This window comes from Megalobrama amblycephala, linkage group LG4 (genome assembly GCF_018812025.1).
Source record: "Megalobrama amblycephala isolate DHTTF-2021 linkage group LG4, ASM1881202v1, whole genome shotgun sequence".
Lineage (NCBI taxonomy): Eukaryota > Metazoa > Chordata > Actinopteri > Cypriniformes > Xenocyprididae > Megalobrama > Megalobrama amblycephala.
Window position 1 is genome coordinate 14,182,068 of NC_063047.1, and position 72,089 is coordinate 14,254,156.

The 72,089-nt window shown below is 39.1% G+C and overlaps 1 protein-coding gene and 1 long non-coding RNA gene across 6 annotated transcripts in view; both read right to left on the bottom strand.

Moving 5' to 3' along the window:
* Positions 1-21,711: 21,711 nt before the first annotated feature.
* Positions 21,712-31,818, bottom strand: LOC125266754. Its single transcript, XR_007184550.1, has 3 exons — positions 31,315-31,818; positions 31,105-31,188; positions 21,712-22,155 (listed from the first exon to the last, which is right to left on the bottom strand). It is a non-coding gene; the product is annotated as an uncharacterized LOC125266754 (long non-coding RNA).
* An 11,752-nt stretch (positions 31,819-43,570) lies between these two features.
* snx19a (sorting nexin 19a) overlaps positions 43,571-72,089 on the bottom strand; it is a 41,890-nt gene continuing 13,371 nt past the window's right edge. For 4 of the 5 annotated variants that reach the window (XM_048187725.1, XM_048187726.1, XM_048187723.1 and 1 more), the window contains exons 8-12: positions 70,023-70,167; positions 69,599-69,722; positions 44,736-44,920; positions 44,418-44,505; positions 43,571-44,241 (exon numbers count right to left, since the gene is read on the bottom strand). In XM_048187725.1, coding sequence (XP_048043682.1) covers positions 44,112-44,241; positions 44,418-44,505; positions 44,736-44,920; positions 69,599-69,722; positions 70,023-70,167 — 672 coding nt within the window. In that variant the 3' untranslated portion in view covers positions 43,571-44,111. Of the gene's footprint in view, positions 44,242-44,417; positions 44,506-44,735; positions 44,921-69,598; positions 69,723-70,022; positions 70,168-72,089 lie in introns of those variants that run through there. The other variant, XM_048187728.1, reaches the window with a different exon arrangement.

A 72,089-nucleotide genomic window follows, 5' to 3' on the forward strand; every position in this document is an offset into this window, starting at 1 on the left:
AGATTTCAATAATGGCTGGTTTTTGTTCGCTTACGAGATTTCAAAGACAGTCTGTTTTTTCGAGATTTCAATGATGGTTGGTTTTGTTCCTTTAGGTGATCTCAATAGCAGTCAGTTTCGTTCTTTTATGAGTCAGTTATGTTACTTTATGAGATTTCAATGATGGTCGGTTTTGTTGCTTTACAGGATCTCAATGACGGTCGGTTTTGTTCAGTTATGAGATTTCAGTGATGGTCGGTTTTGTTTGCTTACGAGATTTCAATGACGATTGGTTTTGTTCCTTTAGGTGATCTCAATAACCATCAGTTTCATTCTTTTACAAGATCTCAATGACTGTAGGTTTTGTTTCATTACGAGATTTTAATGACAGTCGGCTTTGTTTCTTAACAAGATTTTAATGACAGTCGGGTTTGTTCCTTTATAAGATTTCAATGACGGTCGGTTTTGTTCCATTTTTATGAGATTTCAGTGACGGTCGGTTTTCTTCTGTTACGAGATTTCAAAGACAGTTTTGTTTCATTACGTGATCTTAGTGATGGTTGGTTATGCGAAATCTCAATGACAGCTGAGTTTGTTCCTTTACAAGATTTCAATGATGGTTGGTTATGTTCCTTTACGAGATTTCAATGAAGGTTGGTTTTCCATTACAGAATGGGAGGTATGTCAAACCTGAGAAAGCGGGGTAAGTCAAGCTCGTTTCTGAAAGGATAACTTACACTCAGTGTCAGTTACCATGATAACTTATTCTGTGAGCCTAACCTGGTCAGGAGCAGGTTTTCTTCAGTAAACCCAGAGTTTCTTTCAGTCTCCTCCCCCTTTTTAAAGCACAAGCAATGTTTAATTAATTAATTAATTAATTCATTCATTCATTCACAATGCAAAAATGCAGTGTCTTATTTTGTCTTATTTCAAGTACAAATATCTAAAAATTCTTAAATCAAGATGCATTTTCTATATAAGAAAATTATATAAGATATTTAGTCTTGTTTCCTGGGGTAATTTAAATAAATTAAGTGCATTTTACTTAAGTAAAATTATCTGCTAATGTGGTCATAAAAATAATCTTAATGCAAACGGAAAACAAGATTATTCAGAGTGTCTATTACTAAGTGCAAATTTACACTAACCAATGTCAAACAAGGTTAACAATTACGCACGTGATTTAACGGCTTCAGTAGTGTAGGCAGTAGCACGATTTATACTAAGCGTGATTTATACTTTCGCCTGGCTCCACACCGCGAGCCTCCGCTGACTGCACGTGCACCTCCCCAAGTGGATGAGACATTATACTTGACGTTGTTCTACTCTTTGAAACGACAGGGGGCGGCTCTGAGAAATTATTCTCTAAATCAGTGGAAGTTGTAGCTCTTGTGTTTCTGTTTGTCTCTTTTTTCTGTTCTCTTTGTTCCTTCAGTGATTCTTCTTGTTAACAGGCTTGTTAATGCTAAGATGATTTTATAAATAATATATAAAGATTTTGTGGCTCAGATAAGGTCCAGGTCTGGTTTATTTCTTTGCTCTTGGCTGTCATGTGGCATTGCTATGGCCTGCTCAGATCTGGCAAACAGGAGCGGTCCACTCAAGTGCCATCATTCCGCACACATGGGCCAGATCTGGGCCAGCACAAAGTTGCTATCTGGGAATAAAAATCATCCACCACTTCAGTACCACATCACCACATCTTATTTAATTAAAGCATCATGTCTTATACTTAAATCACCAAACCTTAGCAGTGTATTTGCGAACAACTTTGTCATAACCTCAGACACCCAATTAACAGACACAAAAAATAATCTAACCTCACAAATAAACAAAAATCATGCACGACTAAACTGACCACATCCTGCTCGACCAACCAACACAATAAATTAAAAAAATTTAAACATACCAAACATGAGCTAAACATCCTATAAAAACCACACAATAACACAAGAGTAATAACTACCAAAGCGCAACTACAGATGTCTTATAAATTCTTTATCCCTTACACATTTATGGGTTAGTGTGTAAGTCAAAAGACTGTTACAGCTGTTGAACTGTTAAAAAAAATTAAATAAATTAAATGACCCGTAAACACAACATGTTATGTATTTTATAAACACGCGCACACACACACACACACACATACATACACCCCTTGATCCAATGGCCTGCTGCATATTACTTGATATGCTTTGTTGGTCTGACTTGAATGGGCATTAAAAGCAAAAATGGTGACATCATGTCCTATGACAAAAAAAAAAGAGCTAAAAGTGTTTTTATGTTTTTTAAAGTGTTGCATGAAGACTTATTTTCTCGTAAAATCTTATAAAAAAGATTTGTTTTCAACTGTTTACAAGAATCCTAAACCACACAACTGATGCCAGCCTTATAAAGCCTTAGCTTGGGCAACTTTCTTGACATTTTTTTTCCCCAAAATCTTAATAGCCTAACAAAGCTCTAGAGAAAGAGTAGCCCATAATAATATAACATTGTGCACAGAAAAAGCTATTACAGATGGTTAAGAATTTTGATAAAGGGTCCCGGTGTGTCTTGTATCGAAGAAAATGGGATTCGTTTTAATGAAAACATGAGATATCTGCACATTATCAAAGGTGCTGTTTAAGAGATGTAATACCAAAGTGAGTTATTTTAACACCAAAACAGAGTCTAAAGCATGCTTTGTATATTGTGATTGGCTATGATTTTACAAGAAATTTTGTCTTGAAGTTGATTGATGTGTTTAATGGTAAATCTTATTTCAGTTTTAATAATTACACCGTTTCGGGGAAAGGCTATTGAAAATGATATAAAAGTAGAAGAATACATTGTCATTGTCATTGTCATTTAAGAGATAAAGGGAACACAGGCACTGACAATTTATATAAAGATTGCTCAATAGAGTATTGCATGAAGAACAAGCCCTTGCCTCCAGGCAGTGCATAGTGAGTAATCAGATGGTTTCATGCCATGTTTTTGATGGAGCCAAAAGAAAAAGTCATTTTCTAAGGACATTGTTTTCCCCCTTCCCCTGTCAATAGGCATTGTGCATTGTCAACAACGTCGACTTAAAGGGATAGTTCACCCAAAAATGAAATTTCTGTCATCATTTACTCTTATGTTATTCCAAACCTTGTATGAGTTTCTTTCTTCTGTTGAACTAAAAAGAAGATATTTTGAAGAAAGTTGGCGGATGCCATTGACTTTCATAGGATAAAAAAAAAAAAAAAACTATGGAAGTCAATGAATAACATCAACTGTTTGGTTACCAACATTGTGTTCAACCCTTTAAAAAGACAGGGAAATGTGCTCCAGTGCTCTTTTGTTTACAGTTTGTAAAATTAAGTGAAGAATACATTTAAACCCAAATTGTAGAGAGAAAAAAACGATCACCAAAGACATGATAAAAAGATGTTTCTTGTCAATACCAGTTAATAATACTCACCATATTCTTGTATTTAAGAACAAGCACTCATCTTCTGCCATCTTTACAATTTTGTGTTTTGCAGTAGCTCAGCTTTATATTTCTATGGCATCGCTGTCAAAGAGTAATTATGTGGTAAAGCGGATTAACCTATTGTATAGGTAAGGAAGTTATCATGAGCATTGTAATGTTTAAATCGGATGTCATAAAAAAATGTCAGTAGACAGGGAAGACAAGCAGTTCATTCAGAAATCTGTAGGATCTTGATTTCTTGATTTACATGGGAAGAAGATACAACTAAGATCCAATACAATGCAAAATTCTTCAAGGAAAGCACTGAGCATCTTTTCTGGCAAACGAGGTAGGTTAGATTTTTTTACTGTTGTTATGGAGAGAGCTTATTCACTGTAACAAATGTAATTCTTACTAGTCTTTTATGATAAAAGTAAATACATTCATAGTGTTTCTTTTTGTTTTCTTTTATAATAACATGACTTATTGCTGTTGTACACCCTCTGCATTCTTATCATGGGTTTGTATTCTGTTTTATTAACAGTTTTAATTTATCATTAAGGTGTCCGATATTGGGTCAATGTCATTGAGTAATTTATTCAATTGATTCATTCAAACGGCTGACTGATTCAGGAACCATGCAAGTGTCTGTTTAATGAAAAAAAGTACTGTTTTGTAAAAATGAACAAATCATCTTTTAATTTACAGTAAAAACCCATAAACTGACAGAATTCCCTGTGTGACACTTCATATTTTATGGATTTTCATAATGTTTCTTGTCATCAGTTATGTAGCTACAGTACATGTTTATTTTATTTTAGTGTTGTGTGTAACACATGATGGTATTTTGGATGTGTGCACCTTCTATATATTATAATTTACCTTAGCTTATTGATTAGTTACTTATGATGAACTTTAATCATCATGTGGCTTTTTTTTACCTTCTGTGTTATTATGTTGGTTGTTAGTGTATGGTAAAGGTGCAAAACTTTTAGTAGCAGAGTGGACTTACTATTTCAGCAGAAAAGGATTGCTGGATTTACCGTTTTAAAATGACTTATTAATACTTTTACTATTATTATGTAAATTACAGTTTTCAATTGTAACATTTACAGGTTGTTCTCTAAATATGTTTACTTTGTTACTGTATTTTTTACAGAAATATTCTGGCAGTCCCTCATAGTCCTTTTACCGGGATGTCATAACCTCTTTCCCTGCGGCACTCTCTCATGTTCCTCTGACCTGGCAATGAAATAGTAAAACCACAGGAGCTCTCAGGGATCACGCCTTGCTAAAACCTCAGGGCCAGACTGGAAGTCAGCCTGTTCTGCCCCGGCCCAGAGGGGACCCAAGGGGGAAACCCCACCCAGACACAAAGCTTCAGGTTTGATTGACAGCATAGATTCATCACTCCACCATTGACCGCACACTTAGGATATTCATCACATTTGGCCCAGACACTTTTAATTAAGGAACTGGACACTAGATAGAAAACAGCTCTGTGTAACAGCTGTGGCTGAGAGTCTGTTTCAATACAATAGTGAATTTAGGAAATAAACTAAAAATCAATCCACAGTTACAACTAATGCACATATTTATCAACTACTTTTGAGGATGGAGTATATCAATTAACGACCTGAATGACATGATGAATTGGAATAGAATCACCTTGTGCCCCATTTGTTGTACTGTGGCTTCTTATAATTAGATCATTTTTAACACAAGCAAAATTAAAGACATTATAAAGAGAAAGGTGTTCACACCGAGAAACATCTGCAAGGCTCCAATTCCAATACACTTTAGCAAACTAAATATATTACACATACAATTTTGTCATGATTTAATGACTTTTCCAAAAAGATTTAAAAAGAACTGACACCAAACCCTGTGTGGACTTTATTCTGTATCCATTTAAAACACATTTTCAGTGAGATATTTTCAGTAAATTCTTGTGCGGACATGATATAAAAACAATTAACAAAAATTCCTGTAGGTTTCATAAGCAATTGTGATGTCATTGGGAAATTGCATTGAAAATACTCAGACTTGATAACACATTTTCCAGTGACAAATATGAAATAGATGATTGAGCCTGCTAGTTTTTCCAGTTATCAAGTTTCTCTGAAATTCATCAGAACATCATATCCTTTGTCATACACATTTCAAAATAATGTGCTGAAGAACATGAACAGGAAATGTTGACCATTAAATTCAGCCTCCCAGCTTTTTACAAAAGAGCTGAGGGCCTGGGAACAGCTGTTAAGGTTAGAAAGGGGGAGAGATGGATTGTGTGTGTGAGAGAATAAGAGAACTTTTTGGAAAGGCGTGTTGTTCTCTTAATCTTATGATTTTAGTTTCACACAAACCTCAAGGGGGTTGAACATTGAAATTCAACCCAGATAGTAAAGAGTTAGACATTATCAATCCTTTTGATGGGGCTGCATGGTTTAAAACAGTACTTTGAAATCACATAAACTAATAGGCCTTCTTTACTTGTTCAAGTCATCCTTATTCAATAGAATGTGGCCGGTCTAGCTGTCTTGTTTGCCCATTTTTAATGTTTTTATGTTACATTTGCACTAATATATATTGTACACCATTTTTCTTCTCATTTGAACATGAAGCCAATTATAGGATTTGAACAGACACAAAAACAGACATGAAATCGGTGATCTTGAGCCATGATTCTTTCTCAAAAACCTTCGATAAAACTGGAAAACAAAATAATAAATTTACAATTTTGTTGGGCACTAATGATTAAAACCAACTGTGTATGTGAAAATGCGTTTTAAAATTTGTTTTGCCAGTCACGTACTTTCAAACGGTCACGTTTTTGTTGCACACAGTCAAACATGTTGAAGTAAAGCACAATGTAAATCTGATATTACAGTTCATTACGTCTATATATACGATGACTTCACTTTTTGGGCAATTCTTTTAGTGGGCTATAGCTTTAAGCATGTGCCCCCTGAGGAGCATGGACGTTTGTTTACAATAACCCGCTGTGTGATCTCCAATGGGTGGTATAATAACAAACAGACTATGTTTACAGCCTCCACACACATGCTGAATTTAATTCTACATGGCAAGGTTGGCTAACTGCAACAGTCCAATCTGAAGGAATGACATTAAAAAAAAGATCCTCTCCACACACAGAATTGTTAAGAATTATAGTCCCAGCATTTCAATTAAAGATAAACTGCCTGAAGAAAAAGCTTATGGAATGATGATTGTAAAAAGGCCTTATGTGCCTGACCACATCAATTCCTGGACTGAGATTTTTATAGGTTGTAAACCATGTGCATATAAGGGAATCTTCAAGTGTGAGAGGCTGAAGCCAAAGACTAAATTAATACAATGTCTATTTTATAATTGGCATTTCATAGTTTGCGAGTGCCATAATAGTAGGAAACTTCTATTAATTCCTGATAGCCTTGACTTATTTTTATGACAATGACTAAATAGTTACTACAGAGTCCATATTGATTCAACAGCCACCAATTAGTCGATTTTGTTTAGCTGGCTGGGGGATGCATAGCTGAGCCTGATGGCTGTTGGAACGAATGTTTGCCTGTTTTTCTCTTTCAGGCAAAGTTACATTCAGTCGGCTGCTGAAGAGGCTCTTTTGTCTATGCAGTGGTCATGCAGGGTTTGGGATTCATTTTCATGATTGCATGCAGTTTGGAAAGCATTCACTGCAGTCATCTTTAACTGACTCCAATAACCTGGACTGCCAGAGCAAGTGGGCATTAGCCCTTGCAGCTTTCAAACTACAGGTGCAATTCCTCAGCACTCTCAAAATGACAAGATAAGGTGAAAACCAAATGCAGATTTGATTACGCTTTAAAAAACAACTGTGAACTTGACAAAATCAGACCTAGGACAAACCACTGGAGAGTTAAAAAAGCAAGGATACACTCTACCGTTCAGAAGTATGAGGTTGGTAAGATTTATTAATGTTTTTGAAAGAAGTCTCTATAGTCTATATACTCACCAATGCTACATTTATTTAAACAAAAAAAAAACAAACAAAAAAAACAGTAAAATCAGTCATACTGTGAAATGTTATTACAATTTCAAAAATAACTTAAAGGGACATAACATACACAGTTTCTGCCAATCTCGTGTTAATCTTGAGTACCTATAGAGTAGTATTGCATCCTTCATATCACTGAAAAATCTTTAGTTTTATCAGATTTATAAAAGACAAATACAGCTGTACCAATTCTTTCCGAAAATAGTCAAGCTCCCTTGAGGCGTGCACAAGCACTTATTTTGGTCAGCTAAACAAATGTATTTAAACACACACAATACATCATCGCATTATCCCTGGATAACGTTCGATTTATACATTTGTGTTGTTTACATTATGCACTTACACGCCGATTGCCTACTAAACACAGACATTTGATGCAGTTTTACTTACTGCCTGCGGTTCCGACTCATGACCGGGATCTTTTATCATTGGGCCTGCTACATCTTTCAGTTTCAAACTAAATGCCGGAAACAAACACACTTGCACAACTTTGTTGCTGCTCCAGAAAAACAAACTGCATCCACTGTTCCCTTAATGCTGGGCTCTTTGGGAAGCTGAACTAGGTTGTCTTTCCCTCACAACCAAAAACACACTACTTTGGTAACATTGTTGATTTTGTGGTCTAAAAACAAAATGACAAATCTTTCTCGAGCATGTCCAGTGCAGCGCTACCAACGACTTCCGTAACTTGAACAAAGCATGTTGATGGGCGTGCTTTTGCTCTCACACTGGTTGATGTGTGTCTTCCGGGAGAAGTGCCCATTCAAGGAATTCCGCCCTTTATGACGTCATACAGGGCCACACTTTCCGAAACTTGTATGAACCCCGAAGGAGTGTATACGCCATCCATCCAACTCGTTTTTGAAACTTTGGCCATGTTTAGCATGAGAATCCAACTCTAAATAAGTCAGAATGCATGAAATAGCATTTGACATCCCTTTTAATATATTTTATAAAATGTAAATGGAAAAGCTGAATTTTCAGCATCATTACTCCAGTCTTCAGTGTCACATGATCTTTCAGAATTCATTCTAATATGCTGCTTTGCTGCTCAAGAAACATTTCTTATTATCAGTTGAGCTGCCTAGTATTTTTGTAGTATTTTTGTGTTTTTCATGATGGAAGCTGATTGGACTGCATTCTCCTTTCAGCCATTACCAGATATTTATTTGTTCTAAAATATCAAAGGCTCTGTAGACGATAAAAAGACAAGTAAAATTTAAATGTAAGATGAAATCTGAGGGTCTCCATATATACTGTACACAAGCCAAAGACATCTAATATTCTGTAATAACTTACAGAACAACATGAAATCATTTTCGAAAAGTTTACAAATGACGTGATGTACAATAGATCAGTTATCATTTGATGTCATCACCATAGGCTTTTAGGATCAGACTTTTGTGTGATTTGATTGTTCTGTACTGTTCCAGCATTTTATCACACCTTCTCGTCTTCTATAGCTAAACTCCCTGTCTAGTCTCTATCTTTCCCTTTTGGTTTTTATTTCAAAATGTGTTCTTGCTGTTATTTTATGAGTGAAAACCTGCCGGCGAAGTGTCTCTGAACACCTGTGCAGTAAATCAAAAAAGAACCTGCACTGTTACATAAGTCTGGAGCAGAGCCTCTTAGCAAAACACAAGAGGAACGCAGATAAAAGACAGTGAAAGCATAAGGGAAATTAAAAAGCAGTGAAGAAGGAAAGAAGTAGTCATCAGTTTTAAAAGACTGAGAGAGAGTTGGAAAAAGATGGGAAACGAAGAGCAAAGACGGGTGGGCTGAAAAAAAGGGGGCTCTTGAGATAAACTTTTAGGCCTTAAAATAGGAAAACAGAAGAATCAAATGTGAATGCAAGGTGAGTTGACCTAAGATAATGAACTCCTCTAAGTCTTAAAAAAATCTCAGGACAGACACTATATTTGATGGAGTATGAATAAATGTGTATGGTGATCAAAAGGTCTTCTGGGTGTTTTCAAAATTACACTGTATCTAAGACCCTACATTAGTCAAAATGGAAACGAGCTATTGAGAAATAGGTCTTTAATAGTGTACATGTTTCTTTACTTTTTAAAGGCATACTCTTTAGAACCTCATACATTTGCATTTGTTTCTTTAGCTTATAAATTACTTTCAGAATATATGCAAATAAAATAGATAAAGTATCTTACTTTTATTTTGTACTGCCCTTCAGAAGCTACATTAGATATTTACATATTTCCCACAGGAAATAATAATAGCAATTTACATACTGTTCAAGCTTTAACATCCCCTTGGTTCTTAAAATTGCAAATGAAATGGATAGCAACAGATATTTTCTTCTGTAATGTGATGTACATTTGATTAGTTATTGATTGGATGGAGGCAGATGTGAATGCAATACTGCAGGTGATTTTAAGAAGGGCTAGGGTTTAGGCGGACTAAATGATGACGGAAAAGTCTGGCATATGTTACCAGAGAGAAGTCTGTTGTTTCACAGATCAGTCATGACATTTTGATTTGAAAAAATAAAAAAATGAAATGCACACATGAATGAATTGTTTACAATCAGATCAATAATATGCAATAATAAAATAGATCAGTTCAGGACAAAGCCATATTCATTTTTTTTTTTTTTTTTTTAATGATCAACATCTGCAAACTTAAGCTCACAACTATAAACAGCCATTTAATTTGACATGACTTGAAGATGATGGTTGTTTGTCTATGTGGAAAAAGTATAAATTTAGTCCAAAAATAATGAGAGCAATATTCAGTGCGTTCAATGTTTATCAGTTTTTTGGCAGCCTTCAAAGGAAATGATATGATTTGTGATTTCAAAACCCACAGCTACGAAACCTTCAAATATTTATTTTTTTCCAAACCTCAAGGCATTACATTAGCCTCAATTTATAGTCACAGAAAAATGTGGTAATCCTTAAACCTAATGCTGGGCTTTTCTTGTTTGTAAATGAGAAAAATTTGTACTTATTTGAACCTTACTGAATAAGGTAACATTATCCAAACTTTCTTTCCCACTTTGTTCACATTCGCTGACCTTTGCACTTTCCTGGTTTCTCATACTTCTTTAAAGTAAAACAAGCTGTGAAACCTGATGACAAGGACATAAACCAGGCAGAAAACACTAAAACATGTCAGATTACACAAGCGATAATGTTAAGGCACAAATGGCTTGATGAGACAAATGTTGATGTCGGTCAAAACACAAACTGCTGAACTTTTTGGTCATAAGATGTTTTTTTTAAGAGTCTATTCTATAGGACCTGGTTAAATCTTTCACAGAGTGTTAAAATAAACATGATGACAAGTTAAAACTTGAAGGCATAAGCAATAATATTAGTCTCTGATATACTAACTGTTTCTATTACAACCAGTACATTGTACCTTCTGTAAAGTAAAATTATTTGAAAACCCTGTATGAAATCATCTGTGCCTACGACTGTAATGTGCTTTATCGGATGAATGTTTTATTGTAATATCCTCTGACAGGCCTGGGGTAAATATACCTTCTGAGACTCACAAGTTTATAGTACCGATAGCTAGAAGGGTTTGGATTAGGTGTACAGTATAATGTTCCAGAGCAAGATCTCAGTGGACCTGTTGTATCACATCACAAATCCCACCTCAACATGGCATACACCTGAGTTCAATCACATTCAAGCTGTGTTAAATCATACTATTGACGCAAGACGATTGTAAAAATGTAAATTCAATGAGGTTAGAAAACATGGGCCTCATTTATAAAACTTGTATATGCAAAGATTTGATCTTGTGTGTGTGCATAAACTTCAATCCACTCCAACATTCATATTTATAAAAAAAAAAATATATTGACATCTTTGACGTGGAAAAGTGCTTAGCGCCATGTCAGGTTCTAAGCATACATAAAAGATAGGCAAAAAGTACTTCCTACTTTCTTTTTTCTGCAGAACACAAAAGAAGATATTTCAATTAAATATTAGATGTTTCATTAAAAATTACTGTTAGAGGCAAACAGATTTCAAAGCTTAGTTATGCACATGACAGCAATACATTTTACTATATTGCATACTGAAATTTTGTAATTGCAGTAACATGAGTTTATTGGCTGAAATAGACATTTAGCATTTAGTAAACAAACAAATCCAAGCTGGCAAGTACCGAGGACAATTATAAAGAACTAAGAAACTGCCTTAATTTGTTTTTGTTTTGTTTTTTTAGCTATTTCTCTTTTTTAGTGCATACATATTTTAGCTGCGTGAGGTTAAAAATGTAAATACTTGTGCAGCATGTTAACATGCTAGTTTTTTAGAAACAAATTGTAAGAACTCTTTTAGGTCAACTGTTTTCAGCTAGACTTTTAGATGTAAAGGACAAAATACAAAACAAAAGCTGACATAAGTTTCCCACTTTGTGTGTGCTCTTCTTTCAGTCTGGAGCTCATAAAGTCACAGTGGTGATGGACAATGTGATCTTTACCACAAAGTAAACATAGGCCCATCAAAGGAGCATTTCACAGAATGAGAAAACCTGTTTCACCTGCTGTTTAAGATGCTGAGGAACATGGGAGAAATACTGAGCTCACTGGCATGCAGGCGTTTTATTCCTCACCATGGAACCGTAAACGTCTGAGCTTCATATTACCAGACGCGTGCCAGAAAGAAAAGAAACCGCATACAATTAACCAACACCCCTGAGGTGGAGTAAAAGCTCAGTGACACATCTTTCAAACAAGCTGACAACATGGTGGAATACAGGTGGGTGCCATTGGGAATGATGGAAGCATGCTCTCATGCTTTGGTTAGTTTACAGCCCCAGTTTATAGAGTGTTTCCTTCTTGACAAACACGCAGATTTGCTCTTGGATTTTCTCCACACAAAACACCACTTTGAGACACTAAGTCTCGCTGGTGAGTAAGAAAAAATATATCAGTTTGTGTAGATATCAGCCCAAACCTGAATGACTATAAATAACTATAAAATAAAGTTCAGCAAGACCATTTTTGATGTGGGTCTGAAAATTTTTATTTATTTTTCAAGTTTGAAGGCTTTACATGCTGTGGTCAGAAAAAATAGATGGAAAGACCGTCAGTTTGATGTGGTTGCTAGGAAATCACTATTCTGGGTGGTTGCTAGGTAGATGAAAAGATGTTGCTATGATGTTGCTAGGGTATTCCGTGTTGTTGCTAGGTATTCTCTGTGGTTGCTGAGGCATTAGGGTATTCTGGGTGGTTACTATAGAGCGCATCCTTCGGGTTCCGGAAGTAAAAACTCCATTCATTTTCTCCATAAGGAAATTGATTTTGAATGATAACTTATAAATCTTCAAAGACAGACCTACTGTGAGCTACGAGATTGTTAATCCATGGTATTTGCTTCTGCTGAAGCCATCAGCCTGCATTATTTCAGCATATTTTTAAAATAATCGTGTAAACAGTGGAATTCCTGGTGAAAAACAACATTACCCATGATGATGTACAGAAAATTACACAAATCAGAATGTCAAAAAAGCAACATGTTCCAAAATGGCTCTTTAGCTCCGCCTACTCTCATGAAGCACTGCAAATGTAATCGAGATGTAATCGAGTCAATCTCCCTACAGTCTAAAATACTGGAAATATATATGTATATTTTACAATAAACTTTAAATATATTGTTTTTATACAAATGGGCTAATCAACATTTGTAAATGAGTAGTTTTATATTTATTTTATATCTCTCAGATTTTTAAAAACTTTTTTGCTTCAAATCAAAGTTTGTAGTGTTATGAGAATAATACTTCCGGAACCAGCACCACTGAAAAACGAGGTGGGCACTAATATACTTTGTGTTGCAAAGCAGTTGTTCTGGGTCTTTGCTAGTGTGTTCTGTGATGTTGCTAGTGGGTTGCTAGGTGATTATTAGGGTATTCTCTATGGTTGCTTGGGCGTAACTAGGGTATTCTGTGTTGCAAGGCAGTTGTTCTGGGTGGGGTTACACTTCATTTCCATGGTCCATTTTTCTACAACCCGAATTGGTTGGGACTTTTATTTTTAATTTAAATAAAATGAAAACTAAAAGACTTTCAAATCACATGAGCCAGTGTTTTATTCACAAAAGAACATAGATAACATAACAAATGTTTAAACTGCGAAATTTTACACTTTTATCCACCGAATGAGCTCATTTCAAATTTGATGCCTGCTACAGATCTCAAAAAAGTTGGCATAGGGGCAAAAAAATAGCTGAAAAAGCAAGAAATTTAGAAAAGATTTAGCTGGGAGAACATCTAGCAACTAATTAAGTTAATTGATATCAGGTCTGTAACATGATTAGCTATAAGAGGGATGTCTTAGAGAGGCAGAGTCTTTCAGAAGTAAAGATGGGCATAGGCTCTCCAAAGATTGTGGAAAACAATGTTCCTCAACATCAAATTGCAAAGGCTTTGCAAATTTCATCATCTATAGTGCATAACATCATCAAAAGATTCAGAGAAACTGGAGAAATCTCTGTGCGTAAGGGACAAGGCCGAAGACTTTTATTGGATGCCCGTGGTCTTCGGGCCCTCGACACTGCATCACTCATTGGCAGGATTGTGTCAATGACATTACTAAATGGGCCCAGGAATACTTCCAGAAACCACTGTCGGTTAACACAATCCGCCGTGCCATCTGCAGATGCCAACTAAAGCTCTATGCAAAAAGGAAGCCATATGTGAACATGGTCTAGAAGCGCCGTCGTGTCCTGTGGGCCAAGGCTCATTTAAAATGAACTGTTTCAAAGTGGAGAAGTGTTCTATGGTCAGACGAGTCCAAATTTTACATTCTTGTTGGAAATCACAGATGCCGTGTCCTCCAGGCTAAAGAGGAGGGAGACCTTCCAGTGTGTTATCAGCGTTCAGTTCAAAAGCCAGCATCTCTGATGGTATGGGGGTGCATAAGTGCATATGGTATGGGCAGCTTGAATGTTTTGGAAGGCACTATGAATACCGAAAGGTATATGAAGGTTTCCAGATGACGTCTATTTCAGGGAAGGCCTTGTGTATTTCAGCAGGACAATGCAAAATCACATACTGCAGCTATTACAACAGCATGGCTTCCTTGTAGAAGAGTCCGGGTGCTGAATTGGCCTGCCTGCAGTCCAGATCTTTCACCTATAGAGAACATTTGGCGCATCATTAAACAAAAAATATGTCAAAGACAACCACGAACTCTTCAGCAGCTGGAAACCTATATCAGGCAAGAATGGGACCAAATTCCAACACCAAAACTCCACAAACCTCGATGCCCAGACATCTTCACATTGTTTTTAAAAGAAGAGGAGTTGCTACACCATGGTAAACATGCCCCCATCCCAATTATTTTAAGACCTGTAGCAGGCATAAAATTTGAAATTAGCTCATTTTGTGCATAACATTTCTCAGTTTAAACATTTGTTATGTTATCTATGTTCTATTGTGATTGTGAATAAAATATTGGCTCAAGTGATTTGAAAGTCTTGTAGTTACTTATAGTTCGTACAACCTGAATTCCGGAAAAGTTGGGACGTTTTTTTTTTAAATTTGAATAGAATGAAAACTATTCAAATTTAAAAAACATCCCAACTTTTCTGGAATTCGGGTTGTACAAACTATAAGTAACTATGCAACTACATGTCAACTAACTCTCATTAGAGTATTAGCAGACTGTAGTAGACTGTTGGGTTGGGGTAAGGTTTAAGGTTAGGGTTAGTAGAATAAGTTGACAAGTAAGTGCAAAGTTACTTATAGTCAGTAGAATGCCCGTTGGGAGACCATCAAAAAAAAACTGTTAGCGAATATTAAGCAGACAGTCCGCTAATACTCTGAGAGTTAGTTGCAAAGTAGTTGATAGTCCATTTTAGATATTCTAAATATAAGTGTTACCCTAATATTGTGTTGCAAGGCAGCTGTTGTGGGTGGTTGCTAGGGTGTTCTGTGTTGTTGCAAGGTGAATTGAATCAATAAATGATTCAAGCTGTTCCTGGCAGCTTTAGTTAAATGTTCTCATTTTCTCTTGCATTAACTCCTAATCAGAACAAGCAGAAATAATTTTGTCTTCTCTCAAGCTCAATACTTGCCATAGAATATCTACAGATTGATTGATGCCTGGCTGGACAAAAACAAGAGAATTCTTCCTCTTTCCCCAAATCAAACATTTTCTGCAATAACATAAGCTGTGATATTAACATGCAAGTTGCCATCTAAAACAAATTCATGGGTGGGGAGTGATAAAAAGAGCAAAAGAAAGAGAGGTTCATTTACATCTCCATCTTGATTTGTGTCAGCCCCCCTCCTACCATCACTGCAGGACGCCTTTCCAAACAGGCATACTTTTTCATTACTTATGATGGATACTGTCTTTGTATATTCCTCTGTGCATTTATTTGGTTTGCTTTGCTGTTGTCTTGGAAGCTCTATCATGTTTGTGGTCGACGGGTTGGTTCTTTAAGTGGGATTGACTGTCTGATGGTTCCAGCTCCGAATTGTCATCTATAAATGTTTGGATGTTTGGCATGTACTGAGCCAGCGTGCTCATGCTCTGTACCTCACATTGTTTCACACACAAAACAGAATTCAACAATGCTTGCTAGCTTCATCATGTGGTAAAAATCCACATATTTGCATTACTTTCTTTTCTCACACTCCAAATATGAACAACAAAGTGAAGCTTACAAAGATCACTACAGAAAGAAAAAAAAAAATGGCATAAAATGCTGTTTCCAATGTTTGGTTCAGGTCATTATTTTAAATAAACAGCCAGTTCTAGCTCTAAAGAATGAAAAAAACATGACCTCACAGAAAGCTGAGAAAGCTGTCAACAAGTGAGGATGGTGCCTGACACCAATTAACTTAATTTTGTCTAAAAGGCTTTTTTTTAGTTTTAGTATTGCAAAGATCTCTCACATGATGACATCATGTAGAGGTGTTTTCTGTATCTGTGACTTGATTAAATTCTTGACTTGATTCATTAAATTCCCTCTGTATTACTTGTGACAAATCAATGAGTTCAAGGAAGGTAAGAGAGATGCTACTGCCTCTTTTTCCGCTTCTGTCACTGTTGGAGTGATTTAAATGAGTGAAAAAATGAGTGATTTACACATCGTTTCATCTTGTGTTCTGAGATGTTTGTTTTAATTGTGTACTGCCAATTATTTTCTCATTCAACTTTTTCAAGGAGGGTTCCTTAGAGAAAATCCCACTGGTGTATGTGCTGTTGGAGTGTGTGTGTTTATTAATCAGTCAGCAAAAATCTGTTGGCCTGTCAACATCTCTCTTGCCTCTGTTCAATATCAAATTAACTACAAACAGCACAAGCATGACATGATTGAATCTTATTCTGTTGAACATAAAAAAACAAGGCAACACAGGAACTCAGGGAGTTAAAAAAAACTAAATTAAAAACATTTCTGCAATTCTACAATAAAGGATTGCTAAACTCATGTTGTCATTTTGCAGACAAAATAGAGTTCACCCAAAAATAAAAAATCTTGCAACATCTACTTCACTCACCTTCATGTGGTTCCACACCTTTATGTCTTTCTTCCCTTTGTGGAAAATAAAAGAAGGTATTGGACATTAGGAACATCCATTGGACGGTAAAGAACACTGGACATAAAAATAAGTCATAAATCAGTAAATAATAACAGAATGTTCATTTTTGAGTAAATTATCGCTTTCAGCTTTATTCTTAAAACCATTCTTGAAACTTAAGTAAATATATGCATCTCATTATCTTGATAATCCATTAAATTATCAGACTGCAAATTATAATGTTAAGCAGCAGCAACCACAAACCAATGTACAAAAAGGGAAATGTTTTACATTTGCTGAGGCTTTTAAACAATAAAACATTTTTTCAAGCAGCAGCTTATCAAGTAACCTCAATATGTCAGCATATCAGCATGAATAAAACTTTCCTAGTAAAAAGTCCCTGCCATTTACGGCATAAGCAGCATGTCAAACAGGAAGGCCATTTTAAGTATTCACCAGAACACACTCAATCAGAATGAAAACACAGATGACGTCATCCATGGTGAAGCCCCAGATGAGTGTGTGTGTGTGTGCGCAGATTAATAAGAAACATTTAACCCACTGAGACTCTGCTGAATTATCCCCTTTGGATTTTTTCCCTATGCTATTACCTTCACCCTCTGGAATGCCTGTTTTAAATTTTAGAGTGCCTTGTTTCCTAGCTCTTTAATGCAGGGAGAAAATAATTTATAAAATGAGATGTTGCTCTCATAGGGAACACCAAATATGGTAAATCTGCTCTTTGAAGATACCATGCTTTCAAAAGTAAAAAATGCCATGTAACATTTTCTCTCAGCAAAAAAAAATTTATTTATCACAAAAAAATTAATCATTCAAATCACGATACACATTTTGCTTCCGAGCTCTGATCTAACATATTGACAAGAAAATGAAAAACCCATTAAGACACTTATTTGACAACTTCTCCATTTTGTAATTCTGCCATGTTTTGCTTTTAAAGTAATGCTGAGGCATAAGTGATACTATATGTCCAGCAGTGAAGGCATGTTTTAACTTAAGTGTTGTGCAGTTTCTATCCTCTATCTCTTGCGAAAGCTCATTGTTGCCAGTGGATTGTTCTTTTGTTAGTTCAAGACATTATAATTAATGATATTGTTGTTTCCATTTAGGGAAATAGCTTTGTTTTCTTGAGTGACCTCATGTGTCTCATGCTAAGCAGGTGTCCGATTTCGCCACTGACTTGACGTGTCTGCGATTGAGTACATGAGCCTGTGTGTGTGTGTGTGTGTGTGTGAGAGAGAGAGAGAGAATTTAATTTTACTTAGTCCAAGTTGATAATATTTATATGTATGTGTACGTGATATATCTACTAAATAGAGTTTCAAAGCATCACACAGACAGCTTGATATAATGGTGATGATTCACAGGATGTTTTCCTGTGGTGTTAAATGTGTGTAACCATGTGTGAGCGGAGCAATAAATCTTAAATGCATGTATAATGTAAACAACAGCTCCATTACATGGTAGGACAACAAACTAAGAACAAAAACAGCACACCTGATGAATTAAATGAAATCTGCTATGTGCGGGAGTCCTGCATTTGGGCTTGTGAAAATATGTTCAAGTATGCATCATTTGATGAATGATTCACCTACTTAATTCTGAGTGGACTGAGGGCTCGGGGTATTTTTTAGGTCCAGTGAACATTGCAAAACATCGGGGCTTGTTATTGAACAACAACACAAGTGCCAAAAGATTGTCATCATTAATCAAGCTCAAGATCAAATTAATGTAGGGAATTTACCTTGAAGAATGTAGCTGCAGTTGTTAACGTACAGTATTTATTGGTAAAGGGGTTTCTAACTTGTCATTATAATAGAGGGTATGCACGTGACGTCACCGTCGAGCGTTACGCCTGCGGTCACGCCCACTGAGTGGCAAAAGACTGAAGGGGCTCGCCATACCCCACACCGGACGCGAAGCTCAGTGCCTCGCCACGTCTTTAAAATTCGAACACATTGTTTTCTATGAGTGTACGCACACCGGCGGCGACATTTGGCGCCTGTCCGCGGCGCCCAGCTACGACTCAGAAAAAATATAAAACAATGCGTTCGAATTTGAAAGACGTGTCGCGGCGCAGCGCCACGCGCTGAGCTTCGCGTCCGGTGTGCGAGCCCCTTGAGCGGCAGCATTGGTTTTCAGCGTGAATGTCGTGAAAAACACACAAAACACATCCAAAACAGGAAAGAGCTTTGTGATTGACTGTGATTGAAATAGCTTTGATACAAAACCTGAGGTATATATTTAAAAACTGCAGAAAGCAACGACTCCAGGCAGAGAAACGTGGATTTGCAGTTATCATTTTGTGTCAAATTGTTGGATTTTGAGGTAAAATCATACCGTATATATTGTATTGTTATATATTGTGTTGACAACTGATCAATTAAATATTTTCTATCTTATATTTTGCATAATTGGGTGTTTTTCAATAAACAACAACACTGACAAAAACTATAGGCTACTATAAAACTATTTATGTTTTAGGGCTGGACAATATGACAATATAACATTGATATAAGTGATTACGCGGATTTAAACCTACCTATATTGTAGTATAATAAAATATTCACAGGCAGATTTGCTTTATGTATTTCCCCGCCGTCGAAATCAGGCACATATAAATGTCAGGAAACACTCCTGGCTGCATGTCAATATCCATGGATTAGGTTTATTTGACAAGTTGTAAGGAACACATTCAATTCCGACCTTTAGTGTAATCCGTTAGTTTTACTCGCGTTTTCGCAGTTTCCCCTGTTAAATCCAGTCACGCAGCAGGTTCTTTTGCCACTCAGTCCAGCTGAGGGAGCGCGTTTTCGGCGGGAAAGTGACGTCGATGCATACCCTCTATAGTTGATGCTAATGCAGCTAAGAAAATAACAGTTTCCATGGTACCGTGATAGGTTGCCACCTGTGCAACAAGTCCATTTGTGAAGTTTCCTCACTACTAAATATTCCACGGTCAACTGTTAGTGGTATCATAACAAAGTGGAAGCAATTGGGAACAACAGCAACTCGTAAAATCACAGAGCGGGGTCAGCGCATGCTGAGGCACACAGTGCACAGAAGTCGCCAACTTTCTGCAGAGTCAATAGCTACAGATCTCCAAACTTCGTGTGGCCTTCAGATTAGCTCAAGAACAGTGCATAGAGAGCTTCATGGAATGGGTTTCCATGGCCGAGCATCTGCATCCAAGCCTAGTTCCAGTGAAAGGAACTCTTAATGCTTCAGCATACCAAGACATTTTGGACAATTTCATGCTCCCAACTTTCTGCTCCCAAGTTATGTGTTCCAACATAACTGTGCACCAGTGTACAAAGCAAGGTCTATAAAGACATGGATGAGCGAGTTTGGTGTGGAGGAACTTGACTGGCCTGCAGAGAGTCCTGACCTCAACCCGATAGAACACCTTTGGGATGAATTAGAGCGGAGACTGCGAGCCAGGCCTGCTCGCCAACATCAGTGCCTGATCTCACAAATGCGCTTCTAGAAGAATAGTCAAAAATTCCCATAAACACATTCCTAAACCTTGTGGAAAGCCTTCCTAGAAGAGTTGAGGGTGTTATAGCTGCAAAGGGTGGGTCAACTCCATATTAAACCCTACATATTAAGAATGGGATGTCATTAAAGTTCATGTGCACGTAAAGGCAGGCGTCCCAAAACTTTTGGCAATATAGTGTATTTGGCTGTAGCCAATGCATATATTAATATGCATTTTTGGTTTGTTTATATGGTTTCTGTACATAATGTGATAAAAACAAATTACACTAATGCACTTTACATCCAAAGCAACTTACGTACATTGCATGCATTCCCTCGGAAACAAACTCACGGTCTTGCTAGTGCCATATTCCACTGTTTGAGCAGTGAGTAGTAGTTTGAGTTGTTTAACTTTAAATTATGAGTTTGTTGCTTGGCAAGCCACAGTTTCAAAGTATCTTCCTCAACAATGAACCATAGAACACTTAAGCCCAAAGAACTCACAAAATACAACTGGATTTTAAAGAAACAGCTTTAAATCTTACTAAGAACTTGGTTTGGCAAAGGTAAAGACTTCAGGATTATAACCAATTATTCACTTTTGAGAAATTAAGAACTTTTCATGGAAAAAAACCCCAAATTGATCAACCATTAATTTGAATATTAACCTCACTTTATACCACAATTTGACCTAAATCAAATAAATCATTCTCTCCCTTTCTCTTTTTTCCTTATACTCACTGCCCTTGTTTCTTCATGCCAAACCTTGATGGCTTAGAAATATAGCTCTCTTGCAGAGCTAGGAAAAAATGATGAAAACTTGATGATTTTCTTTATTAATGGCATTAATTCGTCATTAATCTCCTTGACCAAACATCCAGACAAGGGCTGCATATTATTCAGAATGGCATAACATGCTGGAATCTTGTCTACGGCTTAAGTGTACCCGCAAACAATTTATCATAATTTGAAAATGTTATGATGACCACAACTCAAAAACAGTCTCTACACACTGAAACCTTAGACTTACAGGGATAGTTCACCCAGAAATGACTTTCTTGCTTCTGTAACACAAAAAGAAGATATTTTGAGAAATATACAATGAAAGTAAATGAGGTCCAATGTTGTTTTGGACCCCCTTGACTTTAATTGTATGGACAAAAACAGATGAAACATTGAAACATCAAAATATCTTCTTTTGTCTTTCGCAGAAGGAATACAGATTTGGAACAATGAGTAAATGATGACCAATTTTTCATTAATTTTTCTATTGCTTCAAGTTTTATTTTGAACTGCTCTGGTATGTGTGATGAGACAGTGCTTAAATAGCATAAAACAATTTGATATACTGTCCAACATAAATCTGGCTATACATGGACATAATATTTCTTCTTTTTGACCTAATTCTGTATGGCAATAAATTCGTATCATCAATCAAGACCTAGAGTGATAGTCTCACTGAGAAACACAGCTATCCAAGTTCAAGTGCAGATATAATTCCTCCAGTTATGAAGATTAAAGACTTTCAACATTTGCCAAACTATGAAGCAGCATGAGAACATTTCGGTCTCCCTCTCCAAAGGTGTTTCTCTCACACCTGTTTCATATTCAGAAATCCCATGGCTCCTCTTGGGAATTACATAATGCCCCTTCGTTCCTTCAGATCCCCTCCTCCTCTTCCCCATTCCAGTCACTCGCTCTCCTGAAACCAGACACAAGATCAGTTCATTCATTATTCTAACCCCAGGAACTCCAGAGTGGAATAATAATGATTTCATCTCTTGTCATTGCAAAGTAAAACTGAATTTTTTATACAGTTTTTCATCCATACATCATCTGTTTCTTACCCCCCAAATGCTGGTCAATTACAGTCACCCTACCATTCCTTTTATCATCTTTGTCTTTGCAGGTAAACAAATACAGTCTCTCCTCCTCGCTCCAAGAAGTGTCATTCTGTCCTGGCATGGATTGGTGGCTGGAGACTGATTCCCACAAGTCATGCTGGAGCGCCAAGTGGAACATACTGTAACCTATATAGTTAACTTGGCCCAGCACATGCAGCTATGAAAATAAAAGCCCCTTTACATAGTGAGCACACTGTGCTAATGCACGTCCCCTGTGGGAGCAACACGTTGGTGGTGCAGTTTCTGCCAAAGAGCAAAAAATAAATATGTTTCAAACAATAATTGCTATTCTGACTAGTTTGTGAGAATAATTGTTGCTCACACTATACCTAGTCGGCATATCCATTAGGGCTTAAGCTGCCTATTGGGAGAGAAAAGCTGAATCGCTGAACCATTAAAAGAGTCAACCCCTCTGTGAACAGATGCCACCTTCAACATCCAAATTTCCAACTGATTGCCTAAAAAATGGGGCAATTAGTGCTTTGACCATTATATTTCCTGACATTTCAAATGCAGAGCGCAAAGCCAGTCATTAACAAAGTGGAATTGGATTAGATCCCTATATTCCCTATTGGCAATGGTTTTCTCAATCACCTGCTCGCTCACTCTCCTCTCCATTAGATAATTTCCTGTAGCGTTATTGTGAGTCACTTTAGACTAGGTAGGCTCCATGCCATATAGTCCACAAACAACTGTGTCCAATGGAGAGCTACAGTACAATTATTAATGCTTTAAATAAAGTGCATTTATTGTTCATTAAGGATGCACTGATACAGATAAGCAGATAATTATTAAAATTGCATGCATAGTGAATTATTTAAAAACAGTCAGTTAATTTTACACTGTAGGTTATTTACAGTGAGCACCTACAGGCAGGTGCAGTTCATTAGACTTTCTCTCTCTCTTCTGCATGTGGAAGCTGGACTCTTCCCATAGACCTCAATCCCTCCAGACTCATTAACTCTTCCATCCCCTCCAGCTGTCCTCTAATAGTCTTTCTGAAGCTTATTTTATTTTACGCTCATTTTTTACTTGACATCTTGACACTTGGCTTGGCGGAATGAGGCGTGGACTGCTCAGCTGTTCTGAGTGTTAAAGACCGTCATTCCTCTCTCTCTTTCTTTCTCCAAAGGTTTTTCACTGACCAGTAAATGGCCTACTTTTCTTCTTTCTCCCTCATTCTCTCATGGCCCCTCCCCTCTCTGTCAGCTACAAAGGATGGATGATCGTGATCCATCCCTTTCCATCCGTCTTCTCCAGATGATTTGAGAAATTTCAGCTGGAACACGTTTTACAGCAACAATCAATCAAAAACTGACATGTCAGACTCTCACCTGGAAAATATTCAAACTGGGCACATAGACAGAAACATATACTGTATGACATCACTCATTCATATCTCATATCATACATATATCATACACACAAGTTTCTCCTAAACAGATGCAACTTCTACAGCTGATTTGCTTTAAACTGAAATTTAATTTCCCACCATTTAATAACACTTTAGGGAATCACAAAATGAATATTCATTTTTCATACTGTACATTATAATCTTGTGATGCCTCTACCATTTAGATTTTAGTGTTTTATTTTTGATTTATTTAGACAATATTGTATATAACTTAGTAGTGGCAATGATATGAAGAGTATCAGCCAGAATATTAATATCAGTGCATCCTTACACTGAACACAATAGGAGTTATTATTTAAATGTCAAAGCTGCTATTTAAAGGATTAGTTGACTTTCAAATGAAAATTAGCCCAAGCTTTACTCACCCTCAAGCCAACCTAGGTGTATATGACTTTCTTTTTTCTGATGAACATAACTGGAGAAATATTAATAAATATCCTGATGCATCTGAGCTTTATAATGACAGTGAACGGGGCTCACGAGTATGAGCTAAAGAAAGAGCTTCCACCCACATCCATTCATCATAAATGTGTACTCCACACGGCTCCGGGGGGTTACTAAAGGCCTTCTGAAGCGAAGCGATGCATTTGTATGAAAAAAATATCCATATAAACAAGTTATGAAGTCAAATGTCTAGTATTCAAATTACGGAAAAACGGAACTGGAGCAGCGTTAGTTCCGTAAGTTGAATAGGGAAGGTGTAGGACATACAGCGTAAGCTTTTTGAAGAATACAAAAGGCGGTCTGGTGGAAGCACTTGCGATCTGTGTTTATAAAGCATATGCATTTTTATTTTTTTCAGAAAATGGCCGATCATTTTGCTAGATAAGACCCTTATTCCTCGTCTGGTATTGTTTAAAGCCCTTCGAAGCTGCACTGAAACTGTCATTTTGACCTTCAACCGTTTGGGGTCCGTTGAAGTCCACTGTAAGGAGAATAATCCTGGATTCTTAATTTCTTTTCGACTAAAGAAAGAATGACATAGACATCTTTGATGACATGGGGGTGAGTAAATTATCAGGAAATTTTAATTTGAAAGTGAACTAATCCTTTAACACATTTCAATGCACTCAACAAAAACTGTAAAACTAAACATGTCGTATACCACACTCATTTTACTTTACTGATGTTTAATGAGTAGTGATAACACTGGATAAGTTCTAGGTTGCCTTACATTGCCTTACACTTCCATATTCTGCATTACTGCATGTCTCTGGAAATAGACAAGTATGTGTTGCCTTTTTCCACCCTTAGTGACCTCATTTGAACAGTGATTTTACTGAGCTAGGCTTATGCCATCAGCTACTCAATGTCTGCCAATATAAACGCCCTTTCTCCCTAATGTAACTCAGAAACGTTTTGGTCAGCAGAAGAGTGAAGAACTCAGTTTAAGACTCACCAAACTCTGCACTACAGTTATACCTGAACCACGAAACAATCCCACATTAATTAATCCCCAGGGTTTTTCATCTGCTACTAAAAACTGTTTCTTCTTTTGATCTGCACTGTAATTAGTCAGACCTTCAATCTGAAAGCCAATGTAAACTTTCTTGTAGAACACCTGGCACTGAAGTAGAGCTTGTTTTTGGATTGCTGGCACAGATCTACATTCCCTAATCAATTGCGAATCTTGATTTCATTAAGAAATAATGAAAATATCATAAATCTGCACAAAGATCTGATACCGAACACCTTGGTCCTGTTAAGTTGCTGCAAACAATGGAAAATAAAGCATTTAGGAGGAAAACCACAAGATAGTTTGAATGTTACCTAGATTAGTAACATACAACAAGACTCAAACTCACTGACATCACTAAGCTGGCAGTTACTACAAGAGGCACAAACTGTATTCCTGAAGCTTGAGCCAGGACACAAAGCCAAAACACAGCATATTAGAATCAAACAGACACCTGTTTTAAAGCATGTGTCATTTTTTCCTCTTGTTGTGTGGTTGATGGGTACATCAAATATTTTCATAATGCTTTGCACAAGTTTGACATACTTCCAGCTTGTTAGGATCTTCTGACAGGCAGCATGCAAAAGTGCCGCGAGGCTTGTAACATAATCTAAACAGTTTCCGCTACACCTGAGCACTTACTCATCAGTCAGACCACACGCTTTGTCAGCAGCTTTTCCTGTGTTACTCTCCAAACTCTGATCCATCCATGGCATGATGAGAATATGATGGATGGAGAATGCCCCATTGCTTTTGTGTTTAAACTTATGTCGTGACCCCTCCTAAAACAGCACACGTACATGTGCGCATGTTTCCACGCTGGCCCACACACGCACACGAAGGCATTCACACACATACAAACACTTCAACGTTGGCCTACAGGCATACATGCTCATGCACACACATTTGAACACATGCATTCGTAGTTCAAGCTGGGCCACTGTACCATTCGCTAGAGGCAACAACATTCCATAAACAAGATATGTAGCGGAATGAGAGAAAAGGCTTAATTGATGGTTCTATAAACAACTGAAACATTTCCCATAACACTATTTCAGTTAAATGTGAAGCACTAGAAAGCAGGATGTCGCCTCTTTATAACTGCTAGAGTGTTTGGCTATGAATACTAGCTGTACTGTGGGCTATACACACTGTTTTAATGCAGCATGGACTCAAAAAACAACTCAATAAGTAGTCAATAGATATACTTAAGGGCCATCTGAAATCACATACTTTCTGAGTAGGTATTGCATTTGATGAGAAACAAACTTCGCACAAAAAAGTATGTTCTATATCAGGGGTGTATGTTGGTAATCAGTTTTGGTGATCATTTTCCATTGTATGGAAAAAAACACTGAGATCTTTTACATTTATGCATTTGGCAGACTCTTTTATTCAAATTGACATGCATTGCATTCAAGGTATACATTTTTATCAGTTTATAAATTCCTTGGGAATCGAACCCATGACCTTGGCGTTGCTAGTGCCATGTTCAACTATTTAAGCTCAGTTTTCAAATTTTTATGTACCAAAAAAGAAAGAAAGTCATTTGTGGTATATGTTTTTTTATGTTTTTGTGAGGCTGAAGATGAATTTCTACATGTGTGGACAATAAAGATTTCTAATCTAATCTAATCTAGTCTAATACAAATTTCAAACAACATGAGGGTGAGTAAATGGTGTAAATTATTTTTTTATTATTATTTTGGGGTGAACTGCCCTTTAAAAAGCAGTCTCTGACCTATGTGTATCTGGAATTGGACCACAGAATGTTGTGACACTCAAGTGTTAAAGGGATAGTTCACCCAAAAATGAAATTTCTGTCATCATTTACTCATCTTCAAGTTGTTCCAAACCTGTATGAATTTATTTGTTCTGCTGAACACAAAGGAAGATATTTTGAAGAAAGTTTGTTACCAGGCCACATTGGGGCACCATTGACTTCCATAGTAGGAAAAAAAAATACTATGGAAGTCAATGGTGCCCCAGAACTGTTCAATTTCCCACATTCTTCAAAATATCTTCCTTTGAGTTCAACAGAACAAAGAAATGTATACAGTTTTGAAACAACCTGAGGGTGAGTAAATGATGACAGAATTTTCTTTTTTTGGGTGAACTATCCCTTTAAGTGTAAATGTGTGTGTGCATGTACAAACTAGTGAAGATACAGACCGAACCGCAGTTTCAAGCATATTGCCCCTTTGTGTCCTGACTTGACTTAATGTTTCATCAACTGTCTCTTGTTAGAGACTCTTGTCTTGTTTGCTCTTTCACTGTCTCATTACTCCATCCCTGCTGGTCTTAGCAGTGAAAATCCAATCTAAACAATCCATAAATTGGATGGCCACATTGTGTTTTGTTTGGCCTGTTTTCCTTCCCATTATATCATGGGCTGTCCTAGACTGGATCTCAATCTCCTCCTCCTTCTCTGTCTTCCATATCCCTCCATAATGGGTCAGGTTACAGGTATGCTATGAGATACACTGGGGAAGAGGTCACTCTTCAGACTCAAAGCTGCAGAAAACAAAGTGTTTTATTTAAAATAAGTGAATATAATGCTGAATATAAACAGCCTTCTTTATGACAAATAAAGTACATTTAAATCTGCAATTATACTTTGTAAAAAACAAACAAAAAAAACAAAACAGTGTTTTTATACTGGTAACTGGTAATTGCCTTAGAAACCACATCAGAGAACAGAAACCAAAGATTTGACCAAAATACCAGTGTTATGTCTTTGGCCCCATCCAAAAACTGCACACTCTACAAATATTTTCAAAGTGAATTCCTCTGTCTGAAATGCTTTAAATACTTTCGTTCTTTTACAAGCCACTAAGTGTTATTTTTTTTCTTTCACTTTGTGCTGTCTTTCGTTGCCGTTGCAAGTGTTACAAAGTACACTGCTTTTAACATTGTTAATAAATAGCCTGACCATACTCTGTTCTTATCCGCTTGTTAAGTCATGACGTAAGGAACGCCGTTTCCGGGTCCAAGCCTCGACTCGTTTCACTTGAGAATGCCATCGACGGCTGTTTATGAGTGCTATTTATTCATAATAAACATCAAACATTTAAAAAAGTTAAACATTTTAAATACTTACAGTCTACACAACAGTCTCCGTGCTCACAGAATCACAGACATTAATATTTTAACGATTTATAAAAGATGAATCATTGTCTGGCCATCTGGGATTTTGGTATGGAGATAAAGGTTATAATTATATATTTTTTGTACTATTACACCACATCGTGTGTGTATATTAGCACCATTTGTTGTTTTCTTGTGGTATGAGATAGAGCGTTTGGACCCGGAAGCGCTGCCACGTGACGTCAGACTTAACAACCGAATAGTGAATCACACGTGTTGCTGTTGCTGATTGATGTGTTACTATCGCCTATATAAGAATATACTGCAGCTGCATCCTGTAAACCTTGAGGGTTCAAGTCAACACAACCTGGACATAACTAGTGTATAAATATAAGCCACCTGGGCCAGCAAAATGAACTTCACATCCGGACTTCACCATCAAGCCAAACTGAATACTATGACCCAAAGCAAGCACTTTATCTATCCTAAATACATATCCTAATGTGAATTCCATTACTCTGAAAAATGCTAGTTGAGAACACTCAAGAGCAAAGCAGCACCTGAAGAATAAGAAAGCGTAAATACGCCTGCAGAAACAAACACACGCAGATGCACACTGACCTAATATTCACTAAGGTGCGTTAAGAACCGCAAACTGAAACGTAAGCCCACACAAACTCAGTGATGCTTAGCTGACAAGTATTGTGGTGGGTCGTTCTGACCCAAGAGTGCTGGAGGCATGTAGTCAGGTCACAGCTGTGTGAGTTACACAATATACACACATACATGTGGGTTTGTGAAGACAAAACCACATATACAATGAAACACTGACTAGGTAACTGCACAGCTGCATATACACACAAACACAAACTCTAAAAAACAAAATATCCCTCACAATTGCTGCCTTAATGCATATTTGGCTGGCTGTTACATCCCAAGAGAAAGCACAACTGTCACTCAGATTGCAGATGTTTCACACACACACACACACATACAAAAAGAGAGTGTGTGTGTTGCAGCTGGGCAGCAAAGAGACTGATGATGATCTAACAGCGAAGTGAAGGGGATTTCCATAAACATACTGGATGTAGAAGACTCAGTGTCTTATGCACCCCTCACAAACAGCCTGCCAACATCAAAAAAAGGTCAATTTATGACTAGCTAACACACAACAAAGCTGTACTAATTAAGCACAGCAATGTCACTAAATAGTCATTTAAAATCCAGAGCAGATATGTTGTCTATGAAAACTGTTAAATGATAAACTCGGACTTGGTTGTACAAGCTACAAATTACCTTCATCTTATAAGAGCACCACAACTCAAAATCTGCAAACTTTTAAAACAGTAATGTCAAAACTGTTGTAAGAACACTGTAATATTAGACTCACAAAAATGAGCCCCATTAGCCTGCATTCACATGCAGTTGGTTCATGTTAGTCACATCATGTGTGTGTGTGCTATAATTCTGATTTCTTATGTATTGAGAGAAGCATGTTTTGATTTGAGAGCACTCTCTCTCTCCCTTTTCTCCCATATTCAGTGATTTGGACTGACAGAAGTTTTGATGGATGTGTTCTGTACAATCTCATAGACTGGCTGTTTGAGCTTATATGTAATATATCTGGATAGGCTCCAGATTACCGGTGTGATAGGAGCCACAGAGCAGGCAATGGAGACCAGACCATGTCCATATACACTCGGCCTTTTTAGACACTTGGCAAACCATTCATCCACTGCTCTATGCATGTCCAGACATTACCCATATAAGGAGGGAATGTGGAAGGCCAAGATGTCTGTATTGTTCTATTGTACATTTGGTCTAATTACAGTGATATCTAGAAAATGAAATTTGTTATACACTAACGATCCAAAACGTAACTCATTTCTGTGATGGCAATCTGAAATTTTCAGCAACCATTACTCCAGTCTTCAGTATCATATGATCCCTCATAAATTATTTTAAAGGTCCAGTGTGTAATATTTAGGAGGATCTATTGACAGAAATGCAATATAATATACATAACTGTGTTCAGTGGTGTATAAAGACCGTACATAATGAACTGTTATGTTTTTATTACCTTAGAATGAGCCATGTTTCTATAGTAGCCCTAAACGGACAAACTGCTCTACAGAAACCTTATTGTTTGATTGGTTACTCTCTTCTGTCTCAGACAACGACATCTTAGTTCTGTGTCGGCCACCGTAGCTTCTCTATGTGCTTCGAAAGGGAGGGGTGAGCGGTGGACTGAACCGTTGGTTGCAATTTGCAACCTCACCGCTAGATGCCACTAAAATGTACACACTGAACCTTTGATGATTTGGTGCTCAGAAATAAAAGTTTGTTTATTGTCCTTTTTTTTAGTTTTTAATTTTTTGTCCATACAATGAAAGTCAATGGGGTCCATATAAAAGTTTGTTTATTGACTGTTTTTTTTTTTTTTTTTTTTAGTTTTTTTGTCCATACATTGAAAGTCAATTGGGTCCATTGCTTTTGGACCTTATAAAAAAACTATCTTTTATTGTGATCCACAGAAGAAAAATTGTCGTACTGGTTTGGAACGACAAGATGGTGCATGATGCATGAACTAACTATTCCTTTAAATGTTAGCTGACCTTGAATAAGTAGGTATTTGCAAAAACATCTGGTAAGTAAATGCATTTTATTGACCATCTCCACCTGTGTCTTGTAAGGGTCATAAGTTTATACTTTAAAGGTAAAAACACTCAGCCCTCACACTAAACTGATCTATCACAAAGAACATCCTCTCTGTATAAAAAAAGTCATAACCTCCACGTTGCCTTCACCCATGCTGGCCTTCTCACGGTGACTTGGCAGCCAAAACAAGACAGCGATGAAACAGATAATTTTGATCTAAGATAAGTTGAAAGAGAAAAATGAGCTGAAAGCAGCAAAAATCAGCTGCCCTGGGAAAACCACAGGGTTGCTATTACATATAGAAATGCTTAAACATGCAGTTCTGAGACAAAGAATGCTTACCTTCACTCTTTCATTCAGTGTGTGTCCCTCTGTGTTTTTCTCCTAATGGTGACTCTTTGCGATTACAGCATGTGACGGGTCTCACCACATCCTCAGCTGTGAAGGGTATGCGTTTCATCTGTCGGCTGTAACACTTTCAAATTAGTATGATGACAACTGCATCTCTTTCCAGAAAGGGCACTTATAGTAATAAGGGGAATGTTTCCCACTACAACCAAAATATTCGCACTTCAGTGAGTGCTTTGCCTGGAAAAGACAGAAAACTTGATAAAATAATTCAAGACATGACTTGAATAAAGTGAAAAATAAAAAGGAAGAACTGGGAAGGAAAAACATTTGAGAGTGTGTGCAGCACAGCGAGGATACTCTCGCTTGTCAATGATTTACACTGCAGTTCCCTGACCTCTGCCCTCCATTTGTAGAGGTCCAACATGGTTCTCTCTATCCAATGTCCAAACACACATCAAAAGGCATGCCTTTTTTGGAAGGAGAATGTCCTAGTCTTGATGGAAGGCCAGGATGAGAAACATTTTTAATCCTCAAATTAACTAAAAACAAAAAAACAGGCGAGTTTGGATGCTCAGCATCATGTGGCATTGGTTTAGAGCATATGTAGAGAAAGGGAGTGAGAAAGTGCAAGAGAGAAAGAGGGAGAAAGAGCAGAGCAATTACATTAGAAACCTGAAACTTGGCAATGACATTAAAACAAAGAAAAACAGATTCGGTTAAAGACAATAGAAAAGGAAAGTTCCAACAACATGACAGCTAGATAGCTATGGCATGAGAAAAACCAGGCTCAACTGGGAAAGCAGTGCAATACCATGTAATGAACATGGGGATTTAACGTTTGTAAAGTCAAAGTTGATAATCCAATAAATATCATAACAATAACAGTTCTCTAGTGCCATGAGCATGGTGGGACAAAAGCTGTGTTTTGCAAGAGAACACACACAGACGCACACCACTAAGATGCATAAGACAATGTCAAATCAGTACATTTAAGTGTGCTATTACTTTTTGGAACCGGCTCAACATCAGTCAAAATGTAAATATGATTTGAATTCTAGCATATAAATGACACTCAATCCCCAGCAATTCCACACATTGTATGCCAGCATTTTGCATGACAGTCAGCCCTTGATGGCACAATATCAACAAACATTCATTCGATTAAAGAAAGAAGTGTCTAAAACGAGAGAATCTCTCCGATCAAGCTATGAGGGCTGTTTATATTATGTCTGTCCTGATTGACAGGGATCGCAAAACATTACGTTCTCTCTTGTTTCCCAGACTCTTTGTTAAAGCTAACCGTTGCTAATCAGGCTTGTCTGATGTTGGACTACACTCTTGGCAATGGCTGTGAGAGAAACAGTTTGGTTTTTATCTGAGCTGAGGGAGTGGAGCCAGATCAGTCTGTAAAAATACAGATCCAGTAATAGTGAGGATACTGGTGAGGATATTATGTTCTAATTTTGCAAGATTTTTGAATTATTTGGAGTTAATCAGAACTGATTTATATCTCTAAGAAAAAAAACTTGGATAAAATTACAACTGTTTTGTAGAGAAAAATTCATAACGATAAACGGAACTGAATGTAGTGCAAGAAAATATACAACAGTTAGTTCTGGTTCTCTAATCTGATTGAACAAGCTGCATTCCAATAGCGCTGAGCTGAATGGGATAGAACAAACTTAGAATAACTGGCCGTATTTCTTCCGAAATGTAAGGTACTCAATATTACTTTCTGGTTTATTGAACTGTTATGTAAAATTCACCCTCACAATCGTGCTGTATCAACACGGCTATGATTACGGCACTCGAATCCCAGCTATACTGATACTAGGTTCAAAATGATTATGTGATATTGCTTAATACATTAATTCCATCTATTTATAATGCAAAACCCACCACTAACCCTAAATTTCATGTATTCTAAAACAACATAAGATATTACACTTTGAGAGGAAATTAAGCTAGTTCTCTCACTTTTTTTCAGGCTAACATAGTTATTATGCATTATAATTTACATTTATGTCAGCGGGCAACAACTTTAATTGAAAAATAAAGCATGTAATGGGGACAATAAACATCAACAAACCATTTCTGCAGTCTCATATAGTAACTGTAGTTTCTGTCAGTGTTTTCATTGTTTAAACATACAGTATTTTGCTGTAGCTAGAGCTTATTAAAACACGCTGGAAGGAAAGCATGCTGCATATGGTGATTATTATGATAGACTAACAAAATTGTTCTGAAAACTCACTTGAACTTTATTGCAAAAATATCAGAATCAGATTTTCTTAAAAGCTTGTTTTGAGTGACTGCAGGGTGTTCTGAAGTCCAGTGCAGCCATAAGTAATTAAATATATATATTAAAAGCATCTAACATGTCATAGCATTATTGTAACATATTCTAATCTATGACACACTGGATCTCCACTTGTAGAGTCATACTGCCATCGTCCTTACAAAACAGATTCCCGCAAGCTCACCCATCAGTGGGAAAAAATAACCCAATACCGCCATCTGTCGGATGAAATGTAACACTGTATGGATTAGATGTCTAGTTTAGGTTACATTTTCAGCTGCACATTAAAGTTCTGAAGATCTGAACCAGCAACTCCTAAATCAGTTTAATTCCTCATTTGTTTCATTAAAGTTCTCAAAATTCCTCATTAAAGTTATTAATTTGTAGAAATTCCTTCCACATAATTCTAGGCTCATTTAGTGAAAATCAATTCTCAGCTGTAGACCAAACAAGGGTATCAGTCTGTGTGGAGTGTTCCCATGACTCTCACCATGATGTTCTTCAGTCTGGGTCATAGAAAGGCACTAAGAATCAGCTCATAAATCCAGTCCGACCTGTTCCTGACCCACTGCTTCCCTTCCTCAGACCACCACTAACTCTCCACAGCGTCAGCCACAGGGCCAGAGTACAGAACCCTAGAGAACACAGCTCAGTGGAACAAATACAAAAGCAATTGTTTTTTTAATGGAGAAGAATTATGTTTATTGGCAGGTCAGAGGGATTGATGTGTGTGTGGGATCAATGGTGTGACTGATGCTGGATGTGAGACTGGAGGAACTGAATCATAACATCGGACTTGAGTTGCTCGCTAACTCTTGCTCTTTCTTTCGATTCTTCTATTTATCCTTATAACACACCCATCTCACAAGGATCATTGTGGAGGGTTCAGAAAATAAATACAAATTCACTTTGTGATCTATATATAGAACAGTTAGTTTTGGTGACATGAGTGTGTTTCCCTTATGTCCCGGGTATATATCTTATGTCTAACTGCTGTGACTATTATTAGACTAATTATGTCTAGTAGTTTATCTAAAATGTAAGTGACTCAATATGAACTTATTGTTTATTGAACTTTTGTATTAAAGTGATATCGCGCTCGCAATCATGCCTTTGGTCAGAATATCGCAACGGTCTTGTTTGTGTGATTTCGCAATATATTTAACAGCGAGAAAACCACCACAAGAACGATAAATTGCAACATTTTAATTTACTACTGCTATAGAGACCAATAATACATGAAAATTGCATCTGAGGCAATGTCCTTTGTTTACATGAAGGAAAAAGAGACTATTAAATGGAAAACCTGGTGGTGAGGGACTACAAAGATCTGGAACCCTATCTGGATTTCTTCTCACCAATAAGTCAATCCTGGGTGGCCTCTTATGAAATTACAGTCACAACTTGTCATCCAAATGTCTCAAACCAGAAAGCTCTGCCAAAGCCACAGTAGCCAACTGTGACTCCAACAGCCAAGCATCAGAGATCTGTTTAGACAGCGAGAATAGACAGACGGAGGCTAAGCCAAAGCAAAAATGTCCATCTACTCAAACTAATATCAGTTTAGTTATTATTATATTCTGATGAAAATATTAAAATGTCACCATCCCCCCAGGCAACTCTTTTTGTAGTTTGTAAGGTGCTGACATCTGCGTTGCCTTACATAATACATTGGGAACCCACTTTCTGTTGGCTTCTGGTGGTACATGGATTTTGGAACAAGTTGCCAGGCTTTCATTTCTCTCAAAGCTTCACAGGTGTGTAGCAGCAACAACTGCGTAAGCAGTACTCACATTTCACAAAAGTCTGTTGAATCCCTTTAACCGCTCCATCTTTTAACGTCAGACCTTTATAAATGCAAATAAGCAATGCGATGTTACTGGAAATGATCAGTATAGTTAGCATACTCCTCTCCATGACATCCCATGACATCACAGCCACCTGCAGGGCTGCAGAAAAGAGCCTGTGTGGTCACCCTCTTTGAGGCCATTTCCTCATATGTCATGGTCATTATGACCTGCTGGGCCAAACACAAAGAATGCTCAGTTTTAGTCTGAAAAGACAAGTGCCCATGACGACACAAGTGCAAAGCTCTTTTCTCACACACTTTCCTCACTGGTTAGAGTGGCATGTGAGTTCACTGCTCACAGCCTTTTCTGAAGGGTAGCTGTGGGTGGTTGTCTGCTCTGTCTGAAACTGAAAATGAGGGTTTCCTCACTTATCTTTTATGGAAAGATCTAATTTATTTAATTCTATAGACTGATCTGAAGACAAAAGAGGAAAACAAGAACTGTACACTAAAGAAAATGCCATTGGCATTCAACCAGGAACTGAAACACCCTCTCTCCCCATCATTTACTGGCTTCTCTACACTTTCTTGTATAATAAAAAGGCAAAAAATAATCTTAAAATAAAATCCATGTTTAACATGTGCTCTAACTTAAAAGCATAATATGTGTAATCTATACAAAATTAAAATGTTGTGTAAAGCAAAACTATGCACATCTTTATTCTTAGATATATGCTGTAAATATTAATTTGGTTAATTGTTTTTTAATAATTATAAAGGGTCTTGATGGTACACAGCCACCCTAAGTATAGGCTGAAATAGCTAACTGAAGGAAATGGTCAAAACAGACATGACATCTCAGTGCCACTGTTTATACTGCTATTAAATAGTTAGATATACATACATTATATAATGGTATTACTGACACTAAAGAAATTGAAAAGGTGCTGTAAAGTGACATTGGGCATTTAGAATTTAACTAGACACGCCCCCACTTTCTACAACCTGACGCTTTGGCGTAACCATGGCTTATATAGTAGATGCGTTCACGACGTGTCAAAAGTTACGTAATTACGAGATTCCAATTTGTAAAAAATGTCCGACTTGTAGGCTACCACATGTCCTGCAAAATTAATTTTGGCATTGATAGAGTTGCCATTGAAACGCATAATTCTGAGTCTGAGGACGTGAAGAACAGCTCCAATTAGAACGTCACAGATTGTATCATCTCATAATTACGATAATTATGGCGACATGGCGTGAACGTAGCATAGTTTTTACCTTTCAGGTAGAAGCAAAACAAGCACGGCATTTGTTTCGAAGCACGTGGAAGATCTCAGCACTCTCCATCGATGACAAGGTTAAAGGTGCCCTCGAATGAAAAATTGAATTTATCTTGGCATAGTTAAATAACAAGAGTTCAGTACATGAAAATGACATACAGTGAGTCTCAAACTCCATTGTTTCCTCCTTCTTATATAAATCTCATTTGTTTAAAAGACCTCCGAAGAACAGGCGAATCTCAACATAACACCGACTGTTACGTAATAGTCGGGGTGTACGCCCCCAATATTTGCATATGCCAGCCCATGTTCCCAACATTATGAAAGGCATTAGGCAAGGGCAGCCAGTAACGTCTGGAGCAGCACAGCCGAATCATCAGACTAGGTAAGCAAGCAAGAACAATAGCGAAAAATGGCAGATGGAGCAATAATAACTGACATGATCCATGATATCATGATATTTTTAGTGATATTTGTAAATTGCCTTTCTAAATGTTTCGTTAGCGTGTTGCTAATGTACTGTTAAATGAGGTTAAAGTTACCATTGTTTCTTACTGTATTCATGGAGACAAGACTGTCGTTATTTTCATTTTTAAACACTTGCAGTCTGTATAATACATAAACACAAATTCATTCTTTATAAATCTCTCCAACAGTGTAGCATTAGCCGTTAGCCACGGAGCACAGCCTCAAATTCATTCAGAATCAAATGTAAACAATATAACAGTATACAATACTCACATAATTCGACGCATGCATGCCGCATGCATGACGAACACCTTGTAAAGATCCATTTTGAGGGTTATATTAGCCGTGTAAACTTTGTTTAGGCACTGTTTAAGGTAAGCGCGAGCTCCGTGGGCGGAGAGCATGAGATTCAAAGGGGCCGCGCAGCATAAATCGGCTCATATTTAATGATGCCCCAAAATAGGCAGTAAAAAAAATTAATTAAAAAAAATCTATGGGGTATTTTGAGCTGAAACTTCACAGACACATTCAGGGGACACCTTAGACTTATATTACATCTTGTAAAAAAACGTTCGATGGCACCTTTAAAAAATAGTCTTGTCTTGTTCCTTTTTGGTCTCTTTATTTTCCTCTGTTTTTATTATTGCTTTCATGACGTTTACCTGCCGTTGATGATTAATCGTTTGATAAAATGTCGCCTTCAAAATTAAAACTTCTGGCTTCTGGCCTCTCTGCCTGGCGCTTAGTGAACGCGCCCCAAATGCCTTTGATTGGCTAAAAATACAATAGCTTTTAACGCATAATCAATAAAATCGCTTAAATTTAGCCTCTTTAAGTAAATTGATCATGTTTTAAGGATGTTTAAACATTATTACAGGACATCAAGACGAAATAAATATTTATTTATTTGCTTGCAGTGTATAAATTTCCATTAGGCCTACTAATCTGTCTCTTTTTCGTATATCATATGCATATTACATGGGCTGCTTTACTTTATTGACAAAAATAAATTATTTTTCCCAAAAGTGTATCGTTGCTGATACTGAATTTATGAATAATTTTGTAGTAATTTTCAATTTGTTCACTAGCAGGTGACATCAAACACAGTTAAAGCGTTTAAACCTTGCACGTGAGTGAAATACCTCAGATTCTCCTCTCATCTGACAGTGATTAAAAACATATCATGCACTTACGTAAGGCCCAGACAAAACCCAAGCCTTGAGGCTGCTACCACCTGCATTTTACATAATCTTCCATCCCATCACTCTCGAATCATGACGACAATGGGTAATTGCACTCTGGATAGATTTTCACCTCAGCCGAACCAGCACGTAATTTTGACAGCCATCACCTTGTAAACCCCACAGTGCTATTATTTAATTAGATTAAGAGTTGTACATTTGTTCTGATCTGATGTTGATTATCACAAAAGTGGGATAAGTAACCATATTGACGTTGGAAACGTTCTTAGCACATGGTGTGACTTTCCAGTCGTGTTATTGCATGTAAAGTGTCTGTTAAAGATTTTAGCAGTTCAGAATTGAATTGGTGTGTCCTGGCCAAAGGTTCAAAGTCAAAACTATGAATATCATCTATCAGTTTAGGTTTTCAGAGCCAAAAAGAAAAATGTTTTCTCATAGTAAAGAAAACACATTGCAAGACAACAAAAATACAACACACAAACAGATGCGCACTGAAAAAAGCAAACACGTCAGTGTTACGAGGGAGAAACTAAAGCCAGGATGGAAAATGATAAGTACTCATTTATCTTCTTTAACAGACTTTGGAGCTTCCCACTTCAAACAGAGCACATATTGATTTAAACCCTTTCATGAATCTTTCTGCACACCTCTCAGTCCTTCATGTCATATCCTGCTCTTGTGTTCCCTTGAGCTTTTGCATGTTCTTGTGCTAAATTCACCATGCAATCTGCTAAATCTGCCATGAAAACATAGTGAACCATTCACATTATTATTACTGCCATAAGTGAGCAGCTGAAGTCACTAACCTTACACTGATGGGAAGTAAAACTGACACTGTTATTATTTGTCATCATAAATGACACAAACACTTCAGCTTCTGCTTCGATCATCTGGAAAATTTCGATAGTGTGTGGTAAGGAGAATGTAACATCCCACCTTCTCCCATTTGCCACAAAGTTCCCTTATACGTCATCATTTTGATTAGTGGTCTGATTCTCTAAGTACTTCCTGACATGCACTAGAGTGAATGACTGCTGCAGAAATGTGGTTAAGATGAGTCAATAAAAGTTTTCAGTTTAGGCCAGAGTAAAGATTTTGCAGATGTTTTATTAAATAAAGCAAATAACAGCACACTTACTACAGGGACAGTCCTCATGGAACAACCTGGTTTTATTTGTCTGATGCAGGGACACAATGGTGATAATATGCTTACGAACCTTTGGTCAAAGGCACTGCTTATAGAACAACCAAGGGGAGAGTCATAATGATGGGAAAAATCACCGTAAAGAATCAATTAACTGAACAAAATGGCAACACTATATTTCGATAGTCCACTTTAGACATTCTACTAAATAAGTAACTTTACAACTACATGTCAACTACCAGTCATTTGAGTATTAGTGGATTGTCTGCTTTATCTGCTAACACTTTATTTTGATGCTCCCCCAACAGACATTCTACTGAATATAAGTAACTTTTTAAGTGCACGTTAACTTATTTTAGTAACCCAAGCCCTAACACCTCACCTAAATGTCTAATAATACTCTGACAGTTAGTTGACATATAGTTGCATAGTTACTTGTAATTTGTAGAATGTCTGATGTGGACTATCAAAATAAAGTGTAACCAACAAGAAATTATGTAAATAGAGATAAGCCACGTCAAGTTGTCACCTTTGTTTTTATAGCGCTTTATGCAATACAGACTGTTTAATAGCAGCTTTACAGTGATGCAAACAGAGTTCAGTTCGGCTGTAAAGCAGCTTTAAAAAGAAAAAAGTGTCACTGTTCAGCTGAAGTCAGTTCAGTGTTGATTCAGGCCAATGAACAAATATGGTGTTGTTTAATTTCAGGCTGCATCACCATGCAGAAAACAGATTGTGGATTGGATAAGCTAACTAAATTGAGTAACTTATAAAGTATAAAGAGAAACTTAAAACTGAAAGTAAACAGATGTCACAAACACATCCATCACAAATGCTTGCTTCACTACAATGTTCATAAGCTACAGTAGCATGAAAAATATGCTACTTTTCTTAAAATCCTGCTCTAGTAAATGCCCCTCACATTGTTTTGGTAATAAAGCATCTGTCAAAAAGATGCACACAGATCCACACTAACAATGTCAGTTAGATTTATATATGTAATGTAATGAAATTAAGGAAAATGGCCCACGTATTTTTACTACATACAACACATTTGTTTCAAAGTTTATCATTTATAACTATGAATGTTGATATATGACATGCCATTATATATGTATTTTTAATGTATTTGCAAAGCCCATTGTCGATAGCTCAGTAGGATGCGACTGTCTACAAATATGAGCAAATACAAGGAATACATATAAATAACAGTTTATCTTCCAGACAATTGTTTGAATTCTTGTGTTGTCCACTGTTTAGTTCTGTCTATTTGTTTTAAAAGAGTGTTGAAAGCATTACATCTGGTGTTTGAATTTCAAGTCTCTGTACACCTGTTTCTATCATGCAGTCATCACATTCGAAAATCTAGCACGCAAAACCAGCGTCTGAGACAAGTACACAAAGTGCTTCTAAAATGTGTGTATAGCAAACCACCAAATAATAACACATGGACTTTATTATAGCCACAGACATCTGATGGCTATGCATGCAAGAATGAAAATAACAAGAAATTTAATCTAATTTTGCTTCACTGGCTTCCTTAAAAAGCTTGGCCTTGGTTATAGACATTTAAAACAAGGTCCAACTCTGGATCCAGACTTGCAAGGCCAGGTGATGTGGAAATAGCAGTCGTGCCATTTTAGGTATATGGATCTTACTGTTACAGCAGCCAGACTAAGTCTAATCCTGAATTCACTTGTGGTCATCAATTGACAATCTTGCTGGGCTCTGTTCACTCTCAGATTAGGTTAAAGATATTTCAGCAGAATCAGTGCTACACTGTTTACAAAGACTACATTAGAGTGACATCAGAATACATTACCTGATTAAGATCAATATAGACATTGTAAATATTATGGCCTGGTTTCACAGACAGGGCTCGGATTAAGTCAGGATTAGGCCTTAGTTCAATTAGGGCATTCAAGTAGATTTTATAAATGTGCCCATGAACTTTAATGACATCCCATTCTTAATCCGTAGGGTTTAATAAGGAGTTGGCCCACCCTTTGCAGCTATAACACCCTCAACTGTTCTGGGAAGGCTTTCTACAAGGTTTAGGAATGTGTTTATGGGAATTTTTGACCATTCTTCTAGGCACTGATGTTGGCGAGAAGGCGTGGCTCGCAGTCTCCGCTCTAATTCATCACAAAGGTGTTCTATCGGGTTGAGGTCAGGACTCTGTGCAGGCCAGTCATGTTCCTCCACACCAAACTTGCTTATACATGTCTTTATGGACCTTGCTTTGTACACTGGTGCGCAGTCATGTTGGCACAGGAAGGGGCCATCCCCAAACTGTTCCCACAAAGTTGGGAGCATGAAATTGTCTTGGTATGCTGAAGCATTAAGAGTTCCTTTCACTGGAACTAAGGGTCCAAGCCCAACCCCTGAAAAACAACCCCACATCATAATCCCCCTCCATCAAACTTTACACTTGGCACAATGCAGTCATGTAAGTACCATTCTCCTGGCAACCACCAATCCCAGACTAGTCCATCAGATTGCCAGACAGAGAAGCATGATTTGTCACTCCAGAGAACACGTCTCCACTGCTTTACACCACTACATCCAACATTTTGCGTTGCTCTTGGTGATGTAAGGCTTGAATGCAGCTGCTCGGCCATGGAAACCCATTCTATGAAGCTCTCTATGCACTGTTCTTGAGCTAATCTGAAGGTCACATGAAGTTTTGAGGTCTGTAGCTATTGACTCTGCAGAAAGTTGGCGACTTTTGGACAATGAGCGCCTCAGCATGTGCTGACCCCACTCTGTGATTTTACATGGCCTACCACTTTGTGGCTGAGTTGCTGTTGTTCCCAATTGCTTCCACTTTTTTTATGATACCACTAACAGTTGATTGTGGAATATTTAGTAGTGAGTAAATGACTTATTGCACAGGAGGCAGCCTATCACAGTACCACGCTTGAATTCACTGAGCTCCTGAGAGCAACCCATTCTTTCACAAAAGTTTGTAGAAGCAGTCTGCATGCCTAGGTGCTTGATTTTATACACCTGTGGCCATGGAAGTAATTGGAACACCTGAATTCAATGATTCGTAGGGGCGTCCCAATACTTTTGGCAATATAGTGTATGTTGGTGCAAGTTGCTTTCAGTTGAAACAGCTCAAACATGCATTTTAGTCTGGGACTACGCTTTAGCTTTGTCTGTGAAACTGGGGTATATTTGCTACAGTAAGTGACAAAAGAATATGAATGTACTGAACATTCCAGAAATATTTATTCATTTTAATGGAACAATATATAAACAAAACTTAAAACATATACACTATACTATTCAAGAGTTTGGGGTCAGTAAAATGTTTTAATGTTTTTGAAAGTCTCTTATATGCTCAACAAGGCTGCATGTGTTTGATCAAAAACAGTAAAACATTTATATAATATAACTGTTTTCTGTTCAAAGCTGAATTGTCATATGATCCTTCAGAAATCATTTAAATTTAATAATTCAAAAGCTGGTTTGGTGCTCAAGAAACATTTCTTAATTTTGACCTCAAAGTAATATCCACAAAGTAATACCTCAAAGTAATATCCAAACAACAATTAAACAATAAGAGGTCTATTCCCAGCAACGATTAGTCTTATATTTGACAAATGCAAATATGAGTTGTGTTTCTCAGACATGAAATATTTGAAAATGTGTGCTGATGTGTATCTGCTATAATATAATATATATATGTTCTACAACAATGCAATGAGTATTGCTCTGCAGTATGCACTGATTAGGAAAAGCTTCGTCCCTCCTAGGACTTTTTTCCCAGTGTTAGCACGCTGGGTTTTTCTCCTAGGGGGTTTTTTCCACCCCTGGGAGTCAGCCGACATTGGCTTAATGTAGCACCATCTTGTATATGTTACATATTACCATGCTTGTTTGTACAGCTTATTTTTAACCACTTCCCTATTTTCTGTGCTTCTAATATGTAAAGCTGCTTTGAAACAATTACCAATTGTAAAAGCGCTATATAAATAAATTTGACTTGACTTGACTTGACTTCAGATGATAGAAAAGGCTCAGAGAAAGAGTGCAACAGATTAAAAACAGAACATAAGATGCAGCATTTAATTTTTCTTTTGTGTATTTTATAATGTTGTAAATTCATACATTTTATAAGATAACAATATATACAAACATTTTAATTAAGAAGTCTATATATTAGTCTCCTTTCCCTATTTACATAGTGCATACATATATAAAAGGTTACATTCAATTACATTCAAGAGTCTTCATGTAGAGTCTACATTAACTGTTTACATTCATTTGAGTGGCCTTTCAGGACTATGATGTGAAATGAAGGTTGATTTAGATTTAGTCTGAATAAACAACTCAAAATTACATGCGATATTTAAGGACCAAAGCAACATAGGTAGGTTTAAGTTCAAAATTGTACCTTAAATATCTTAAATTCATATTATTTTAAACTTCTATCCCAAACCCATCTGAAATGTATTGCGAGTTAGTGCATCAGATGAACATTGTGAAACAAAAGCAGCTGTATACAAAGCCTGCCAAACTGATAAGCCAAACTGATAAAAAAACATCCAAATGTCCTCAGTATTCAAAAAGATGGAAGAAAAGAAACATAGTGTCCTTATGAGGATGATGGTGTTCTCTCTACATCCCCAGGGAGACTCTGAAGTAAAGACCTCTGGAACGTCTCCTCGGAAAATTCTGGAACAAGGAACTCCAGCAGAAGGTCAAAGATACAGTAAACCAAGTGCCTGCACATCCCCATACAGAAACAAGACAAGTTTTAATTGTTAATAGGCATTTATTTCCAGCCTATTGAGGTTATATAGTTCATATACGCAACAGATTCTTAACAATGTAGGTCATTGAGGATCATCTGTTGTTGTTGTTGTTAAGACTCTGATATTGTGAATTTAGATTATAATACCTGTTGATGCTAGGGTCCTGTAGTGATTCCAGCACATGCTCCCACACTAGCCTGAATTTCTCAGAGCCAAGCATGTCTGTAATTAACTCTGTAATTAACACAAAATACATAAACAACAATTTTGTATGTCTGTATGTACTGCTTGCAATGAAAATTTGTGCTCCTCCAATTTGAGTTCCACATTAATATGGAAACACGAACCATGCTTCAAAGCTTTTAGACGAACAGTAGATACAATGTGATTACCATCTAAATTGGAATGAAGACAATCCAGCTCATTAATTCTGAATGTGTTTTAATGTTGTGGTATGAACTGACCTGGGAACAGCTGCATAAGGCAGTCCAAGCATTGGAGTCTGGTCTTCTCTCTCTGCTCTGGGCTTCTCTCTGGCCGTGGCACCACAGGCAGCTCACCCCCGGGCCACACTGCATCCTGAAGAACCCGCAGGTAGATCACCCAGCATGGGGCGCTGGTCAGGTGTGCTATGCCTACATCTAGCCACCTAAGGAAGGCAATGGATAATGGGCCTTAGGTTTCCAATGTTATATTTTTATGGTTTATATACAGTATGAATTATATATATATGAAATGGTCCAACTCACTCAACCATAAATGACATGTATGGACCGGTTCTTTTTAGTGAATCAAAAACATACAGCAAGACCAGTGTAGCCCAAAACACCAATGACTCTTATGAGCTGGTTCTTTTAATGAATAGTACAAAAAGAGGGGTTATTGGTTTGAATCAGTCTGAAATACTGCTCTGTATTGTTTTGCAGTGTGTAATTTGATCTTAACACCTTTAACCTTATTATTTATTATTCTCAGGTTAGGTAAAGTAAGTCGAGTCTGGCCTAAATTAAAAGCATTTTAAATTACTAACAATTTGGTCAGAAGACTCCTCTGTGGTACGTTCTTGTTCAAAGTCTTAAAACACTATAAATCAAGCCAAGGTAGGCAGCTTTTGTAATCAATTAATTTTTTTTTTTTTTAATTGGATACTTTTCTTTTTATAATAAACAAAAATGTAAAGGCAAATAAACTTCATCATTAAGGTATAAAATAAAGGTATAGTCAGCTCTGGGCTTCCAATCTTCAGCTTGGGGTTTCTTGTCCTCAGCTCTGGGCTTCTAGGCGTCGGGGGTACTGACATATCAGTATCCGAAGAGGCAATCAACTCATCAGTCTTTAATACTTGTGTTGTTTATCGCAGACGTTGGGTTATCTTCTTGATTGATGTGCGTTATAACTTTCCCAAAGTTCCTCCAGATCCTTCTCAAGGCCTCGCAGGTGCAAGCTGTCTGGCTTTTGTGTCCGTGAACTCCAGTAAACTCAGCCAAGATGGCTGATGTCCTTATAAGCTTCTAGGAGTAGAACCACAGTTCTCTGTGTCCTTGAGCAAACACATAGAACCGCACACACTTCTGTGTGCTAGCAGTCCAGTTCTGCTCCTCCTTCTCGTGGACAGGCACACACACACATATCTAACAATAATTGTACATCTCTGGCCATACAGTCTAATGCATTTCTTAGAAACAAACAAAAATAAATAACAATAATATTGTAAGCAATACCTAATATTTAATACATTGGCCAAATGTGTAGCAACAGACATATGCCTGAAATACGAGAGCTTATGAATCACATTCTAATCAGGAAATCTTTATCGATACCCAGTGTTGTTTACCCTACAACACCAGGGTACAGTGTTGATACCCTAGTAAAAAAATAAAATAAATCTTTATTTAAAAATCTCAGTTATGTAATGGCATATGTTGTTCCAGTCAAAGTTACGAAGACTTCAGCACCTACACTCCTCCTGTCTGAAATTGTGATAAATGTGTCTTGAATGTCAACTGCACTGGAACTATTCATTGTCACTCAAGCTGGGCCCTGTCATCACCTCTATCTTTATCTCACTGTTACTTTCTTTGAAATCTCAAGGCTAATATTATGCACACCAATCCTTACCACTACAAATCTCTTACCACTGAAGATCACTCTAGGATCAGGCAAAAGAAACACAATAAACTCCACAAGTGCATGAGAGGAGCTCAAAAGTGGTGGGTCAGGAGGGGCCAGTGTTCTGTTAACAGCTGGCTGAACATATCTGTTTATTTTTCCATTTCTCTGCCGTGCGGTGCACATGTTCTCTGAGCTCTTTGCATGTCACCTGTGTGATTGACAGTGGGGAGCTAAACCGGTCTCCAGGGTCGCGTGCCTCCTCTCTAGAAATAGCAGCCAGCATGTGTTTACTCTAGAAGACTACACACTGAGACAGACAAACACACAAAAACATACTGTAGGAAATTGCTTGAATCTGATTGATACACATTCCTCGAAAAACTTTTTTGTGAAGACTACCACACAAACACATGTCCTCAATGCCTCAAACAAACACACACTTGTGCATGCATACAAACAGACTAAACAAACAGTCATGCTGCACAGTCGAGATAGGATATAATCAATGTCAAGACCTCCAAAAACCTTCGAGTCAAATATGAGGAAACCATGCTTCGTATGGAAGCCCATTTGCTACAGTACATCTCAGTCTCATTCCATTACCATAAAGCTTATGGGGAAAGCTATAAAAATGAGGATAACCATGAACAAGAGACTACTGTGAAGTATACAGATAAAGAGAAAACACTTTTTTCACTTTAGCTATATTGAACTAATGACATGGAACTTGCAGTCATATGATTCAGCAGCTGGTTTGACTATGTGGACTTAGAGTTCATTCAGTGAAAGAATAAATCAGTCACAATGCATAAAGAAGCAAATTTACTTCAAATGGGACTTTATTTCCCAGCGGTAGTTCATTTACTCAATATAGAGCTATGAGGCCATCTTGTGATAATAGTCGTAAAATACCATTTTATATTATTTTTTTCCAAAAGAAGTCAGCAGAGACACCCTACGGAAGAGGATTAGGGCCAAGCAATAATAAAACATTAAAACCATCTCGAGATTAAAGTTGTTAAATTTCGAGAAAAAACTTGTTAAATTTCGAGAAAAAAGTCTAAATAAAATGTTGAGAATAAACTCATTAAATTACGAGAAAAATGTTGTTAAATTTCGAGAAAAAAGACGAGATAAAATGTTGAGAATAAACTCGTTAAATTACGAGAAAAAAATTTGTTACATTTCGAGAAAAAAGTCAAGATAAAATGTTGAGAATAAAGTCATTAAATTACGAGAACAAATTCGTTACATTTTTTCTCATAATTTAACAAGTTTATTCTCAACATTTTATCTCGACTTTTTTCTCGAAATGTAATGTTTTTTCTCATAATTTAATGAATTTGTTCTTGTAATTTAACTACTTTTTTCTCGTAATTTAATGACTTTATTCTCAACATTTTATCTCGACTTTTTTCTCGTAATTTAACGAGTTTATTCTCAACATTTTATCTAGACTTTTTTCTCGAAATTTAACGAGTTTTTTCTCGTAATTTAACGAGTTTATTCTCAACATTTTATCTAGACTTTTTTCTCAAAATTTAACGAGTTTTTTCTCGTAATTTAATGAGTTTATTCTCAACATTTTATTTCGACTTTTTTCTCGAAATTTAACGAGTTTTTTCTCAAAATTTAACAACTTTAATCTCGAGATGGTTTTATTTTTTTTTATTATTGCTTGGCCCTAATCCTCTTCTGTAGACACCCAATTCATGTTCTATTATGATGTTTTAACTAGTCTGCATGCACTGTGAAGTTATTTTGTATTTAAACAATGTGAAGAATGTGCTTATTTATATTAAAATTATTGGTAAAAATCAAGAAATTTAGAGGTAAATAAAAATAAATAAAACATCTCCAAAACAAATTGTATTAAAAAAGAAAAAATATTATCGAAATGAAATAAGATTTTCTGGACAAATAAACAAAACAAAAAGAAGTTTAATTTTAAGGCTTCGGGTCATTTTGACCTGCGAGGGAAGTATTTGTTTTATTACAGGAAAATTTTCTATCCTGAATGTAAATATGATTCATAAACTACGCGACCATTACAGAAAGCTGTTTAAAGGTTGAATGAACTTGTGGGCGCACAAAATTTCTTCCAATACCTCACTGACAGTGTTTCTGCATTGAATCACGTTGAAGAACAAATTTTGAGATGTGACATAACCTCTTTCAGACATCTAACAGCTCCAAATGATGATTGTCCAAGTATTATTTCACAATGTAAAAGTAGTGTACTTCCACACATGCTGCAAATATGACATTTTGCATTACTTTCTCTCGTATCCATATGCGTTCTTTATCCTAACCTCCTCTCGGTTAAAAAGAAACGCTTTATTGATTTTGATTATCGTGAAACAGTCTTCTGCCAAGACATAAAAGAAAATATGGTGAGGCATTAGATCACACAAAAACCATCAAAGTGTTGGGTTATACAACAATATGTTCTAGTACAAGTATAAATAGAAAAATTATGAAATCTGCCACCTTGATAGACAGGTTTTAATCTAACAATCTCTGTGTGCATGTGTGTGTGTGAGAGGATATAAGAAATGGACAGGGAGAGAAATGGAAAAGGGGAAAAACACAGGTTCAAAAGGGAAGCTCTGTCCCAACCAATTGCTTCAAAACCATTGCTCACACACCAGTTGTGGTAAACAGAAGCTCAGAATGTTTGCTTGATGTGTGCGAGAACCAATGAGGTTCACTCTCGTGTGTTACGCATAAAACCGTTCTGAGACATGAAGGTTGAGGATCCAAACGCAGTATTTATTGAAAGGATAATCCATAATCAAAATTCAAAAACAGGCAAAGGTCAAAACACAAGCAAACATATAACAGGGCAGGAACACAGGGTAAATCCAGGAAACAGGGTCAAAACCAGGAAACGGGTAATCAATGGAGCACTCAGAAAGGCAGTATTGACACGTACAAAACTTCACAAGGAATGAATGAGAAAACCAGAGGTAACCATACTGCCTAATAATGAGCAATAGCTGAATGGAATGAGTGCTGATGAGTCAGGGTAGAGAATTATGGGAAATATAGTTTGTGAGGGAATGACATTAGTCTGATGTGGAGTGCCCTCTGTTGGCTCTCAAGGGCACTCCAGTTGGTGATCGTAACACACAGCACGTTTGAGCTTCCGCAAGAAGTTTGTCATCACATGTCAAGCAGGTTCGGCTGAGCTTCTGTTTTTGTTTGATGATTAATATTTACATGTAAATAAGAGCCTAAATTAAATCTGTTCATCATATAAAGCGATCGAGTCGCTTCAGAAAATTTTGGACTAAAGCGACAGAAATAAAAAAAAGTCAGATTACCGAGAAAAAAAAAATTGACAGCAGTCTGAAAATGGAAAACTCAAAGCTAAGTAAATTACTTATTTTGGGATCAAAGGAAATAGTAGTAAATTAGAAGTCCTAGTACCTAGGACATCAAACCACTTTGGTTAAAGGTGTTCCCAAACACATTCCTGGAGCCTCCTCAGCACTGCACATTTTGCATGTCTCCTTTGTCTGACACACCCATTTCAGGTCTTGGAGTCTTGACTAATGAGCTTGTGATCTGAATCAGGTGTGTTTGATTAACCCTTAAATGCCTACCTCGGGTCTTTAGTGACCTGGGACGTCATTCACTACCCTCCTCCTCATTCATTTTTTAAAGTCAGACATCAACCTTCTTGGTATTCCTCAATCAAATCATTATAAAGAATATAACAAGAAAAAAAAAAAAAATTATAAAACAATGCCTATTTTTGTATTCATTTTTTGTAAAAATTGTATAGGGTCGCTTACGACCCGAGGTGTGTATCAGTGTATATTTTTTAAACGTATATATTTTCTGCACAACAATAATTGAATCTTAGATAACGGAATAAGTGCAATTCACCTTTATTCCACAAGGTGGCAATGTCTGATACACAATGCTGAAGTGACGATTCATTCAGACAAAAAACAAAATAATAAGAAAAATATGAAATGGCTCAGAGATTTACTGCAGAGCAAGTACTGAACGCAATGAAATATGACTGTAACTGTTACAGGATGAATCTGGTAAGGCTGTTAGCGATCAAAATATTGATTTTGAAGATGCTGAAAATTAAATAGTTTTGAGAATACGTTTGAGATCGCGAATGGGCTCATGTTCGTGACCTCAAATATAAAACTAGCCTATTATTTGCTGAATTTACTGGGAAATGAGCTCTGACGAGGACAGTGATGATGGCATAAAACATCTGCTCAAACGGAGCCCTTTCAAGCTCCAAAAGGTAACAAAATATGATTTATTTTATACTTCTGTAATTGTTAATTTAATATCAGAGGAGTTTTATATTATCGCGACAGGTAGAGATCCTTCCGTGTTAGATGTAGATCCGGGTCGTTAAAGACCCGAATATGTAAGAATGATTGGTGAAACAGTCAAGCATTTAAGGGTTAAGGAGACATGGAAAACATGCAGTGTTGGGGAGGCTCCAGGAATGTGTTTGGGAACCCCTGACTTATGTTAAAGGGGACCTATTATGTCCCTTTTTACAAGATGTATCTGGTGTTCCCAGATTGTGTCTGTGAAGTTTCTGCTCAAAATACCTCACAGATCATTTATTACAGAATGTCCATTTTGCCCCTATTTGGGTGTGAGCAATAACATGAGATTTTCATGTGTTACTGTACCTTTAAATGCAAATGAGCTGCTGCTCCCTGCCCCTTTCCAGAAGAAGGCAGAGCTTTTACAGCTTGTGCTTAGGATACTCCAACAAACAAAACACAACAAAAAAACTGGAGAATCTAACGCAGTCAAAATCTCAGAAATTGTCAGTAGCAGTGTTCAGGTTCGAAGGAAGAAGTTTTAGAACTTTTAGAATGTAACAGGATGTTTCTTAATGGTTAGTTGATGAATTTCTGTAGTAATCTGTGGAGTTAACTTTATTCAGATTATTGATTATCATGTTCCATCATGATCATCTATAAATTGTTGTACAGGTGCTCATGTGAGATACCTACAGAGTCAGAGAAAATATTCTGCATGGAGATAGAACAGGTATCATTTTGTCTAATTACGGTTATAATTTGTTAAATGATCTTCTGCCACATATGCCGTATAGCTTGTTTGTGAAGCAGTCCAGTGTAATATGATTTGAAAAAAAAAAACATATAAAACTTTACCTAATTTCTTCGGCACATTTCCTTCATAAATGAAATTCATACAGTGTTCTCTTATACATCCACTGGAGACTCTGGTGCATCCAAAAACAGAACATTTGAAATGTTTATGTGGCACACACATTATAGCAATAGGATATAAACATGGCGGACTATGTGTGGCTCACTCAGGGCAGGGTAATAGGTCAGATCGTCACCAGTCATGGGCAGGGCTTGCCCCTACTGTGACGTCACAATAAGGGGAAATCTGGAACAGTGTATTTTCAGAAACTGCTTCTGATTTATGGGGATTATAAAAAAAGGAGTGGGTGGATTTTTACACACTGTGGACACACATAAGTGTTTAAACACCACGTAAAAGTGAATTTTCCATAATAGGTCCCCTTTTATGGGATCAGATTCCCGCCAATAGTATTGCGGTCACGGATCAAAAAATAAGAAGCGTGAATCAAAAATTTAAAAACACATGTAAAAATATATAGCACAAACTTAAAAAAATAATGCAAAATGATCGGAATGGCAAAGAACGTGGTCACGGATCAAAATATAATAAGCGTAAATCGAAAAATCAAAAGCACATTTTAAAAAATAACAAGCATGAATCAAAACTTTAAACACATTAAAAATGATATTGCACAAATCTTAAAATTGTGTTTATGCGTTCTTAAAAGTTGTTTTCCTTTTATTACTCTTTTCTTTCTGCTCTCTTACATTTTCTGCTCATATTTTACTCTTTTGTGCGCTTGTGCTTTTTTCTATTTGCTCTTCTTTCTACGTTTTGCTCTTGCGTTTCCAAATGTTGCAGTTCGAGTTTCATGTAAATTAGGTCGGACTTAAGCACCACCATTGGTCCACTAGTTCTAGATTGACAGCTCCTCCACTAGCCAATCAATCGAAGAGAAGGAGATGACATCACTTCAATGCGACTCATGGCTACTGATGCTCACACTCATACAGGAGAAGATAACCGTTTAATCTGAAACTTTACAGGCACTTTCAATCTGTAAAGTTATCTGAACTATGGATAAATCCTCTTTTTGAGATACTCTTTTTATGGTGCAGTCTACTTATGATTGTTAATCTTTATGTTCATAGGCTAAAATATGGTATTTGGTGTTCAAATATTACTTGGCTCATGGTGCTAATATGCTAAGGCTACTGTAGCTAATATACTTCTTAATTGTTGTTAAACGATCATAGGTAAATTATTTCTAAGACTGAATGTATCATCTCTGCATTGACTACGATACTGTTACAGAGAAGATAGTTACAGAAACCAGGTGGATTTCATATGCAGTGATTTATTTACACATTTATTGTGTTTATTTACATAACTATATGATTGCACAATGATTAATGTTTTAAATAAAAAATAAATAAAAAATAAATTATAGATCAGGGGTAGGCAACATCAGTTTCAGTAAAATGTGATCTAATTTATAAACCAACACCCTTGTCAATGGCATACTGTAGGCTACATGGAAGACAAAATCTATAAATCTGTTTACAGGAAAACAATAGATGACAAAATATGCACAGTTTACAATTCCGAGCAACATACAATGACCTAAACCAGTGGTTCCCAAACTTTTCAGAGTACCCCGCCTGAGACATTTACCATCCTTCTGCATCAGTGTTGGGCACGTTACTTTAAAAAAGTAATTAGTTATAGTTACTAGTTACTTCTCACAAATAGTAACGGAGTTAGTAACTGAGTTACATCATTATAAAAGTAACTAATTACCAGGGAAAGTAACTATTGCGTTACTTTAAAAAAAATTAAATAAAAATAAAAATATGCCAAATAAATTGAATGCCCCCAATATTACATATAAGTCTAAGAATACATTATTATTGATGCGACTCCTGACTCATGATCCGCTCTTGCTCACGACATGAAATTTCTCTGTACTGTGTTGGTAGCCATTAAAGAAAACGTAGTTTCATATTTATGTTTAAATAGTCCTGTGTTATGTTTTAAATCCATTTGTTCGATTATGAAAAGTGAACAGCATGAGTAAGATGCATCATAAGATGCGCAAATATATCGGGAGACATGGAGTGGGTCAGATAAGATTTTAAACACTTCATTAAGTTTTGTTTTGTAGAAAGCCTTTCTTTAAAGTGAATTTCGTTTTGTAAAAATTGTATCTTAATTTTAATCAATGTTTCATCTACCAATTGCTTTGATTTAATATATAACAAGCAAATATAGCAGACAATAAAATCATGACATGTTTGCGCGGGCGCGATCACTGGCGCGTGAACTGGAGCGCGTCTTATAGGCTAAATGAACTGAAACTCAGAGGCTGCTTGCCTCGCAGACATGAGAAATATATCTATAGAATGCTTGAAATATCTACTTTAACGAAAATGAAGTTATTAAAAACAAAAAGAAAGAGGCTACTCTGATTATGTAGCCTAATCCGAATGAAATGTGCATTATCTCTCTAGGCGCGTCCATATGAGCAGATGATCAGCAATGAGAATCAGCAGTGTCAACTTCATCTTTGCAGCCGACACTGATTCAGAAAACATTACTTTATTAATAAACAATTAAAATGTCTCCTTACTGTTTTTGTCACACTCATAATCATTACTTTTGCCGGTTCTTTATGGCAATTATGCGTGCCATTGAGTGCTATATAGCCTATATTATGTAAACGCTCCTTATTATGGTTTATTCTCTCCAGTATTTAAGAAATTAAATTAATATAAATGTGATTAGTCAACTAATAGCTTAAATTAACAACTACTAGTCGACTAGAAAAAAAACTCATTTCACATATTTTCGATCAAGCATCAAAAAAGGTATTCTGGTTTGAGCTCGCGCTTCGCGCGCATGCTCTGACAGACACACACACAGCGCATCGTACATTATTATCAGTTTAAAATTATATTTGTGTATGACTTACTGCAGCACACACCAGAGAAAAAAACTTTGCAGGTCCTATGGCTGAGAGAGAGCTTACTCGGATGAAAACCGCTTCAGTGAGCTCAATTATAGTAACGCGGCATTTTTTGTCAGTAACGGTAACGGCGTTGTAACGGGAGAAAAAGTAATTCGTTTGATTACTCGTTACTGAAAAAAGTAGCAGCGTTAGTAACGCCGCTTATTTGTAATGCCGTTATTCCCATCACTGTTCTGCATACCCCCTAGACTGGGTAAACCCAGCCTGATCTGCCGGCGATTTGGTTTCGCCCGGCAACTCAGTCTGGAAACCCGTACATTCATTTCTGCTGCTTCTGTTACACTTTTGCGGGAACCAATCACAGACTGGCTTATCCACCTTGCTCGCTATTGGCGGGTATAACACGATGACGATAGAGAAGCAACGGCAAGCATGACCGTCAGTCCAATTCCTTTCAACCTCTCGACGATGCTGAATGACTTCTTTAGTTTAGCAAACAAATCACTCGAGTGGGTGTAAATACCACTCACTTTTTTTTTGCACAACCTGCAAAAATCGCTCAATGCCATTGCTGCTTCTGCAAACCGCTGATCAATGCTACAAACCAATTCAAACTAAACCTGTCTAAACCTAGTTGAAGGACTATCCAATTGCGTGAATAATGCTCGTTGATCACGCCTCTTGTGCAGTAGAAAATACATAGCAGACTCCCCAGACCAATGTTCAATTTTAAACTGAGCTTGGTCTGGTGATAGCCAGACAACGTACACCCTCTCTTCCACTTAGATTGTAAATTTTCCATTAAGGGACAATATTTACCCCCTAAATTGACTTTCTAGTGCAGTTTTTAATCTTTATGAATATTTTTACAACATTAATAATGTTTTAAATTAAAAAATGTTCAATAGAGAAATATGCAATGCTAAAAACGTGGAAACGCTTATTATTTTTTGATCCGTGACTGCAATACTATTGCCGGGAATCTGATCCCATACCCTTTAAGACAGAGACCTTAATGGTGTGTGTTGCCCCCGTGTGGTAAAAACTGGAGCAATGTGCTGATGGTCAGCTGCATCATGAGTGCAAACAAATTTCCTTGTTTCTGCCCTTTTGAAACATGTCTCTTGACACTAAGAAAAAGAGAAAAATGTACAACAATAAGGCTAAGGAGCATCTAGTTTTTTTTAGAGTAGGTTTTGAGTTTCATGAATTTATACTATTTGCAGAATGATCAGCATCACACCACATGATGATCTTCATTTACTTGAGTATCTGTGGCTCTACTGGGAGTTGCTCATTTGACCTGGGATTTTACAGTTACTGTGTAAGTGAGTTCATGCAGTAAGTCATCTAGATCTGTTCAATATTATTTCCAGCAAATCTGGAAAGTGTCTGCTTAGAAAGGTCAGCCAACAGTGGTCTAATACTATTAAGTGAAGAAATCCTGCCATAATGAAGAACAAGATAAAAAAAACAAAAAACAAAAAAAAAAACTAGTTTACAGAGTGGCCTCAATTCCAGTTTCACACAAGCTCTCTGGAACCACCAAATACAGTTAGACAACTATATCTACGACTTATACTACTGGACATGCACACAATGTAGTTCTCAGAATTAGGTGTAATTAATTGTCATAATGCAACATGAAAACAGAACATCAGAACAGGCGATTTCCACACACACAGACCATAAGGACACAAATGTGTCCAGCCAAGATGCTCTTGTGGTGACATGAGGTCTGCTGCAGAAATATACAACTCACTGTGGTGTTTATGCCACCACATTTAATGGGCGTCTCCAAATCCAGCAACTGGACGAAACAGGATCTAGTCAGACTGAAATCAAAAAGGCCAATGCATCCTAACCCAGTGACTTCATACTAATGTAAGTGTACACAGCAAGAACATTCCTGGCCCACATTTGGTTTTCATTTCCAGTGGGACATTTTATTCTCGGACATCAGCACCCTGCTGACAAAAGACAAGCATTTTGTTTTCTGGTGTGCATTACATACTGGTATTTATGTTTGTAAGTGCAAAAGCGTGGCCTGGGTGGGCATTTTTTTGCAGGCTGGGAAACTGCACATTGTATTCTCCACAATGTGGAATTTCAGCTGAAAGTACAAGTTTTATCCTTTTGTGGTGGTGAACTGGCTGAAACTTAAGGCTGGCAATCATAAGGTTGCTGGTTCGTATGGAAGCCCATTTCCACTTCAGAGTAAAAAAAATAAAACAGTTAATTGTGAAAAAGTTTAAAATAAGATGAAAATCTCATTTTGAGATATAAAATCTCATTGGGAGATATAAAGCCATAACTGCAAGATATAAAATCACACATGTGAGATATTTTTTTGAATATCCCAATTACCTTTATTTTATTTATTCTGGTTTATGAGACATAATCTTCCATAGGTTTAAGAATCACAATTAATAAGTTTATTATCAAAGAGCTTTTAGCCGTGACCACTTAAAGCCAGATTTTTCTTCTGCATTGACATATACACCGATCAGGCATAACATTATTACCACTAAGAGGTGAAGTGAATAACGTCTCGGTTACGTATGTAACCCTTGTTCCCTGAAGGAGGGAACGGAGACGTACGTCAGTAGTGACCGACGAATTGGGATATCGCTTAGAGAGCCCTATCAACTTCGTGTGAACTAAAACAAGCCAATGGAATTGGCGTGCGATATTTGCATAATGCGCACCGCCCCCGACAGGTGTATATAAATAGGAAGCGGATGCAATCGCACTCTGTTTTTCGCTGAGGAGACAACTGGTGTCCGCACTACAGCGAGGGTACAGGAACTGTGGCGACGGGACGTACGTCTCCGTTCCCTCCTTCAGGGAACGAGGGTTACATACGTAACCTAGACGTTCCCTTTCAGTCGGTCACGTTCGACGTACGTCAGTAGTGACCGACGAATTGGGATCCCAACTGAAGCGCCACAGTTACGAAACCCCTTCCAGTGCCCAGCGCAAGCTCGGCTACCCATAGCACCAGCTGGAACGGTGAAGGGGCGAGCTTACGCCGAGAGAGTTTACTGCTGTCTTACCGAATACCCACTAAGTAAACTAGACTACACTGGGGAAGCGAACCCGAAAGGGACGCTGCGGAGGCCACTACCTACCCAATGGGGGAGGAGTTTACGTGGAGAATACACATATGGACTGGCCCGGGGGGCAGTACGCATATGGGGTCCCTGGGATGGCTCCACCTGGGTAGGGGGAGACTCATCTGACAGGTGACAGCAGAGCTGGCTCTGCTAAGGGAAAGACACGGGCTCGCCGTAGGGAGTTTAGACCCGTGGACAATACACATATGGGACCGCTCACGTAGAGGGGTCACGACATATGGGCCCCAGCCAACAGACAGCGTCAGCGACAGATGTAGGCCTGGCATCAGACACTCCGCAATGTCCGAGCCGAAGGGGGAGGCGGAGGAACTCGACAGGGTTCGCCAAGCGGGGAACACGACTGGAGTAAAAGTATGCACGTATCCGGCCAGGGGGCGGGAATGGCATTGCAAGCCGACACTTAGAGCGGGTACAACATGTCTACCGACTAGTAGATGCGAGTACACGTGAAGATACCGGCTCTACACGTAGGCTATAAAACCTAGCGAACGTGTTAGGTGTCGCCCAGCCCGCAGCTCTACAGATATCTGTCAGCGAGGCGCCATGAGCCAGCGCCCAGGAAGAGGCCACCCCTCTGGTGGAGTGGGCTCTCAACCCGAGCGGGCAAGGCACGCCCTGGGATTCATACGCCAAGGCGATGGCATCCACTATCCAGTGGGCCATCCTCTGCTTGGAGACAGCCTTTCCCTTCTGCTGGCCTCCGTAACAGACAAAGAGCTGATCTGAGGTCCTGAAGCTTCGCGTTCTGTCCACGTACACACGCAGAGCTCGGACGGGACAGAGCAAAGCTAGGGCTGGGTCTGCCTCCTCCGAGGGCAGCGCTTGCAGGTTCACTACCTGATCTCTGAAGGGAGTGGTAGGAACCTTGGGCACGTATCCAGGCCGGGGTCTCAGGATGACGTGAGAATCACCGGGCCCGAATTCTAGGCACGCTTCGTCGACCGAAAACGCATGCAGGTCCCCTACCCTCTTCAGGGAAGCCAATGCAACCAGAAGGACAGTTTTTAGGGACATAACCTTCAGGTCGACTGATCGCAAAGGCTCAAAGGGATGACCCCGGAGAGCTGTGAGAACCAGGGTCAGATCCCAAGAGGGTACGGAGGAAGGGCGAGGAGGTCTCTTCAGTCTCCTTGCCCCCCTCAGGAACCTGACGATCAGATCGTGTTTCCCCAGGGACTTACCCTCAACTGCGTGGTGATGTGCAGCGATAGCGGCAACATACACCTTCAGGGTGGAGGGAGACAGCCTTCGCTCCAACCCCTCTTGCAGGAAGGAAAGCACAGATCTGACCGAGCATGATCGGGGGTCCTCTCGGCGAGAGGCGCACCATTCGACGAACAGGTTCCACTTCAGCGCGTAGAGACTCCTAGTGGAAGGAGCTCTAGCGGAAGTGATGGTGTCTACGACCGCTTGCAGGAGATCACTCAGAACCTCCGCATCCCGTCCAGGGACCACACGTGGAGGTTCCACAGATCGGGACGCGGGTGCCACAGGGTGCCCCGTCTCTGAGTCAGGAGGTCCTTCCTCAGAGGAATCGGCCAGGGAGGGGCTGTCGCGAGGAGAATGAGGTCTGAGAACCAGGTCCGAGTGGGCCAGTACGGAGCCACTAACAGAACCTGCTCCCCGTCCTCCCTGACCTTGCACAGGAGTTGTGCGAGAAGGCTCACTGGGGAAACGCATATTTGCGTAGACCCGGGGGCCAGCTGTGTGCCAGGGCATCCGAGCCGAGCGTGCCGCCGGTCAGGGAATAGAACCACTGGCAGTGGGCAGTTTCCGGGGAGGCAAACAGGTCTACCTGGGCCTCGCCGAAACGCTGCCAAATCAGCTGAACCGCCTGGGGGTGGAGCCGCCACTCGCCCGCAAGTGGAGGCTGCCGTGACAGCTCGTCGGCCGCACGGTTGAGCACACCTGGGACATGAGTGGCCCGAAGGGACCTCAGATGCTTCTGACTCCACAACAAGAGATGGCGGGCGAGTTGCGACATGCGACGGGAGCGTAGCAACTCGAGGCAATTGATATGCCAATGCAGCTGAGGCCCCGTCCAAAGACCCGACACTGCATGCCCGTTGTACGTGGCCCCCCATCCCGTGGCAGAGGCATCTGTGGAGACCACAGCATGCCTGGACACTTGTTCCAGGGGTACTCCGGCCCGCAGGAACGAAGGGTCCGACCACCGGACAAGGGTGCGGCGGCAGCTTGGTGTCACGGGGACACGGAGCGTGCCACGCTGCCAAAAGACACGAAGACCCAACCGGCTGAGGTGAGCTAAAACCATGTCCCTGTGTTCGCACAACTGCTCTCGCGAGCTGGCCAGGATCAGCCAGTCGTCGAGATAGTTGAGGATACGAACGCCCTGTTCCTTGAGGGGAACAATGGCCGCCTCCGCAACCTTCGTAAAGACGCGGGGGGACAGGGCCAGCCCGAAGGGTAGGACTTTGTACTGATATGCCCGACCCTCGAACGCAAACCGCAGGAAGGGTCTGTGTCGAGGCAGAATCGAGACATGAAAGTACGCGTCCTTCAGGTCGATTGCTGCAAACCAATCCCGGGGACGGACGCATTCGAAAATGCGCTTCTGCGTGAGCATCTTGAACGGCATCTTGTGGAGATACCGGTTCAGGACGCGCAGATCCAGGATTGGCCGTAGCCCACCGCCCTTTTTCGGTACAATGAAGTAGGGGCTGTAAAACCCCGACTTCATATCGGCTGGAGGGACCGGCTCGATTGCATCCTTTGCCAGGAGGACAGCAATCTCCGCCCGGAGAACAGGTGCACTGTCCAACGACACCTGAGTGAAGTGGACACCCCTGAAGACCGGGGGACGCCGGGCGAACTGAATCGCATAGCCGAGTCTGATAGTGCGAATGAGCCAGCGGGACGGGCTGGGAAGCGTGATCCACGCCTCCAGACTCCGAGCCAGCGGGACCAAAGGCACCACAGACGCACCGGGGATGGGGCAGCAAGGTAGAGTGGGACCCAACTCGGACGGCATGGGAGCGGCCCGGAGTGTGGTCGGACTCTGGGAGGCAGCAGTGCGTATGGGAGACGGCGCACGGGGCGCGGGCTGCACCATCACACTGCCACCTGCTGGCGAAATGGGAGGAGGCTGCAAGTGGCGAGGCGGGGCCTGGCACACTGGCAGGCGCACCCTGTTGTGACCTGGAGTTTGAGGAAACTGCTCTTTTTGTGATAAAGTGGGTACCGCTGGACTCCGGGGAGCCAGCGGCGGTAGATGGACAGACATCACAAATTCCCCCCGGCCCTCCTCCGGGGGTGGGAGAGAAGGTGGAAAACTCTCCCGAAGAGCAAGATCCTTCCCCTCCAGGTTGCCCGTCTCAGGGCCGTGACTTCCTTTTGCGTTTGCCACCTGGCTTGGCTGAGACGGGCTGGGCACCACATCCGCGACCGGCACCCTGCTGCTTGGCTGGTGTAGGCTGCTGCTTTGCCGAACCAGCAGGGGCGGAGTACGACGCAGGCGGGCGCCCTCGGCGACGGGCGGGCTGAGGCTGAGCCACGGGCGGGTGGGTGGAGGCAGCAGCGGACCGCCGTGGCATGACGTGTTTGATAGCCTCAGCCTGCTTCTGTGCGGCGGAGAACTGTTGGGCGAAGCTCTCCACCACGTCGCCGAAGAGGCCGACCGGGGACACGGGGGAATTCAGGAACCGCTGCTTGTCGGTTTCCCGCATGTCCGCCAAGGTCAGCCAGAGATGGCGTTGCTGGACTACCAGGGTAGACATCGCATGACCAACAGCGCGTGCTGTCACCTTCGTCGCCCGGAGGGCAAGGTCGGTGGCAGCGCGCAGCTCCCCAAGCAGTTGTTGGTCAGGCCCTTCCTGGGGCATCTCCGACAGCGCTTTTGCCTGGTAAACCTGCAAAAGGGCCATCGCGTGCAGGGCTGAGGCAGCCTGCCCACAGGCGCTGTAAGCCTTCTCAGTCAGACCGGCTGAGAACTTACAGGCCCGGGACGGGAGACGCGGCTCACCACGCCAGCCAGTGGCCGTTGGACACAGCTGCATCGCAACGGACCGCTCGACTGGCGGGATCCTCGCATACCCCCTGGCTTCCCCGCCGTCCAGGGAGGTGAAGGCGGACGAGGGACCGGGCCTTGCACGAGCACTATACGGTGTTTGCCAAGACCTGGTCACCTCATCGTGCACTTCCGGGAAGAATGGCATTGGGGCGGGACGCTGGACATGACCAGTGCAACCCCCCCCCAAGTACCAATCATCCAGCCGAGATGGGCTGGGACAGGGTGGAGGGTTCCACTCGAGCCCGACACACAAGGCGGCCCGGGAAAGCACAGCCGTCAACTCGGGATCCGACTCGGCCACCGCTACCGTCCCGGAGGGCGGCAGCGCGTCCGGATCTTCCTCCCCCGAGGACCCTGGCTCACCTTCCGATGCAGAGATCGACATCCGGTCCGCCGCAGGCGCACCAAAGGTAACGGCTGGACAGTCCGTAGAGGGCCCAGCGGAAACCAACGGCGGCACGACGGGTTGCGGTGCTGATGAGGCGGCAGGGGCCCGCGGAGCGTTTCCGCTCGGCGGGGAAGCCCTGACCGTAATCCTCAGGTCACCCTTCCCATACACCGCCGAACCGTCATTCCGGCCCGGGCCGGAAAAAATGGTCGAACGGGGCATAGGAGAGGGGACCCCCGCTTCCTGAGACCTCAGGAAGGAGAGTCTAGACCTCAGCACCGCGATAGTCATATTCCCGCAATGGGAACATGAACCATCCACAAAAGCTGCTTCAGCGTGCTGAACGCCCAAACACGAGATGCAGCGATTGTGCCCATCAGCAGGGACCAGGGAACGACCGCACCCAGTAACGCACAGACGAAATGACATACTGTCAGGGTTCGTCTGTAAAGCTCTTTTAGAAGGGGAAAGATCAGCTCACTTGTGCTGAAGCACACAGGGAGTGACGCGATGCGCTCAGGTACACCACTCCCTGAACACACCGAGGAACCAGCCCAAATCGCAACACGCACACACACTTTTAGAGTGTTGCTGTTACAACAGCAGTTGAGAGCTTATAGCTCGGCTCCTCGGAAGCTCGCGACCTCGCTGGAGTGCCTTCACTACCAACACGAACAGCGCGCTGTTAATCCTCTTCTGAGGCAGTTTTAGTTGCAGTTTAAACAAAGTCTGAAGCAGGACAACAGTGTATGGCTCCGAAGCGAAAGACAGAGTGCGATTGCATCCGCTTCCTATTTATATACACCTGTCGGGGGCGGTGCGCATTATGCAAATATCGCACGCCAATTCCATTGGCTTGTTTTAGTTCACACGAAGCTGATAGGGCTCTCTAAGCGATATCCCAATTCGTCGGTCACTACTGACGTACGTCGAACGTGACCGACTGAAAGGGAACACTGATTATCTCTTCATCACGGCACTTGTTAGTGGGTGGGACATATTAGGCAGCAAGTGAACATTTTGTCCTCAGAGTTGATGTGTTAGAAGCAGGAAAAAGGGCAAACAACAAGGGCCAAATTGTGATGGCTAGATGACTGGGTCAGAGCATGCTGACCCCTGTCCACCGCTGAAAGTGCCAACAGTGGGCATGTGAGCATCGGAACTGGATCACGGAGCAATGGAAGAAGGTGGCCTGGTCTGAATCACGTTTTCTTTTACATCATGTGGATGGCCGGGTACATGTACGTCGCTTACCTGGGGAACACATGGCACCAGGATGCACTATGGGAAGGCATGCCTGCAGAGGCAGTGTGATGCTTTGGGCAATGTTCTGCTGGGAAACCTTAGGTCCTGTCATCCATGTGGATGTTACTTTGACACGTACCACCTACCTAAGCATTGTTGCAGACCATGTAAACCCTTTCATGGAAACAGTATTCTGTGGTGGTTGTGGCCTCTTTCAGCAGGATAATACGCCCTGCCACAAATCAAAAATGGTTCAGGAATAGTTTGAGGAGCACAACAACGAGTTTGAGGAGTTGACTTGGCCTCCAAATTCCCCAGATCTCAATCCAATCGAGCATCTGTGGGATGTGCTGAACAAACAAGTCCGATCCATGGAGGCCCCACCTCGCAACTTAAAGGATCTGCTGCTAACATCTTGGTGCCAGATACCACAGCACACCTTCAGGGGTCTAGTGGAGACCATGCCTTGACGGGTCAGGGCTGTTTTGGCAGCAAAAGTGAGACCAACACAATATTAGGAAGGTGATCATAATGTTATGCCTGATCGGTGCACATCTAAGTGAAACGTACTACTGGGGGAAAAAAAAGTAGGATGGGGACATGGCAGATTGGATAAATGTGAGCTTGCTGACAATTGTAAGAAAGGAGTGGACTTTAAGCAGACTAAATTACATCACCAGACAGAAGTTTCTCATTTTAATAGAAGACCAAGTTAAGACATTTTCAAATTCAAATTCAAATTACGAAAAAAGTATGAAAAAAAAAATGCATTGATGAATCGTTCACAATAAAACCACTAAAATGCATTTAGAAAATAGGGTGAATATTTATTTTATGCCAACTTTAAGCAAGTAATCTTTACTTTTCAAATAATCATGTGTGCGTGTCTGTAATATTCTATCACCCTATGTAGAGGCTAGTGGAGACTATGATCAGGTTTTATTGTGTATCACTGCTCCTCTACAATAAATTTTCAAAGCATGAAGAGCGTGTGGACACCACACACATTGAGCACACAGAGAAGGAAGTAAATGGACCAAGACCATTACATAATAACCCTGTTTGTAGATGTTCCAACCCCAGTGATGCCAATACATGCTCTAAACCACAGAGAGCCATAAGTTTCCAGACTCCTCTCCATCTAAGCACCACAGAAACTCCCCAATTCTGGAACAGCTAACAGAAAGCTTTCATGATTATCCTGCGGCAAGTTTATCCACTTGAACAAATAGCTGTTGAGGGACCAATGATTTAGTGTGAAACCAGACAGATAAGACACACTCGCTAACAGTTTGAAAACAGTTGGCCAAATTAAACAAACACAATACTGGCAAATGGTGAAACTGGTCTTCTCACATGATATATGTGAAGCCAAACAGACTGCCCTGAAGCGCTTGTGAGCTGGCCTGAAATGTGGATATATAAAACAGTTGTGGCTGTTTCACAAGGCCAAGATGCTAACATAAAGACCAGACCAAAAAAGTCCTCTCTCTCTGTCTTTTCTACCCTTTATCTAATCCCAGTCAAAATCCCTCACGGTAAAGCTCCTAAAATGACTGTTAAGAAGAGGACAAGCCTTACCATATGTCTGGCCAACCCTGTCTTGGCTTTCAAGGAGACAGGATGGAGAGAGAAGGTCAGTGAGGCTTGAATATTTGTTGCCTGTTTCCATATTATTAGACATTTCCGGAACTCCAGGTCCCAACGACATGCTGTGCTGAAGTTTGTACTTGACAGTCAAATGTTTACCAGATGGAGGAGTCAGGAGTGATTGAAGACACGAGGGCCTTGCACGTCCTGTAGCAAAAGCTCTAAGATAGGAAACCAGGTATATTTTATAACTAATAAATTTAGACATTTTACACTTCATGGAAAGAACTTAATATAAATTCAAATGAAAGCCGCTTATTGACAATAATTTTATATGGGGGCTAAAACAAAGTGTACCCTGAAGCTCTGAGGAACTGTGCACATTCAGCAACAAATGTAACAGTCCAGGAAAATTATTTGAGTTCTTTTAATAAACAGTTCAAAAAGAAGAGCTACAGGTTTGAGTCTGATTAATCCTTCACTTAAAGGTGCCGAAGAACATGTTTTTAAAAGATGTAATATAAGTCTAAGGTGTCCCCTGAATGTGTCTGTGAAGTTTCAGCTCAAAATACCCCATAGTTTTTTTTTTATAATTTTTTTTAACTGCCTATTTTGGGGCATCATTATAAATGCGCCGATTCAGGGTGTGCGGCCCCTTTAATTCTTGTGCTCCACGCCCCAAGAGCTCGCGCTTGCCTTAAACAACATAAAAAAACTTCACACAGCTAATATAACCCTCAAAATGGATCTTTACAAAGTGTTCGTCATGCAACATGTCTAATCGCGTAAGTACAGTGTTTATTTGGATGTTTACATTTGATTCTGAATGAGTTTGATGGTGCTCCGTGGCTAAAGCTAACATTACACACTGTTGGAGAGATTTATAAAGAATGAAGTTGTGTTTATGAATTATACAGACTGCAAGTTTTTAAAAAATGAAAATAATGATGAATACAGTAAGAAACAATGGGACTTTAACCACATTTAACAGTACATTAGCAACATGCTAACGAAACATTTAGAAAGACAATTATTGTTATGTTATGTTGAGATTCGCCTGTTCTTCTGAGGTCTTTTAAACAAATGAGATTTATATAAGAAGGAGGAAACAATGGAGTTTGAGACTCACTGTATGTCATTTCCATGTACTGAACTCTTGTTATTCAACTATGGCGAGATAAATTAAATTTTTGAATCTAGGGCACCTTTAAGTGAATCGAACAGAGCTGTTACTGAATCAGCATCTGACTCACATAAGTGCAAGTGATCATGATGTGGTGTACGTATCGAAATGTAGCATGAATTAAATATTCCTATGTATATACGCACACAAAAACAGAATTCAGGACACTGCATACATTTATATGAAATGAAGCACAGTTTGAAAATGCACAGGTTGCATCATAATCCTAAAGAAACCTGGAGATCTGGATAGAACCATGACCTCATCCTCATCAATATTGAAGTACTCAATAACCAGTCAATCAATCTGGGCAAATAACCTGAACTCTGCATCCACACTTTATACATATAAATCCAGCATCTAAACTACCCCAAATCCAGCACCAGAACATTCTGTGCACCTCTTTTACAGAAAATATTCCTTTAAAACTGCAGTAATCCTAATTATACTTAGAATCATTTATTGTACTGACCCCAAACCACATGAACTCCTCAACTTGGTTGGAAAAAAACATGCTGGAGTAATTGCACATGGAATAGTTAACACGATGTCATGTGTAAAAAAATAGCTTTAGATTCAGCTGACATAAGATGCTGATTTTAGCCACACTAATTAACACCTGTCCTGTTCTGGTGATGTCATACAGACAAGGGCAGCATCAACTGTCACATCATTTAACAGACATAAGTCCCATCCTAATATAACCTTCCAGAAAAACAAGTTTGGCTTATGTGTATCGCGTTTTAATGAGGGCGAGGCCAAAATCCTAACTTTATCCCAAACCTAAATACGGCAATGCGAGAAACACATGCTCAAAGTGACCAGACAAGGCCTTCTGCATTCCGAAGGAGAATTGCAGACACATGGCCTACTTGTCTAATGAAATCACTGAAATCTGATCATATTTAGTTTACAAATGCAAACCAAGAAATGGTTAGCTAATCTGTATCTTAAATGAATGTTATAATGTTTTCTGCTTCTGTTTAAGTTTATTACATTTACATTTATGAATTTGGCAGACACTTTTATTTAAAATCACCTCTATTGCATTCAAGGGCAGTGGAGCCCCTGCCTGTACACAGAGGACACAAACTGCATTCCCTGACGTCACCCGCATTTCAGTATGAATTCTGTAGCATTGTTTTTAAATTATTATCAGTAATCATGCATGTTATCATTTTTTTTAAACTGTGAGTGACTTTTCCATGTTTGTCCTTTTTGAAATTTAAAGAGAAAGTAATAACGTTTCATAACAGTCTCTCATGTAACGATGAAGTCAGTCTACTAGTCCAGGGGTGGGCAACTCTGGCCCCCAAGATCCACTTTCCTGCAAAGCTCCAACCCTAAAAAAGGTCTTAAGGTCTTACAAGAAAGCTACAGGCAGGTGAGTTTGATCAGGATTGGAGCTAAACTTTGTAGGAAAAGTGGATCTCAAGGGCCAGATTTGCCCAGCCCTGTACTAGCCTGTCTGCCCATTATGAAAAGCAGTGATTAGATTAGCATTTAGCAAACTGCAGCGAGCTGAATGAACAAAGAGGCCATTTACACAGAACGTTTTTTTTTTTTTTTTGCTTTTAAAAATGTGAGATGCAGTGCAACGGAATGGAAAATCAAGCAAGGTCCAGAGATGCATCTTTAAAAGTTGAACTGCTTGATATGCCATTTTTGAAAACTCTGCACTCAAACACAAGACGCTGAAAAAGCAGTGAAATGCAAAGCATTGGTCAAAGACATCCGTCTAGTACACGTGTATGCATGTCAGTCGGCAAGTTTCAACAAAATTGGTATAATGTTTGCTTCTGGCTACAGTATTTACTCATAAATATATTACAATATAACAGTCTGTAACACTCTTGCATCGATTATGCATAATAGCCCTTTACAAACTAAAGTCATGCAAATACCTTAAACTCTTCTTTTATCAAATAAAGGTCTTTAACTGAAGCAAAGCCCAATAAGCAGACAAAGAATTTTGCAATTACCATTATTCCTTCACTTGCATTCACTAGCACTGGCGTGTCTTTTGCGCATTTTGATTCTGTTAACATTTTCAAACCAGAGTAAAAACCCAACAATTTCTCAATCTAATGTAAATGTGGTTTTCATACATTGTTAGATTTTGATAATTAACTAATTTTTTTATAGTTATCATCAACGTTTTGTTGTAAATGACATTCAGTAACGCCTTATGCTTTTATTCTTGTTAATACGATAAACAACCTTTCTCTGGCTACTCAGAGAGAAACAAACAAAACATTTTGAACCATTGTAGCTAAAGTTCTTGTGGAAAATAAAGGCCTGCAGAAAGCACTGATGGAGGATATTTCACTGTGCGTGCAACAAATATTAGCGCTGGCATGAGGAGTGATGTACTCTGGGGAAGTGACGGCACATGCTGTAAAAATGCTGTAATCCTCATGTGGAAGACATGAGCTCACAGGAAGTGTGAACACACCCTCATGCATTGTTATGATTCTTCCTTTTGGAGTAAAACAGTCCATCAAGTTCAACAGATGATCAGATAATGCAGATTCCCAGCTGGCAGTGTTACACTCTCAGGCGATTTACTCGTCTATTCTCGCTGGGCCACTGAGTGCAAAAGGTTTTAAAGTCACCTCCCATTTATCAAACATATCATAGAACCATTTGTGTACTTTGTTAAGCATGTGTAGACCAGATAATAATCTGTTACCCTGCTGAGATTGTTGCCTTATCTACAACAAATAACGATCATTAAACTAAAGGACTCATTAATCTTGGGACCATAAGGCAAACCAGACACAGTGGCCTGTGAGGTCTTTTCACAATGTGCTGTTTTTCGCCATCACTTCTTTAACTGCTTATGACAGCTTACATATGTCTGGCCCACACAAATGACGCAAGGCTCTTGAACCAGATGCAATCCTGTTGAATAGCTCACCGGCCAGTCATCAGCCAGCCCTGCTGCGTCCAATCACCTTCCTGCGCTTCACCCCGCTATTACTTCTAATTGGGTGGAGAGCAGCACATGCACGAGAAGCACTGCTTTCCGTGCTTCTAAGACTTTTTTTCCACTTAAAGTCTGATGGGAACGCAGATGAATGAATGGACAACCATTAATGATCAACCTTGCCCAAAAAAAGTTCATTTTTGAATATAATGAAATGCTTTGCATGATTTCAAACATACTTTGACCCTGCTGTTCTTGAATGTTTTTTGTTTCTCATAAATCAGTTCAGTAAGGGTCTTGTGAAAAAGATTTCAACTTGAAAAGGAATTTTATAGAATATGATATGAAGGTGACCACATTGTTGCTTAAAAACAGACTTGTCTACAAAGCCAGCATGATGAAATAGTTTATAACCAATGATTTTGCTTTGGGTCAGTAACAAACTCTAATGTGCTTTAATGAACAAATGCACATATTACTCAAAGGTAACATTGAACATCATGGCCGGCAAAGTGATTACTGGATAATTAGTGGTTTGATAATTGTGTTTACACACAGGGTAGATTATAAAAGATACACCATTAAAATTCCCTCAGTTACTCAAACTAAAATAAGAGTCGTCAAACCTGTACTCACCTTTCAATAAAAGTGCCAAAGAGCAGTCTAATGGTCTTCTGGATGTTTTCTGTACAGAGCCAGCTCCACTGGTCCTTCATCAGCAAACACAAGATATTCAGAGCGATATCTGCCAGGGCAGTGTCTGCATCATCACAAACACACATGAGTTTAAAAAAAAAATCTAAATTTCACAGTGTAAAGGTAGGGTTAGATTTTAGATTGTATCAGATAAATGCTTTAATCTCACATAAAATAAATAAAGCTACAACTAGTTCTCAATCAGTATGTAATTCATCAACATTATACTGCCCTCTTCTGTTTGATCGGGTGTACAACATTCCTCATGCTTATTTTTAAATTAAAGTTAATTTTCCACCTTATCCTACACAATTCTAATGACCATTTGAGAATAAAATAGAAATATCTTTTAAAGTTGATTTACCTGCTCCTCTTCCTCTCTTTTCTACAGATCTCTGCTCTCTAATGTGTCTTCCTCCTGCAAAATGACTCCTGACACCACCATCCACCAGTTTTTCCTGTTCCTCCACAAACCCCTCTAGATCTGACAGTGAGAAACCTCGAAGAACCTACAGAAAGAGATAACAAACACATAACAACCACTCGCTGCTGAACATTGACGGCTCCTCCATGGAGACTGTCAAGAAGACCAAATTCCTTGGTGTCCACCTGGCGGAGAACCTCACCTGGTCTCTCAACACCAGCTTCATAGGGAAGAAAGCCCAGCAGCATCTCTACTTTCTATGAAGAAAGCCCATCTCCCACCCCCCGTCCTGACCACATTTTACAGAGGGACTGGTGAGAGCATTCTGAGCAGTTGCATCACTGTCTGGTTCAGGAATTGCACCATCTCAGATCGCAAGACCCTGCAGCGGATAGTGAGGACAGCTGAGAAGATCATTGAGGTCTCTCTTCCCTCCATCACAGACACCACTGTATCCACAAAGCTATCTGTATTGCAAATGACCCCACACACACCTCACATCAACTCTTCACTCTCCTACCATCTGGCAGAAGGTACAGAAGCATTCAGGCCTTCATGGTCAGATTGACTAACAGTTTCTTCCCCCAAGCCATCAGACTCTTCAACTCCATGTGACTGGCCAGACAACTACACTCACACACATACATCCACATTAACTTAATCAATCTCTAAACATAAACTCGCAAACTTTGCACATTTGCACACTCGAAAACTCCCCACTACTGTACCTTGTCTCTTATTACTGTGCCCTGTTTTATGTAAAGTTTGTACTTATGGTCTCATGCTGTTTGCACTGTTTGACCAGACAATGGTATTAACTCAAGAAATCTACACAGATAAAAAAAATCCTAATATTAAAATCCATAAAAAGTTATGTGTAATAAAGTAAAATGACACAGGAACAAAGGACTGAACACACTAACTGAAATTGTATGTAATATTTGGTGGAAAAGCCATTGTTTGCAATGACAGCTTCAAGACACTTAAACAAATGAATTGCTCTCAGAGCTCAGGTGGGATTTTGCTCCATTCTTCAGACTTTCATTCTGATTATTCCAGGAGGCCCTCTTGTGAATCTTGATCTTCAGTTCCTTCCAAAAATGCTCTATTGGGTTTAAGTCTGGTGATTGACGGGGCCATTCCAACAACTTTATTTTCTTCCTCTGGAACCAATTAAGAGTCTCCTTTGCAGTACGTTTTGGATTGTTGTCCTGCTGTCCCATGTCTCATCCTCATCATCCTGGTGGATCCTATCATCCTATAGATTTCTCTCAAGAATTTCCCAGTACATGGCTCCATTTATCTTCCCTTCAATAATATGGATTCTGCCAGTACCATTAGAACAGAAACAGGCCCATACCACGATGCTTCCACCTCCAAACTTCATTGTTGGTATGGTATTTTTAGGGTCATAGGCAGAGCCATTTCTCCTCCAAACATGGAGTGTAGCATTATTGCCAAAAAGATTTTGTGCAGACTACATAATGGAGCCTTCTGGGGTGAGCGTGCATGGAGGCCATGGAGGTGGAGGTGCGTTTCCTATTGTTTTCTCTGTGACATGTACCTGCTGCCTCCAAGTCTTTCTGGAGCTCTTTCTGAGTGGTCCTTGGCTCTTAGGCTACTCTTCTGACTAACCTTCTGACTCCCTCAGAAATCTTGCAAGGAGTTCCTGTGCGTAGCCAGTTAATAGTGGAGTGATAGTCCTTCTACTTGTGAATAATGGCCCCAATGATCCTTACAGGAACATTTAGGAGTTGTGAAATCCGTCTGTAACCAATGTTGTTGTTATGTAGCACTACAATCTTGTTGCAAAGGTTTTGGGAGAGCTGTTTGCCTCTGCCCATCATGATATGGTTGTATACTTTCATTCAGAGGCGGGTGAGCCTTTTTCTAACCTATCAACATTCACTAACCCAGCAGATTTTAATTTGCACAGGTAGGAGGTTCAAGTGAAGTCAGTTGCTGCCTGGCCTTGCCTTGGCATTCCACTATATTAAATAATACTTG